The sequence below is a fragment of the Trachurus japonicus genome, chromosome 1, assembly GCF_045865225.1.
Source record: "Trachurus japonicus isolate A0001 chromosome 1, Traja_1.0".
Lineage (NCBI taxonomy): Eukaryota > Metazoa > Chordata > Actinopteri > Carangiformes > Carangidae > Trachurus > Trachurus japonicus.
Window position 1 is genome coordinate 18,529,673 of NC_140907.1, and position 71,179 is coordinate 18,600,851.

The 71,179-nt window shown below is 40.5% G+C and overlaps 4 protein-coding genes and 1 long non-coding RNA gene across 7 annotated transcripts in view; 2 read left to right on the forward strand and 3 right to left on the reverse strand.

The window, feature by feature from the left end:
- The first annotated feature begins 6,091 nt into the window (after positions 1–6,091).
- On the forward strand, positions 6,092–28,102 carry cabp4 (calcium binding protein 4). Its single transcript, XM_085778380.1, has 9 exons — positions 6,092–6,170; positions 10,186–10,242; positions 10,716–10,820; positions 11,200–11,332; positions 17,997–18,027; positions 18,403–18,546; positions 24,209–24,318; positions 25,535–25,682; positions 27,929–28,102. The coding sequence occupies exons 2-9, from the start codon at positions 10,187–10,189 to the stop codon at positions 27,955–27,957; spliced, it is 756 nt and encodes a 251-aa protein (XP_085634506.1). The 5' UTR covers positions 6,092–6,170; position 10,186; the 3' UTR covers positions 27,958–28,102.
- A 1,179-nt stretch (positions 28,103–29,281) lies between these two features.
- Positions 29,282–41,961, reverse strand: lonrf1 (LON peptidase N-terminal domain and ring finger 1). 3 transcript variants are annotated; one of them, XR_015035969.1, is made up of 13 exons: positions 41,211–41,961; positions 38,276–38,394; positions 37,244–37,366; positions 35,013–35,204; positions 34,691–34,904; positions 34,314–34,419; positions 34,085–34,199; positions 33,848–33,969; positions 33,563–33,721; positions 33,191–33,353; positions 32,850–33,002; positions 30,146–31,123; positions 29,282–30,107 (listed from the first exon to the last, which is right to left on the reverse strand). XR_015035969.1 is itself a non-coding variant. In XM_085778391.1 (12 exons), exons 1-12 carry the CDS (start codon positions 41,806–41,808, stop codon positions 30,965–30,967), a joined length of 2,223 nt encoding a protein of 740 aa, XP_085634517.1. In that variant the 5' UTR covers positions 41,809–41,961; the 3' UTR covers positions 29,282–30,964. The 3 variants fall into 3 exon arrangements, 2 of the variants coding, with proteins under 2 accessions (XP_085634517.1, XP_085634533.1); XM_085778391.1 differs by having other exon boundaries at positions 29,282–31,123; XM_085778407.1 differs by lacking the exons at positions 29,282–30,107; positions 30,146–31,123 and adding an exon at positions 32,689–32,755 and having other exon boundaries at positions 32,818–33,002.
- A 7,466-nt stretch (positions 41,962–49,427) lies between these two features.
- On the reverse strand, positions 49,428–50,003 carry LOC146991757 (uncharacterized). The gene is made up of 3 exons (XR_015037122.1): positions 49,947–50,003; positions 49,726–49,853; positions 49,428–49,626 (listed from the first exon to the last, which is right to left on the reverse strand). It is a non-coding gene; the product is annotated as an uncharacterized LOC146991757 (long non-coding RNA).
- Positions 50,004–63,516: 13,513 nt separating this feature from the next.
- scpp1 (secretory calcium-binding phosphoprotein 1) lies at positions 63,517–65,824 on the reverse strand. The gene is made up of 8 exons (XM_085791895.1): positions 65,764–65,824; positions 65,381–65,428; positions 65,047–65,100; positions 64,887–64,913; positions 64,734–64,779; positions 64,451–64,485; positions 64,286–64,345; positions 63,517–64,198 (listed from the first exon to the last, which is right to left on the reverse strand). The coding sequence occupies exons 1-8, from the start codon at positions 65,815–65,817 to the stop codon at positions 63,731–63,733; spliced, it is 792 nt and encodes a 263-aa protein (XP_085648021.1). The 5' UTR covers positions 65,818–65,824; the 3' UTR covers positions 63,517–63,730.
- Positions 65,825–68,837: 3,013 nt separating this feature from the next.
- The window catches only part of LOC146991759 (uncharacterized), a 5,820-nt gene continuing 3,478 nt past the window's right edge, over positions 68,838–71,179 (forward strand). The window contains exons 1-4 of the mRNA XM_085778422.1: positions 68,838–69,003; positions 69,952–70,007; positions 70,103–70,168; positions 70,258–71,179. The exon at positions 70,258–71,179 is cut by the window's right edge and continues 161 nt beyond it. Of these exons, the coding sequence (XP_085634548.1) occupies positions 69,954–70,007; positions 70,103–70,168; positions 70,258–71,179 (1,042 nt within the window). The 5' untranslated portion in view covers positions 68,838–69,003; positions 69,952–69,953. The remainder of the gene's footprint in view (positions 69,004–69,951; positions 70,008–70,102; positions 70,169–70,257) is intronic.

Sequence of the window (71,179 nt, forward strand, 5' to 3'; positions counted from 1 at the left end):
GAAAGGGGAAAGACGAGCCAACTGCTCCAGATCATGAATGTGAAGGTGACTGCGGTGAATCGGAAAGAGAGACGGAGATGAGAATGGTAAAGAGTTAAAAAAACAACAACAGTCAAATGAAGAGATAGAGAAAATATATAATAAAATAAAAAATATATAAATAAAAGCAGCGCAAAGCTGAGATGGAAATTGACTGGACCGTTGAATAAAAGGTGGACCGCAGGAGGATGTCTGACCGATTTCCACACCGAGAAATGAAATCCGTGAACAAACCTCAGATCTCCATGTCTTTTTAAAACTGAAAGAAAAAGGGCTCTCCTATATCGAACAATGAAAACGCAGCATAAATGCTTTATCATGGCAGAAGAATGAACGGAAAAGCAGGAGAAGGAGGAAAATGGGGTCGCACTGAGATAGCAGTGATCGTAGCGAGGTGTGCAGCCAATGCCCCGTGGCAGGATGTCATGCTGTGCTAAATGAAGCAACAGTAGAGGCAATTAGTTCCTCATGTGACATTATCAGCCACCGATAACTGAACACATCATTAACCAAAGACCCCAATAACCTCTCTCTTTACCTCTCTTGGTGACATAACCTGCAGGTTATGCATGTGTTTCAACATGGAGTGCAATTTTATTATCAATCAAATTAACTTTATATAATGCTTTATTTGTTAGGTTTTCAGCTGTTGTGATTATGTTCACAGAAAACACTTTTTTCAGTCAGTAAAGCGCAACATGCACTGGAATTACAATTAAGTGGTTGAGATTTGGTTTGTTACAAAGAGTCACTTGTGAATTCTTTGTTGGAAACTGTTTGGGACAGTGCTGGTACTCTCAGATAACCGTTGTAAGGCCATTGGATGAACCATCTGTTTGTCATAGAGCATAGTAGAAGAAACTCAACAGTTATCCATAGCGTCTTTGCGGGCAATTGGTGTTTTAGGAAAATTAATCTCTTCAAATATCAAAACAGCTGCTTTGCCTTAGCTCCCAGTAGACTACTTTCTTCTCTCAAGGAAACACTGATGTCAGAACCACTGTGGTTCAGCCACAAGCATATAGCTTGGGTCCTCGCAAGATGGAACCAGCTGCTTTCTGGTGAATTGAGAAGGTGGGCTTACAAGGTGTCAGACCTCGACATACAGCAGGGTTCACATTTTGACATCTAAGAGAACAGTGAGTAAACAAAATTTGACCCTTAAATGTGTTAATTTCCTCATCATGTTATGACCTGCAGTAGAAACCATATGGCTGCATTCATAACAATTACAGTATTACTCTTGTGTCCATTCACACACACTGATACTGTTTGCTCAGTATGTATTGTGCCAATTTCTGTAATATTGAAAATGTCAGACGTTACTTGATGCTGAAGCACGTTACATTTTATCAATGTGTAATTAACACCATAGTGCTTTGTCTGACCTTTGCCTAAAGGTAGGTCTTCTGCCCTCGGCTAAACTGAGTGCTTTAGCTTATGCAGCGAGCTAAACATAAATGGCTTCAGTAACCACTCGTGAGTCACTTGTAGCATTCTTCTGAGCTTTACTGGTGTACCATTTCTCACTTGTAAAACTGTGACAAGAGAAACAGAATAAAGAGCATTCAGTTCCAGTGTAAAAATATACATTTCACTTTCAAAACTATTGCTATGTGCAAAATAACCAATTCACATACTTAACATTAGCAACAGATCCTGTATCGAATAGCAACCAAAAGGCTAACTCATAACACGTAGCTTTTACTGATTAGAATAGCGTATCGGCTGTAATAACACGAAATGAAAGCACGAATACACGTCCATAATCATAACTTACAGATTATGACCTTCTCAAGCGCAACAGGTGAGGAAAACAGCAGACTTCACACAGGAACGACATGTTAGGAGGACTCGGCTATACTCTGCGGATACAAACTCACTTTGCACTCCCGCTTTACGCCCCTGATGGCAGTATGTGTCAACAAACTCAAAATCCACTTCTCTTAAAGGGACAGTTACCAGATCAAAACAAGAGCAAAATAGCTGGAATGTGTCACAAAATAAACCTCAAGTGCAGAATAACTAACAAAACAAGACTGAGAGACAGAATAGTAGGATGTGAGTGTCTTCAGTATTTAACTCGTTGTATGGTCACATTTACCAAAAGATGCTACTGGTAAAACTAATGAGAAAAATATGAATGTAATTTCAGGATTGACACATGTTGAAAATGTCCTTATACCACTGCACCTTATCAATGACAAAATAAGCAGGATTTCCCAGATCTGGCATCTTTCTGGTCAAAACTGCACCACTGCCTCCAGCCAATCCAGGCTGACTGCAAAAGTTTATTTCTACTGAAGTAAACAATTCAAAGGTCCACACTCCATTGGGAGCTGACTGGTGCATGAAATGCACAACATTATTGCTCTCCCTTGTCTTTTTCTGAGAAGGTAGGGGGTGAAATAAGTTCCCACTTCAAAAAAAGAAGAAGAAATAAGCAAAGTGCTAAATAAGGGCTTTGGTTGGACTCACTAAGCATATTTGAGCATGGCGAGAGTCTGATCACACGGGGGAATAGGTTCCTCAACAGGCACCCAGCGCAGCGCTGCCTCACTGGGCAGAGGGAGGGAAACAGGGAGACAAAGCATAAAACAATAGATTATGCCTCACCTGCAGTTTTTGTTTTCTCATGAGCACAACAAAGTTGTTTGCTCTACTTAGTGGACTATCATCTACCTGATTAAAATATAGTACACTGCTTAAGTAGATCTGCTGGGTCAGACATCTGCAAAATAACAGCATATTTTCACTGATATGACGAGGCAGAAAACATTTAACAACTTTAACGTGAGGTGTGACATTACTGTGAGTTATGGGTCATCCATTGAATCGAGACAAAGATAAACTATTGACCAGAGAAAAGAAAATGTCAAGGAGAGGAACAAAAGAGAGTTTGTATGGACAGTTAGACATCTCTTTGCTGAAGTTTTATCAATTATATTGCATTAATGCAAGGTCATTGATATCCACTCCGAGACTTTATGTACCGTTTTATCATAGACTGCAACAAAGGAGAGGACCGTCCTGACTTTGTTCACAGGTTAAATTTGCAGTGTCCTTTCAGCAAGAATAGTAAGCAGTCAATCAACAGTGTAACGTTCAATAGGAAATGGTCCAAGGGACCTGAAAACCCTCTACTCAACCAACAAACAGCAGTCAATCAGTGAACTCTGAGGAAAGGTTGGACAGTACAAACAGGAAAAGACGATCACTCAAAACATGTGTAGCCGCACGCGCACACACACACACACACACACACACACACGCACGCACGCACGCACACACACACACACACACACACACACCTGACTGTGGAGACAACTTTACAAAGCACCATTAACTTAAACCTCAAGAGCAAGTCCACTGTCATTATACTGCCAGCATTTAACACCCCACTATGGGGACTTGTCACAAGATTAAAAGGACATCGACATTGTTTGAGCTGTGAGTTAATTAACCTTTTGAATCTCTTGAATTGTCTGTGTGTATGCCCTCTTCATCGACTTATATAACACTTATTCATACTTACTGCCATTATACAGTATATTCCTTATCTTCCTCTAATAGCCAGTGAACATCTAGAGATGGCTGCAACATGACACCAGACTTTCTCTGAAGTCAAATGTCAAATGACTCAACATGACATCTTTGGGGTCTTGGTGTGAAGACTTTCAGAGCTGTGCTTCTCTGATATTTAATACACATTATTATTAAATCAGTGCACACACTAATTGTATTATGTACTTCCTGCTCCTGGTATTAAATGCCAACAACCAGATCATAAACAATACGAAATGTCTGCCAAAGCAAGGCGGGTTCATTAATTGCAGTTAGTTTGCAACGGTTTTTATTGAAGCTTTGCTGGTTTATTGTTGTTTACTTAGTGGCTTGTTTGTCTGGTATTTATTTTTATTTATTGGTTATTTGCACATTTTGTCCTTATTCTGTGTAACTTATTTGGATATATATATGCCAGTGTCGTATTTTGAAATGTCAGCTCTGTATGCTATAGTTTTTTTTCTTTGTTTTTTTGGTTAGTGTTCACTTCTGCCCTTTTCCCTCTCATTCTACGAGTGAATAAACATGCACCCTCTTAAATAATATTAAACCTGCTCCTGTCTCTCTGCCTACAACACACAATGGATGTCATGTAAAAATCGGCCATACATTAGGATATTAGAGAATTTGTACGACTCATCAGAGAGGCCTTTTGGAGGTGCACTTTAGGAAGCATATGGCCTTTCCAGTTATTTTAGACCACAAAGGCCAAAATGAAATGAGATGGTCTGACCAACAGAGGATTTTCGCTTCACGTAACCATCTGTGCCATTCTGTACAAATGCACCACTCCTGTCACCTAGCAACATGGCCAACACCTAAGTTTGTTGTACAAAAATTCAAGATTTTAAGGCTAGTCCTTGAAGTCTGAACTGTTCTCTGCTTTCTGTATTATTTTTTATTACCAGCACACAGTTAATCTTGGGATAAGTTGGGCCACTAAGAAGCAGGAAAAAAGGCCATGTTTTCAACTGCATTTGAAGGAGCCTTCGAAATGAGGCAGCCTTGTCACACTGCTGGTATTCAAATGCAGCTTCAATGGATGCAGACATTGATTTAGGACACAGTCATATAGCCTTTCTTCACAAAGGGGAAATACACTTATTTGATTTAATAAGTTGAATCATGGCTTCATATGAATGACTTTGGAATGTGAATATGATACCAAATTCAATTAAATAATATCTACAACAAACTTAATGCAAAACCAATATTCTGTTCACCATATCTTAATTGGTTTGTGTCTTATAATATGTACTCTGCTACTTGTGAGACTTTTGCTTGTTATTTCAGCAGACTTGAAAGTCTGCAGTGTGAAACTCTTTTACTCTTTGTTTGTGAATGAAACTCTGACACAGACGAAGCAGAACAGGCAGCCTTAAGTGGCAGCTCTACGTTGGTTATGCTAATGATCAAATATCTCACGAGTGAGCACCTCCTCATTTACAGGTGGTATCCATCTGTTGAAAAACAACAGCACATTTACAACAAATTTGTGCAGCTGAGAAAGAGGCATTGCAACAGTAGGAACACTTACCTGCATGAGACCCATTGTTTTAAGTGGTGATGTTCCAGCTGCTTTAGTTTCTCTCCCACTTGTGTAAAGAGCATAGACACTTTCTTAACTCTGAATTGGTAACTTAGCTTTCAAGTTCAAAGTTTTTCTCTGGATACTGACATTTGGATGTTTGACACCGTCGTAACTGTCGTGTGACTGTTATTTGCTGCCTTATGAGAATGAGTTTCCCTATACCTGTGTTTTGATTTTGTCTTTGTGTCTCTCTGCTTGTCCCCCCTTCCTCCCCCATTCGCTGTCACTTGCCCATCATTGGGAATCAACACATCAGCCCGCCATCAAGCCACTTTAAGTACCCTGCACCGACAGGCAGTCCCCATTATGTGCTATCTGGTTTGTTGATGTGCCATGCTTCTAGCTCTTACTAGAGAGTATCTACCTGCCTGGCATGTTTGTTAGTTTGTTTGCCTGCCTGCCAGCTTTATCTTGCACCTGGCCTCCCTGTCTTCAGGCCAGTTCCCCTCTGCTAAGCCCCCTCTCCCCTTCGGCCTCAACTTCATCATCACCGTCTGTCTGTGGTAGAATAAAAGACAACATTGGTGTTTGGATTCTTTTAAAAATCTGTAGCAGAAACTTTGAATCATTGACTAGAATTGTAAATGAACATATAAAGGTTTTGACAGTGCTTAATGGATCCATGAGTCATTCAATAATAATATTGTGTCTTGAGGCTGAAGACATTCAAACCAAAATAAAACGAACAGAATGAAATATATTAATCCAGCTGCCTTCCCATCATATCTGCAGTAAGACAATACTATTGCCCTTTTTGTTCTTGAGGACGGGGGCAGCCAGTTACATCTCTAATCCAGACATGTTTAGCTGGATAATCACCTTTCGTTGTATAATCCTCAGGTTAGGTTAGGCTCCATACAGGTACACCTCATTCGCATCTGTCATTTGAAACAAACAACCATAGCAATCTGATTAACCAGAATAAACACAGAGTAAAACCATCTTTTTCTTCCCTTTCTTTTGGTGGCAGAAGAAGGTAAGCTTGTGTTTAGGTGTTACTCGTGATTTATAGTCGAGCGTCAACTTGTTTTCTCTGAAATGTTAAATAATTCAAAACAACTGGAGTTGCTATGGTTCATTTGTGATATGTCTGGCGCTGAGCATTTTGAGGCAGCCCACTTAATGAGATCGACAGGCGTCTCTTCTCTGCTTTATAATTTTTGATATATCTGGATCTTGAGTGTATTTTTCTGTACAAACCAACAGATGGCCAACCCACTGTTTGTATTTGTTTTGGTGCAATATTAGCGTCCCTGTTGCTTGCTACAATGCAATTACATCAACAGGCTTACTCAAATGAACTCCACTGTGTCATTATGGGGCAGCCTTCTAGAAATAAAAAGCAGGAAGGGGTTGTAATTAGACAATAATTAGACAAATGCAATATACAGATTTTCCCAAATGAAGAGACAAGATGTCAGTGAATGAGAAAATATATCTCATTGTTGCCCTATGTTCCTCTATATCTGTACCAATAGTAAAGGCGACAGTCTAATTTCAGAGCTGTGACATGAAATCAGTGCTGGGTGGGGGTTGAGGTGGAGGAAGTGGTGGAGAGGTGTTAAAATAGGTGACGATAAGATGGAGTGCCAGACCAGATTGCATTACCATCGGTTGTTTATGGATCAGACACAGGCTTGTCGGGCCCTCTGGGATTGATTGTCTTCTGACTGGACAGCAGGCGAATAGAAAGATAATACGAAGACAAAGAGAAAATAGAGGGAGAAGAGAAAGAGGGGTGCAGCCTCACCTGACCCCGTGGCCAATCTGAGCAGAGAATTGCAAAATGCGTTTTTCTTCATGTAATTCTGTGTTCGTTTTTTGTTTTGTTTTGTACACTAACTGAGAAGGTGATTTTGTTGTTGTAATTACATTGGCATCTCCCAAACATCTCAGTGACATTTTTTGTAATAGGCGTTTATCAGATTTTTTACAATTATGAAAAATGCAATGCTTAAAGAGACCCAGAGGAGTTTGTTTTTGATTATAAAATGGATGGATGTGTGTTACCCACACTTGTTAATGGGTCCATTTTTGATATATCATTTTGTCTTTATCGTTATTTTGATATTATTATGTAGCGATCGACCCACCCAGCATTTTTTCGGTTTCCCGGACGCTGCCGCGGGTCATGGGAATAACGCCGCCAGATCGCTAGTTGGCATCGTTTATGGTCGGAACTACGACGGTATCTGATCGTCTTCGAACCTCCAATTTTCATTCTTGATTAATGAAAACATTCATGGCAAATGTTTTCGTTTTCGAAAACACTTCGCTTTCCTAAACTCTTTGTAGTCTCTTTAAAGGGAAACACCAATGAATTTGTACATTAAGGTTGTTCCCAGGTGCTCGTGTGAGCTCTGTGAAGCTGTATAAAGCCTCAAATGATGTCATGAGGCAAAAAAAAGAAAAAGTGTGTGCAGTCGGCGCTTGAAATGAGAAATTTGAGGATGTGAGTTCTTGTATTGCATTGTGGGTAATGTAGACAGGACGTTCTGAAATATGAATGTACTGTATGGGCTAGAGAAGATCTGTGGCTCTCCTACATAATAGTTCTGTTTTTCTTTTTAACTGTCTGATGTAAATCCAACAATTTTATAGCAGTGCAATAACTCACTAGAATATTAATTTAATTAACAGATTAATTGATTGATTCATTAGCAAATTCTCTGGCCATTTCTAACAACTATTTACTTTTTTGTGACCTAAAATATAGTCAGAATATAGTCAGATTTCTTATGTGGTGCTACAGCAACATCACAAATTTAAACTATCCTTCCACCCTCATTCAAAGCCTTCATATTCCCCACTGGGACTGAGGTATGCTCCGGAAATCTGGATCACTATCATCCAATCAGAATGATGCCTGTCACTGCATATATTTAGATGCAGATTTCACATTGAGATGCAACCCCCCCCCCCACAAAAAAAAAAAAAAAAAACTGTTTCTGTCGCTTTTCATTCCATCTGAAAAACCTTAAAATAACAGATCAAAAGAATGGTGCAGTGCCTTGGTGAAGTAATCACCTCTCTGAGTGCTTTCTATTTTCTGCCTGTTGTGTGTGTGTGTGTGTGTGTGTGTGTGTGCGTGTGTGTGTGTGTACACACTGTATGTGGGTCTTGTTTGTTTGACATACAATAAATCTCGGCACCCTTCACTCCAGTGGCTCTTGTGAAATATATTTAGAATTCCTTTTTGGTGTTTAACCCCTAATGCTCCAACCTGCTCTCCATCATCAGCTGTGTTTGTTTTGGCCCGGTCCACCTGGCCCTCCATTTCATTACTTCAATTAGCGTGATTAGGATCTAAAATTGCTCGTGTTGGCTTGATGATTGACAGCAATTGGCCACTTAGGGAGGAGACACACAAAGTGCTGCTCAGCGGCTCGTGTGGTGTGCAGCATGCATGTGTACATTCTGTGCGTGTGAGCGTGCGTGTGTTTGTTTACCCTGATGGGAGTTGTGTGCTCACTGAAGACGAGAGCAATTCTTGAGGCAAACAATGTGAAACCACCACTACAAAGTCCAGATATCTCGCCTAAACCACATGTGCAACGTGAATGCATTTTGGGGAAGTGAAAGACACGTGTGTGTGTCTATGTGAGAAACAGTGTCTGCTTGTGTGTGCATACTTGTAAATCCAAGACTTTGTAAACATTTGAAGTATCAGAGCCTGGGTGTATATGGATAAACTATTCCTGTACCATGGACATAACAGTGTAGCAGCGAGGGATTATATAAATACCGTCCAATTTGAAATGAATGCCACGAGTGTAATCATACGTGGACATGAAAATGTCTTCCTTCTCCACCCTTATGGCTTAACATGCTCGAAGCGTGTTGCAATCAGCATGCATCACATGCTCGCTGATTGCGTGAAAGTGTGACAGACAGGCAATCACTACTCAGTCATGGCACGTTTCGTTCGGCCCAGTGGGAGTTAGGGAATGCGGTTCGTTTGGCGGAGGCACATTAAACGGTCAGGCGTAATTTAGAGGACTGGCTGGTCTTCATGTCTCTTCTCATTATGGCCCTCGTGGTCTGCCCTGACTAGCGGCCGCAGGAGAAGCTCTTCAGTATCCGTCTTCGCACCATTTTTGTGGCATGTGAGACAGTGGAGTGAGGCATTATGTTTATAGCACATCAGTGCCAAGTATGGCCGTTCATCATAAGGCGCTGATAGCCAGAACAGCAGAGGTCCATGACAGAAGATTAATCTGCCTCCGAAACAGACAGCCATAAATCTCTCCTTCTCCTCCCCCTGCTCCTCCTCTGCAAGTCCAACACATGTGATTGTCTTTCACTCCCTTTTTCTTAATCTTTCTCTTCTCCATCTTCTTCCATCTCACAGTCCTGTGTTTCTATTTTTTGGACTCACTGTGCCCAGCTCATGTTCCATTCATCTTGGCTGAATTGAGCTTTCCTCCCACTCGTTTGCTTTGTGTATCATTTAGATTTTATTGTTTGGGTGTGTGTCCTCTTACAAATTAATCTGTCTCTCATCTGGGAAGTGATTTCTCCTCCCCCAAGATGTACCAGTCATGCTTTATCAAAGTCAAAGTCCATATTTGTTTTTTGTTTTTTTGTTCTTTAGCACATTGTGAGAACTGTGAACATAATTTTGGATTATGTAAAGGATGTCAGTCATTTTTTGGTTTGGCTAAAATCCCACACTACCCAGCACAAAATGACAGAGGTAAAGTTAGAAACTAAAGCCAGATACAGTTAGTATGACTGAACTCAAAAATGAAAGTTATTCCTGCTGCGTGTCTGCTGGGTCATTCATAGGCAATTGTTTTGTCTGCCATAACAAATTTACAAGGTGATAATACATAAGTGTTGTATGTATAGCGTTTTCCAAATGGCCAACAATGTTGAACATTATGGTTCTTTCTGCCCATAATCCATATGTGGCTTTTTGGAAGGACACTCTCTCTTTGCTTTTCATCTCTTTTTATGTGCTCACATTCCTCTCCATCTCTTCCAAACAGGATGTCATTGAAAAGTTCAAAGAGTGGCTCAGACAGTAGACCATCATCTGCTGCCAGGTCAGTGACAGCATGCAGCAACCATGGTGAAGAAAAATGTGTAGTACATTGATGAATAAATTCATACATTGTAACAAAAAGCTTGGTCAGGGGTTGGTGAAGTTGTGTAAACGGCAGTCTAACTCACAATGTCGGACTGCTACATAATCAGTAGATCCATCTCTACATTTTTCTTGTACAATAGCAAGAGATGAGAAAGACAAACTTCCTAGATATTGTCTACCATCTTTGGGAGGTTGTTTTTGTAGTAGTCTCTGAGAAATATAACCTTTAGATAACAAACAATCTTAATCCTATTGTTATCAGCTGTCTATCAATGCAAATCTCCTCCACAGGATGCTCTATCTAAATGGCAATCCACAGAGTTCAGTGTTGATTTAGGCTATATTATTGGTTATAACAAAAAAGAAGTATTCATTTCACTTGCATGACATTTAATGCACTAAACTGAATACTTTGTCTTTCTCTCCTAGCATGTCTCCACGAGGAGGGAGGGGTCCGTCAGCTGGAAGATCATCGCCTGCTGCTGGGAGATTCAAAAACAAGGCACTTCAGCTGAGCCTCTCCAAGAAATTCTGGTTATTATCATTCTCTGTTTCTAATCAACATTGACTAGAATAAGGGGAGTGGGTTGTACTATAGCGCTGTGTATCCAATTACTGTCATCGATTAGTAGACCTTAGTAGCCTTTAGAATTTCAAAATTGTCCTTAAAATAAAAAAAAGGCTGACTGATGTAACCTCTGATGTCAGCTAATTGGTCTGTTGACGTTTTCTTTTTAATCATTTCACTCAGGCTAAGCAATTACTTTAGGGAAAGCTTGACAGAGTACCTTTCTAAGAATATCACCCAAAAGGCACTTAAGTGTGTTTGTTAAAGTAAATTAGGAGGGGAAATTATAGACCTTGCGTTGATGATGACTGTTCTCAACACTTCACGCAAATGCACACTTCACAGCTCAAAGTCACAGTCCCCCAAAGGGAAGGGCCCTGAAGAAGACGAGGCTCGTCGGCGCAGTAGAAGGAGCCTCAGCAACAGTTCAGCAGTGGCAGCTGCCTACATCTCTTTCCTCAATAAACTCTTTGGACAGGTCAGTTCATATACTCTGTTTGCACCAAAAGAGGACAGAGTTGCAGTTTCAAACTTTTGGTTTCATAAAAATCTAGTTGGAGTAATGGTTTCACTGCATCCACTATCATCTTGCAATGAGAGAAAATCTCTCTGGCTTGTTTGCATTTCTTTAAACCAATCATCACCATCTCAAAGCAGCAGTGAACCCAGTATGCAGCTACTGTACGGTCCCACTGCAAAACGTCGTTTGGTGGAACACTTGCCCAAGCTTTTTGTAGTTGGTTGACTGCATTCATTGTATCTGGGATAAACAAGTCCATGTAAATCTTTTCTTTGCCACGTGTATCCTATAGCATTGCCCTGAGAGCAACTCAAACATGGAGCCGGTGTGTTTTATCATTGAAGATTGTTAGAACCTCCTGTGTGCACAGCTGTGCTGTAGAGGCACGGCTGTCGTTGGCCGCATACCACAGTTTCCTGCATGTCTTAATCATGGTCAGCATGTTTTTATGTCCTACAGTCAATGCCCAGACAAGACAGAATCAAAAACAAGGATACTCTCAGTCAGGCTGGCACTACTTTTTTCCAAAACATCACATGAAATTACATATAAAGTCAACTTTGTGTCTGTGGCATGTCTCTGTATTCCCTGATTTCGCAAAATTAAAATGGTTGACAGCTTCCACTGTTCGGTCATATACTGTAGTATCAGTTGTGAGTATGGATCTGCTTGGTTTGCTTTATTTTTCCAACATTAATCAACAATGAACTGGGTCTACATAATAGTTTTGTCTTGGAAACCTGAGTAAAATAATCAAAGATCATGATCTTTATAAAGAGCAATGACATCAACACATGCAACACAAGCTTAAAATTGCAGTTGTGCAGCAATATTGGAGATTAAACAGCCCATTAAACAGCCCTATGTGACCCCCTGTGTTAAAAAACAAACACATCAGCGCTGTTGGTGGGCAGTCAGCTCAAAAATCCTTGACCCGGTGCAAGACCTGCCCTACATCCAGAGGCTGTTGCAGGAGTCGCTTACATGAATTTGCTATGTAAACTGGGTTAAATCAACAATAAAATCTGTCTATTATTTTTTTAAATTCTTAATTTCACATTTAATCAGGTCTTTGTCAATCAAAAAATAAAGGCAAGAGCGAGTTATGTGATTAGCTGTCAGATCCTCAAGACCAAAGCAACAGCTTGATAGAAACTGATAAAACACAGCTAAATGGTTGCTATTGTGATTGTGAAAAGAAAGATACTGAAATGATGTTTCATAATGAATGAGTTTTTTTTTTTAATTATCTAATTCCACAATTTCATGGTCAATTAATACATTTGCTCAGGTTAGAGATGTGCAAACACACAGGTTGGTAAAATAGAGGTTTGTAGACTTAAGGTAAACAGAATTGAGTTGGAAAATAGATCCGTTTGTTCAACAGATTTTAAGTGGTAACTATTGATTGGAAATATAAACAATGATTGTAGCTGTGGCGCCTGGATAAGCAGTGAACCATGAGAATCTAAAAATGAATGCACTGTCTGTAAACCAGTAATTGCTGATGTCAAAGGCAGCAGGAAGTCAATAACATCATCCACCTCTTTCCATTCAAGATGAAGCCCTGTGATCAGGACTGCAGGCTGTTACCTCATCCTCTAAATCTGAAAAGACATCCTTTTAAGGAAGTCACTCCCATAATTCCACTTGACAAACGATTTACTGCCCGGACACTGCATGGGCTGCCGTCCACTGATGCACTGTGTGGCTGAAGTTAAAGCAGAAGTAAGCGATCCGGTCGTTTTGGGTAATGCTGCATTCCAGGCAGGCTTTTGAAACCGTAAAGTACAGCTTCAAGTCACAACTTACGACTTTGTAGCGTTCCAGGCAACCCACTCGTGTTTTCCCGACCTGTTTTACCTGTGAAAGTCACTATAACGGCCACTCGTAACTTCCGACCTGTGAACTCGTACCAGATCGAACTGGTACAACTTCACAGGTCGGAAAAACACGAGTTACGAGTTTCCTTGAACGCACCATAACAGTCCTCGTCCCTACGTCACCACATTCACGGCGTTCCTTGGCTGCACACACAGCCCTGCATGCCGTTCTCTCTCCTCATTGGATAAAAACTGTAGGATACGATAAATGTTTTCTCTTCGGCTCAGAGCAGAGCAGAGTGACTGACAGACCCGTGTTTCGGTCCAAACACTCTATGTAAGTGATTGCTGTCGGAAGATACAACTATTTAAGACTTATATTAACACAAATATATCACTTACTTCTGCTTTAAGTATAGGCTCTGTTCATGCCTGATACCATGATCCCAGATTCCTGTAGGACCTCAGAGTATTTGGGAACATGACAACTGGACATTAGCCAATAAATGATCCATCTCCGTGTCACCTTCCGTGTCCCTGTTAAAACCATTAGCTGATTTATGTATCACATACCACAACAGTATAGGTTTAATATACTATAAAATAAGGTTATTTTTGGACATACTCATATGTTAAGTATCTTAACGAGCCTGACCTGGAGAGTATGTACTTTCTAGGACAGAAATCTAAATGACAACTCAACTACGTAATTTCAAGGGCTTCTTCTATTTTCTGAAATTAAAACTTCCCATGTGGATGATCACATTCTTATTTGCATAATTAATTATACATTTCAATCAATAATACCTCAAATCTAAGAAGAACAATATTAAACATTTCCAGTCAGCTGAAAAACATACAGCTGATGAATGGGCCAGTGTTGCATGAGTGAATTAGTTTGATGTGCTCCATTATGGCACACCAAAGCCCCGGAAAACATGCTCTATTACTACAGGAAAAGTATCTTTTACCTTGGCTACAAAGTAAATTCATAATCTAGTTTCTAGATTTTACAGAGTTGGCTCCTGGAATATCTATTGTATCTATAGTATATTGCTCATATGCATAGGATATTATTACTAATACTAATTTAATCTGCGATCTCATTGGTTAAATCAGATGCCATTTGTTTTAGTGTTAATTGTGTAAGTTACGTTTAGAGTGGTCCTTGTATCATATTATTGCTAATGTCATTACTATTGTTATTCACTATTACTATTATCACTATTGTGCTGAGACCCTGGTACAAAGCAGAGCCAAAGGGTTTTCCATAAATGCCTTCATCAGAGGGATTTACTGTAAAAGATAACAAAAAGAAATCTGTGCCAAAGGCTGTTGTGCGTCCATGAACCTTTTAATGATGTTTCATAACTAGATTTCTTAATACCTAGTGGGACCGTTTCATTGTTTTAAAGCAATTTATGGAAAATGAAAACCATTTCGCAATGACCTTGGGCTACTGTGGACTGCTTCTCTGTATCCCTCCGTGAGTTACTACCTCACCTGCCATGACTGATCTGCCTTGTTTTACTGTGACAGTCCTTGGTTTGAATTTAGTAACCAGGGAGAGAGCTCTGCATTGTTTTCACAGGAAAGGGGACACACCGTTTTGGTTTCTTCCCCAACACTTAGGCAGGGAGACCATCCACCCTGCAGCATTCCTAATCCCTGCCTTAACACACAAGTATTAATAACCCCCTCAGCAAGGTTCACTGTCAGCACTCATTATATCCAACAGGAACTGAGAGAGACAAATAGCTAAAGAAGGACAACTGATGCATTTACATGTCAGACAGAGCCACAGAGGATGCTTGGCAAAATAAACTGCCCCTATCAGTGATTACTTTCTATGTGTGACATGAAGTGCCCTTACAGTCTAAGGACCATATGCGTTAATGTGAAGTAACCACATGCTTGTGTTCATGCGTCATGCTTACAAAGCTGTAGACTGCTCAATGGGCCATGTGAAGGCAGGCAGAATGAAATTAACTGTTAATGGGCTCGTTCTGACAAATGAATTGAGAGCATGCATGGCATGCCGTCTAATCCTTTTTGGATGAAAAAAAAAATCCAATTAATGTGTTGACCTTGCTATCTAAATATGCCCTTGTAGGATGACGGATCCTGTGCAGGGTAAACAGTGGTGCTGCACTCTGGGCAACAGTCTTGCTCTTCATGCAGAGGCATAAAAAAACACATCACATGATTTGAAGGGCTTATATAAATCATGACTTGAGTGTTTAATAACAGTAAGAAAACTTTTGATGCAATTTCTTCTTCATTGCATTTGTGTATAGACTGTGCTGGCAATATTGTACTGTATTGTAATAATGATTTGAACGCCTGCCATGCGACGCAGCTTCCAAATAAACCACGGTGCCTCTTCTTTCCTGCAGCTATACTGCACTTGAACAGGATGACCTTGCATGATTTATGTATTAGCCACCCTGAGTGCCAACATGTATTAGGATGTATTAGGAGGAAAATATTGCACTTCTCTTTGCATTTCAGTTTCACTGCTGCTCTGATTTCCCTTTTTATCTCTCATTTTTTCAGCAGTAAAAAGAACTGAAGGTTGGAAATTCATTGTGTTTAATAAAAGTAACAATTAAGTAATGGAAATGGACACTTGATTAAAAGTGCAGTCCTACATAAAAATGTAAAAGCGCAAAAGTAAGCCAGGCATTAAATAGACTTTAAGATCAAAGGAAAAACACAATTCTTTCAGAATCTGAAGTGGATGCAGTCAAACTATCTGAACAGCAAAGGCTGTCCATCTCCTCTACTTGCTTGTGTTCCGCGCTTGGGTGCTCTGTTGTAAGTTTTTCTGTTTCATATTTGTATTGATGTGTATACAAGAATAACAAAGGCACTTACATATATCAGGGCGCATTGGTGTCAGCTTTAACAAGTTTGTATACACCCTTAAATTTAGATTTGCACATTTTGCAACGATTACAAAAAATAAAAACAAATAGACAATAGGTCTACAATGAAAAAAATATTTAGACATATAAAATGATAGATAAATAATAGTAAAAGAAAGAGAAACAAAGGTGTGTGTGTGTGTGTGTGTGTGTGTGTGCGGAGGGGGGGGGGGGTACATTGTTGCATAAACGGTTGCAAGAATTTGTTCAAGTTCACTTGAGCTACTGAAAGCTATTACTTCCAATTCTTTAACAGAATATTGGGTATACTCTACTGGAAAACCAAAAATGCCAATGTGTGGTGAAGCGTGAATAATCTTTGAGAAAACCTTAGACATGGTGTTGAAGTAAATTTGCCAAAAGTTCGTCAGAGCTGGACAAGAGAAAAACATATCTCTGTTGTAAGTTTTTAATAAAAAGCCACAAAGCCGTAATTCCACTGAAATACAGCGGAAGAAAGGAAACGTCTAACATATCAGAAATATGCCAATATGAAATAGATGCAATTTGTTTCTTTCAGCTAAGCAGATCTTCTACTCAGTTTCAATACTTTCCTTACTGGATGACAGTGAGGAAAAATAAGCCCATAGCAAAGTTGTCCACATTTGTGCGAGCAATAGTCAGAGCTTTCAAATGCTTGTATGTCATTCTTGTTTCTTTGAACTTATAGATATCCTCAGGCTTATGCCATCTTTATGATGAGTGATATTTCCATATGCAAGGCTCAGTTGCTCTACGCCAAGACAACAGAGTTTCCATGTCTCTTGTTTTCCCTGTGGATGTGATAATGTTTCTGTGCAGAACGGCACATCGTTACTAAGCCTTGGAGTTGGGATGCTGCAGGCACAACCACAATTTAAATGAATCAAACAGCAGGCAGCTTGCTAAAGATACATTGTCATATTGCTTTTAAAGGACAATTCATTTCAGGATTGTATTTCAATATTGAATGCTCTACATATGCAAATTTAAGTCAGTACAAGTTTACAGATATGCTAATTAGAATATAGTTTCAAGGCAGACAAACCACATGATGGATTAATGTGAATCTCTCAGACCTCTAATCTGGTCCTTTTAATAGGCTACTGAGTGCTTTTCTTGCCCGAGGATGCACTTACAGTTCAGAGCAACAGATGGCCAAATTACAGTGTATTTTTATCAAAATTGTCAGTTGCAACCAATGGAATACATTATCGTATAACTTCTTTGAGCCCTCAGCACACCTAAGTCTGACTGCCATCCATTATGCTAAGCAGCAATGTGGAGACTTTGTTCCTAGCTTCTAGCGCTGCCTCAACTTCCCTGAAAATGCATGAAAAGATGAGGGAAAGAGAGAGACAGAGAGCAACAGAGATCACCCTGAGCAAATGTCAAAATAAGGCAGAGAATTCTGAATGTTCCACACACAAGGCTATATATGCAAATTACATGTCTTGTGTCTGTGCAGGCAAGCGTATATGTGCATGTATCTGTGTGTTAGTTTTTGCAACACTGCAAGGTTTGTGAAACTCACCATCACATGGCCGTGCATGGGTATGTGTGTGCATGCACATACGGAATGAGCTTATGCAGCATCTCCCTTGGGATGCTGCAGATGTAGTGTGTGTGTGTGTGTGTGGTATTGTGTCATTTTGCAAATTAGAAAAGACATGTCGCTGGGTGAAATCCCATTAGAATTTACTGTCAGCATGTACCAGTGTTGACATGATATGCATGTTATTCTAATTTGCTAGTCAAAACCAGATTATCACTGGGGTATTTCTCAAGAGAATTTGCTGTTTAAAAACCTACCCTGATTTTACATCCCATCCTCCAATGATGTCTTGTGTTTACTCCCAATGTCTTTCTTTTCTTTTCTTCTGTGCACTGCAGGAGAGGGAGCTGATGCCTGAGGAGTTAGATGGTAAGATGTTGCATGTGTAATTACGATGCAAACATGATAAACGACTAGTAAATTCCAGAGCTTCGTCAATGGCATCGATATTTCCTCTTGTTACGTAAACTGGCACCTAGATTGAATGTCTCTCTCTTTTCGCTGTGAAACGCTCTTTGCCAATTACTCAGAGCTACAAAAATCAATTAAAAACAACATAACTCACTGTTCTTAAGAGCTGGCTGTACTTCTGTCTGCTGAAGTTAGCAACTTACTGATAAGTTTACTTTGCTGAGAGCGCAACTATTCATTGTCTACGTGCAAATGTGTTTCACTCTTGGGAAAAATTTTTTTTTACCCTATTTAATGGTTTGTTGCAACTGCTGTGATTTGTGTGTTTGTCAGAGCTGCAGGTGGCCTTTAAGGAATTTGACTATGATGCGGATGGCTTCATCCATTACAAAGACATCGCAGACTGCATGAGGACTATGGGCTACATGCCTACAGAGATGGAGCTCATCGAGATCATCCAGCAAATCAAAATGAAATGTGTGTATTTATCTGTCTGGTGGCATGTGTGTGCATGGTTTTCATTTCTACTTCAGTGGTTAAAGCATGAGAGCATGACTGATGAGTCTTTCTGAAGAGAGCAGGAGTGAATTTGTGAGTAATGTGTCTGTCTGTGTTGCACAAACACCTGTGCTGGTATTTGTGCATGTTCCTTCCTAAGAGTCAGCGAGGAACTGATGTTTGTCTTTGAAGTTGGGGACATTAGAGACGATTTAGCAGACTGATTAATGGGCCTCACACTGCAGGTGCAGGGGTCTATGAGTGTGAGTCTGCATGTAGAGGTGTGAATTTGGTGAGACCTAACTTTCCTCTCCTCTTAATGAGTTTGTTTATTTTTGCCTTCTTTTTGAACGATCAAGTATAGATCTACTGTTTAGTGTTTTTCTGGATTTCTGCCACGAGGCTGTGTCTGCAACTCCTACATGGTGTCAGTGCAAAGGTCTGCAAATCTAAACAAACAGAAGTTTCTGCCAAACTTTACATAAATCTCATGGGGCAAAGACACGTGGAGCACGCTCAGAGTGTGATGTTTTGTAATATATCCTGATTCATGATATTTATTGACGATGGCTATGACTCAGTAGGTACAGTATATTGGTTCATTCAGTAATCACTAGGTTGGATAGCTCCTAGCGACAGGTTGACGTGTCCTTGGGCAAGACACTGAACCCCAAATCGCTTGCGATGGTCTGGACGGTACTTCACATGCCTCACTGTCACTGGTCTGCGTGAGTGGGTCAATCATAGTTAAATTGTAAAGCACTAATGTTATCTAATGTCAGTAAAATTTACACAAATATAGTGTAGAGCTAACCGGGGGTCTCCTAACTTACACACAAGTCTTCCTGCACCTTAGCTCATTAAACAGGCAACCAAACAAACATTTAAACTGCATAAATATGTGCAAACATCACTTTGGTCCGTTTCAGTCAGTATATATATATATATATATATATATATATATATATATATATATATATATATATATATTTATATATATATATATATATATATATATATATATATATATATATATATATTTATTTACCCCAAACATTTCTATGAAGGGGCAAATCAGCCATTAAGACTGAAACCATTGTCTGTGCACAGTACATCTTTGCTGTACTGTTCAACATTTTTTACATGGCAGTCTACTGTATGGGGATTGACTCAGCCAGCCTCATTTCTCAAACCTGGTGCCTCTTAGTTTAGATGTTACTCTACATCGACACAATTTATCAGACAGTCTCATGTTTGTTAACTACCGGCTCTGTAAAAAAATACTGAACTAAATCAGTATACAGTACAAGCGCATGCTAGCATTGAGCCCCTAGGATAGTAACACTGATAATGAGAAAAATATTGGACTCTGGGTCCACAGTGCAATTGTTTGGCCCAAAACAGTTACATCACACTAGGTACAGTAAGTCAGTGTTTATCGGCTGTGATCCACAAGGTCAGGGTGCAGCTGGTTTCTCTCTTAGCAGCTTGTTAATTAGATTCACTTGGTGTCCCATGTGTAAATAATCTCCTGATTAGATGGTTCGAATGACAACAGCAACAAATGTTGAAAACCAGGCCCACACATCAAAATCTGACACAATGTTTCACAGAGATTTATGAAGCACACGTGAGCGTTAAAGCCTACAGAGGTGTATTTTAAACTCTTTTCAAGATGCTAAGAATCCCAAAAGTAACAACTGCGTCATCCTGAATCTCACTGTACAAAAGGTAACTCATACCATTCTGACTTTACCAGAAATTATACGTTTCATACACTATAACTTAGTTGAACAGCTGAAACAAACAGACACTCAGTATGTGATGCTTCAAACAGGCTTTGGTGACTGCGACAATTCATAGTTGATGCTAGTTTCATATACTGTATATAGGAATTATCCATCTGTTCATTGATGGTTTAATTTGAGGTATCAAGTATTCCAAGTTTATTATGAAATTCCATCTTCCTTCTATTGCACTTTCAATTAAAAAAATAATAATAATCTCCTAGGACCTCAGGGAGAATTTCTCTACACTGTGATTATACACTGACCCACTTAAGGCACAGAAAGTCTTAAAGGCGGTGGCAGGAACCCTCCAGACTGTTGTTCCACAAGGGTAAAGCCAGTTAGCCAAAAAATATACCTTACCTTGAGGCAAGTATGGAAATCCTTAGAATGAATTTGCCGGGAGTGGTCCTTTATTGCAGAGTCCTTGCCCTGACGTAGACTGGTAGATGACAGTCTGAGACATTAGCTTAACGATTCAGCGCCATTAAAAGTGTTTTCCGTACAGACCCACTTCTGATTCTTATTCTCGACAGTGCTGAGACTGAGAGCACTGATTAAATTTTTGAACCACAAAATGACCACATGGCTTTATTGAGTCGTGTTTCACATCCACCAAGGCCCAGATAATGAAAACAGACCCAGCCTACTGGTCTACACTATCAAATAAGCCTGTCTTTTGTCAGACAAATAACATAAGCCTTCCCAATTGTATCAGTCTGTTTTGATAATTACCATAGCGATCAAACAAAACAAAAGTTGTTCAAACTGGGTTGAAGGTAGCGTAATGAGCACAGCTCCACTCACTGAGCACATCACAAACTTTTCACAGACAAGCATGACGTCAGCAAGGCTGGCACTGCTACCAACCTTACCTACTTCTCCTGGTTTTGACAAAATATTTTAGGGAGGGACATATTGTATGTTATTATATATATATATTTATTTATTTATTTATTACTATGTATTATTTATTTGACACCTACAGTATGGTTCAGTACAGTGCAGTATCAAAGACAGATGGTGTACATAAATTGCTTACACTTTGAGCTGTGCTACAGGTGTTCTAAGGACAGAGAGATTTGTTTTATTGGCCAAAAAGAGAGCTATTGCTCCAAACCCCTTATGACAGGGTGAGTTGGCAGCCAGATTTCTGTGTAGTGTAGTAGTTGGAGGAAAGACATGATGTGGAAAGAGGCCGATGGAGCTGCCTGGCCCTGAATAGTGTGTAAATGTGGGAGATAAAACTAGCTCCAAAAGGAAAAGCATGGAACAAACTATCCGCCTATGATAGTCTGTCTGGTGACCAATTGAGCTCCATAGGGTCTCCTCAGCTAAATCACTGTGGAAAACCATGATGTACTTGCACACTCTGGATCGATGAAACATCATTTCTTCTGCAAAGAGGCCAGGTATAAGGAAAATGTAGAAGAGTGTCTTGCTGACCTATTCCAGTACATGCTTTTAGGTGACCCTCAGTATGTTAGATTTGTTGAAGGGAGACAAAGCGTGCACTGCTTCCCATTTTCTGTGGGATCTTTATGAAATGAGAATAACCCTCAACAATGGTTTGTTCAACTAAGCAGTCTCTCCCTGTGATGACATTACTGTCTCCATATTCCTACAACTGCTCATGGAAAACAAACCTTGCCACTTTGAGTAACACTCAAGAGAGAAGAGCCTTTTGCTCAACATTGCCCATGGGAAAGCAGAGCCAAAGGGGCCAAGGCAGAGTATGTCAGTAAGAACATGAAGCTCTTAACCTAAACCATATCATGAGGAGAGACTGCCACAGACAGACACTGAAGGTTCGGTGGTGTGGGGGACCGCCACTGTTATCCTTCTCTTAGACAAGAGGCCATGTTTGGTTGTGACTGTGAGACAGAGGACAGTGGCTCTCCAGCTGACAAAAAATGCACACAAAAGGAAGGGAGGATGGATGTTAATGGCTGCAAAACGCTCAGAAAAGAAAACCAAACTGGGTGTTATGAAGCTGCTTGTTCATTCCACTTCCTCCAGACAGACATATGTTCCCTGTGTCCCATCATTTCTGGCTCAGGAGGAGGGTCAGACCATGTGTAGGCTGGACACTAGCTCTAGGCATCAGTGTGGTGAGAAACAAGCTGCGTGGTTTCTGCAGGAGGTGGTGGACACCAGGCAGGATGTTAAAGCAATAGAGTGGGGCTTCATGATTCGTGACCCTGATGCTGGACTGTGTCACCATGTGGCCATCAAGAAAGCCAAAATCATCATTGCTGTGGCCCTTTCCAGTCTCCTCAGCACATAGAGGAAAGCCCTTGACTGAGATGTGAAGGAGAGAGACAAGGAGGACAATACAATGTTGATTGCCATCCATCATTATCATCATCTTCTTCCTCCCGAAGTGCCACAAAGTCATCTACTCCGATGTTTCTCTGCTACTGGCAAGTGTGCACAATGCTGTGCACGTGGCCTTGAGAGTTAGGGCTTGTAGCCGAGGGTTTGATGCAGTGGTCGAAGTCCATGATGTCACCAGAATGGCAGCAGGGGCAAAGACAGGCGCCACTGGTCAAAAATTGGGTTGACGTAACTCACACACTGAATAAATAGGGGAGCAAGGGTCAGGTCATACAGGTGTTACACACTACTCACAAAAAGTTAGGGATATCTGGCTTTCAGGTGAAATTTACAGTATGGAAAATGTGAAAAGTTCACACTACAGTGATATTATATCATGAACGTAGAGCATTTCAGTAGAAGCATGCACTGGTTATTTCCTCATCTCAAACAATTTATTGAAACAAAAGCAGCAACAGTGGTGGGTACACCACAACAAAAAAACTCTCAATAACTTGTCATGTGCCCTTGAGCTTCAATTACAGCTTGACAACGACGTCTCATGCTGTTCACAGGTGGACTTCTTGTCTGCTGAGACATCCCACTCTTCTTGAAGCGCAACCAAAGGTCATTCAGGTTCTGGGCTACAGAGTTACCAGCCTCTACATGGCTGATTGATTGAACAATTGATCAATTGTTAGGTGTCGTCTTGGTCTCATGATGTCAAAATGTGAACAGCATGATGAGGACGACTATTTAAACCAGTTCTAATTGAACCAGGACATTTATTGGTTGATTCATGGATCAAAAACCTGTGAATTTTGCCGTTAAGCTCCTTGTCAGAGAACAGCAACTTGTGCAAAAATTACTGAAACATTGAACAGTTGGACATGTGCATTCAAAAGTTTAGAGAAGGTCACATTAAGTTCACCTGTAAAGATTAGAATGCATTTTAGCTTCACCCTGAAATTTCACCTGAAAGCCGAATATCCCTAACTTTTTGTGAGTAGTGTATATGTGGAAGGAAGACTGCCTGTAGAGAAACAAACCCTACAGCAACAGCTCTCAAAAGGGAGAAGCCTATAAACAGTAACATTAGAATTTATTTGGCTTCACATTTGTCTACCTAATAATAATATAGCTTTTTACAGCTTCCTGTTGTTGTCGAAAACAGCACAATGACAATGATGACAATGAATCAAAACGGCCAGCCAAACAATGAGGTGGAAATTGCCCAAAGCTGTGCAAGACAAGGGGGGCCCCGGATCCTCTGTAGGTTCATCACTTCGAATGACAATTGTCACACAGTCAGCCAGGTTATGAATAGGATTTAAATACTTCTGCCACCACTGTCACTTAGTGGGTAATTATGCATGCTATATTTGCCAGTATCCTCTGACACCTTAATGCTTAATGCATGAATCCATATGTGTAGCACAGCAACACAACACTCCAGGAGGCAGAGAAGTTATTGTTTTGTAGTCAACTTGTGCATCTGCATATACATATGAGCTGCATCCATTTGTGTCTTTTTGCAGGGGGTGGTCACGTAGACTTTGATGATTTCTGCGAGCTTATGGGGCCGAGGATGCTGGCGGAGACGGCTCATATGGTTGGGCTGAAGGAACTCCGCTGTGCCTTCAAACAGGTAAGAGGATGCCAGTTAGAAACTCCACAGAGGTCTGACTTCAAGCAACTGTACTTTGCACAACGGGACATGTCTTTAGAGAATGCCAAGTACTTTAAATAAATGTGAAGAAAGAGTGCTGACTGAATATGAATGTGCAAAGGGGTTTAAGGGGAAAAGAAAATATTCATATTAGGTTTTTATATAGACCATCCAAAGATCCAACATTTACACTGCACTCTATTCCTCATATGTGCTCATTTGCCATACCCACTTTTCATGGTGCCTCACTGGTCTGGAGGAAATGTTTGAGTTGCTCACTTGTGACGTCATTACAGAGGCAGGTACACAAGCAGTGATTTGATTGTTCCCGTGAGCCAAGCCCCAGTGTGCTGTAGTCTCTAACCAGGCAAAACAAATGTGGTGATGATGTTATTTATAAACTCAGCTTCACACACACCTGGGTTCAGCCATTTAACACAGCGTAGCATGATAGGTTTTCAATGGTTGCTGCAAAACAACTGACAACACAGATCAAGTGGTTTTATTTATTACAAAGAACATATCGGAGTGCACAGCAATTTAATGCAGTTTGTTTAACTATTTTTTTTTTTTTTTTACATAACAGTCTTTAGATTAAGCTTTCATGAAAACCTGTAGGCAAGATATCAAAAGAACCATTCACCTGCGTTTAATGGTTTTAAAAGTGGACGCTTTCTCCTTCACACATGAGTCATCATCAGGTTGTGCGTGATGTTGTCAGAGGCCACAAATTTACATATTCTGATGTTTGAATCTTTGTGGAGAGTAATAAATTGCCTCTCCATTCTACCAAATCTGAATAGAAACCTCTGGAAGCCTCATAGTCTATGTCCTGAATGAATGAAAATACAGGTTTAACTCATCCCCATTCAGCCTTATAGTCACTTCAAATTTAAATTTTCATGTGAGCATTAACACCTCCTGATTCACCATCTATCTAAAGACTAAACTTGTTTTCACACTTCCAGGGAAGTTTTCCCCCCCTCTGATTAAAATAATTATCTTGATAGCTTTCTCTCTCTCCCTCCCTCTCTTTTCCCACCATCATCATGTACTCAATGTGTCAACTCCATATTATTAGCCCAAAAACATGTATTGTCCTCATGTCACCTTGTCTTCCCCTCTGAACTATTTATTACTCACTACATCTCCATGTCCACAACTTGTTGTTCTCCACTAACCCTGCATGCTTTAGTTTGACTGTGATGGCGATGGGAAGATCACATCTGATGAGCTGAAAGAGGGCATGAAGACCCTCCTGGGGGAGAAGCTGAAGAAAGGCGAGCTGGAGGAGATCCTCGGTGACATTGACCTCAACAAAGATGGCAACATTGACTTTGATGGTGAGCCTTTATGGACTTACAAAAGTGAAGAAATGTACATGTATAGGAGGAAATGGATGGACATCATTTCTAGAGAAAGAGATAGAGAAGGCTATAAATTCCTGACTAAATTCAACTAAGAATATAAATGCATATTGAGTACATTAGCTCAAAAATAGGAAGGAATTGTACTATCTGTGATAAATCATTAAATTTGGTACACACCAATTGTTTTGGTTATCTGCCACACTAAATAGATCAACACCAAAACCAATCTGCATTACCTTGGCTTGTCATGCCATTGCATTTCCAGCTCTTGCTGTGTGCAGAACTCCTCGGTTCAGAGAATTCACTCGATCAACATTTCTCATTTAATGTTGATAAAAAAAACACCTACCACGCCCTCAAAGCAGAGCCTATCCTTGCAATATGAATTTTGATATCTTACAATCCCTTGTAAAGTAAGAGGCCTGATGAAGCTCAGTGTGCAGACGTTCATTCATCAAACATTTGAATCATGACCCTAACCCTAAAATGTGCAAGTTTGTGTTATATCATTGATATCTGATACTTTTAACAAAGAATGGCAAAAGATAAAGCTGATTGGCAATACTTATTGGAAATTTAAATCTATTCACAAGCCACCAGTCTATGGTCATTAATCATAGGCTAGTTGGCTACATTAGATGTTGCTAACAATAATACAAATAAAAAAAGGAAAATTTGAAAATGGCTAAATTCTGATATTGAATTTAATTACGAAAAATGGGTACTATGTCATTAAATAAATTAATATTGTAAAAATAACAAACGTAGTTATTACAAATATCGTCCGTTTGCATATTTGGACGTCTGATTCTGATAGAACTGTGACTAAAAATGTTGGGAGGAACCAGTGCACATGAGGGAAGAGAGACCAAGAGGAAGGACAAAGCAGAGGGGTCAGTAAATGGCTTTAAAATGAAGGGGACAGAAGGGGATAATTAGTAAAAAAAAAAAAAAAAATGAGGCAAGGAACAGGTTAGATGGGAAAGGAGAGATGGTTAAGTCAAGGTGGGTTGGTTGGAAGGGCCAATCCAATCTAATCAGTAGTGCATTAAGCCAATCAATACACAAGCCTGGACACCTGTCACGTTACACACAAAGAACACACGGTCGTTGGACAGCTCAAGGACTTTGCAGAAATTACATTACCATCTTAACTCACAAGCAAATAAACAATACAATGGAACACAACCACACACACACACACACTCACACACACAGGCGTTGATGTGCACATGTGAAAGCTCCGTCTGCACCGCATGGATGTTAGAGATATGGGCTGCAACACACAAAGGGCTTAGAGGTGTGATCCTGTTTGTCTTGTTTCAGCAGTCCAATCAATTACAATTATTGGGAACATATGAATAGGTGTTTCAGTCTTAGAGAGGATCAATGAGCAGGTGCTTCTCATTTTCATCAATTAGCCCCTAGGGCAGCATTTGGGCATAGCTGTGCAGAATAGCCCAGAATGCACCTGGCCAACAGGCATCCACAGAAACTGCTGTGAAAACACTGGCAGGTCAGACGATTGGGACAGGATTGCTGCTCCACTTAGTTTACTTCTTCTTTTTTATATATAGTGGTTAGAGGAGAAGCACAAGGGGATAATGTTAATGGGTTAATCTGGAATTAAGCTTTAGTACTCAGTAAATCAATAAAATCACACGTACAGTTAGAAGTCTTTCAGAGCAAAGTGCTTCAGGAAGACAATAGGAAATGGAAGACATGATGATTGACTGGATGGATTCAGAGAAACCTGCCTCAAGCTGTCAGCCACCACGTTTCATTGACACACACGCACATCAATAGTTGTCTTGATTGACAAGTGAATCCATGATAATGGATACAGCGAACTGGAACAAGTGGTAATCAAAGTGATTACTAGTTTCGGGAAGAGATAAACACAGCCTGGGAACAGGCAGTTATCACATTGGAGTTGTTAACCTTTTAAATCCACCTTTTTAATTCCAGCCCGGAAAACCAGACAAAATAAAACTGACATTAAATGCTTTTCCCCTTGATTTTTTATATTTTATTTACTCATCAACCTATTACCCCACCAGATTTTCATTAACGTAGTTATAATGGAAACATTTTGCCATTACATCACACTGAGCTTCTACCACAACAATGAGGATGTGGCTCTATCACATGCTGTCCTTTATGATATCAGTGTCATTAGCCCTTATCAGTGGATCTGCTGTCCCTGTCTCCCTCCACAGAGTTTGTTATGATGCTTTCTGCACGATGACCTCTGATGGAAGAAGATGGAGCAAACAACACTGGATTCATGAGCTGTGTACCAACTCGTGACGGCTGTCTCCTTCCTGCTATTCTAATGCTTTCCCTGTATATTTGAAATGTCTGACTGTAAAAAAAAACAAAACAAAAAAAAAACACATACATATAATGGAGTTAAATAAGATATCTGTTTATATTTTCATAATAAAAGTTGAGGTTGAATAAGTGCTTGGGGTAAGGAGTGAGTTATGAAACACTTAACTGGGTGTAACAAGAATGCTGCACTGTTGCCTCCTTGTGGCCCAGACGTGTACAGACTTTTAAAGCCTACTAAATGAAGCTATTTTTGTTTTTAGACTCAGACTGACTTTGGACTCAACATGGAAAAACAGGTTAAAGGTCATGAGAGCACCTTCTAAAAATGTATCTTGAGTGATAGCGTTCTTCATGAACATGTTATTTTCTACCTAAATCATACCGGTTCTTTTGAGTTACAATCTATATTTCTTTATTTCTTTATTGGATCAGACTCTGGTATTGGTATTTGGAGGAGTGAACTTCAAGCCAAGAGTAGAAGCTCTGTACTAATACTGAATAAGGCCTTTGTCTGCTCTCTAAACAACCTCAATTTCTTGTGGTCTGGATTCCTCAAAATGTTGAAAACATTCCTTTGAGATTCTGCTCCATGTTGGCATGATATCATCACACTTTTTTTTTTTGCATATTTCAATCACCCGTTCTGTCACATCCTGGAGGTGTCCTACTGGATTTGGCCCTGGTGACTGTGGAGCCCTATACTCTGAACATATTGTGGGAATGAAATCAGTTTGAGACGAGCTCTGCTTCAATGGTACATTGTCATGCTGGAAGTAGCTGTTATGAGATAAATGTAAATTATGGCTGTCAAAAGATGCACATGGTTGGCAATAAAACTCCAGGTGACTCGTGTGCCAGGAAAACATTCCCCATGCATAATTGCATGAATGGGTAGATTAACAGATGTACATTACAGTGCATACAGCTACAGGGCTTCAGACTAACTTTTATAGGAGCACAGTGGCCCCTAACTTAAAATTTTAGGAGCGCACGCAGCAAATTTAGGCATGCAGTTAATATTCACATTTCCTTTTCCTCACACACATTGCCCTGCCATCTCTTGCACCTGTCACCCGTGTAAAAAAAAAAAAAAAACAATAAAAAAGGAAAATTTGCTGGCAAGTAGATGGACATCTACTTGCACTGTCTCAAATTTTGAGGGCAAAATGCCCCCATTTAGGGGCAGTCTGGAGCCCTGAGCTCCTTATACTGTGAAACAATGAACACAGACACAAAAGTTGAAAAAAGAGGTGCATTTTCTTTTATTGAAAATTGATAACTTAAAACATCTGCGCAAAAAGCAAAATCTGTTCAAAAAGCCTTTTTACAAATGATTTACATATAACAGGTTTGACTTGAATTTTGTTTTCATATTGTTTTGTTCGGTTTTTTTTACACACATTGTGAACACAAGGTGTCAAACAGAGAGGAGAAAAACACAATGAAAACATACTTCATACAATGGCAAAAAGGAATGGTAACCAAGCCAGTGCATTGTGTTACTCAAAACACAATGCAAAATGGTATAAGGCAAACGCAGTCCTCTGACTGAAGCACTGCAGGTTATCTCTCTTCTCCAAGCAGACAGAGCAGCTTTGGATGAATAATAATGCAAACCCATTGGTGTTATACATGCTGTTTTTTTGTTTGTTTGTTTGTAATCTTGCACTGATTTGTCATAATATTGCCAAGACCCCCTCAGAATATCTCTTACAAACACATGGTCAGAATGTACAAATATATTCTATCTTATAAATTAATTCAGTTTAAATTAATTAACCGGAAATCTGAATCATAAGGTTTTGAGGAGAGACAGACAATATAATAACAGAACCACTGGAGTCTTAACACCCTCATTTCAAAACCTCACACTCCAGCAGGTTCTCAAAAGGTCCATGACAAACAAAACTTTTGGAAGATAGGGCTGACTAACTGTGAGAGCAAGAAAAGAGTTTACAAATCACAGACCCAAGATGAGACTTCAAAGCCATGACTGTTCCTTCAATCTCATGTTAGGAGAGAAGGCACACAACAGCCCATCTCTGCATAACAATGTGGAAGAAACTCAATGGTGAAAAATGGAAGAAACACTTTCTTTGGACAGAGAATGTCCTCCGGCAGTGTAGGAAGCTGTGCATGGTTGTCATGTAAGGGAGGCGATTAAGAAGGAAAACTGATGCTCGGAAGAGATGGATTAACACTTTCATCATGTGTTGGGACACATACACAAACCTTTAGTCATGTGTGGTTGTTCAAGTTTAAAGTTAACAGCTTGCTTTCACTTTTTGGACTTCAGCATTTAGGATTTTGCCGCCTAATCTCTTCTCCATATGAACAGAAATCTTACAGCCAAGAGACAAACTTAAGAAAAACCTCCTTTTCACAACACAAACCATAATAGATACTCTCTTCACCTCAGCTCCATAAGTGCTATCTATAAAAGAGGCACGCTCAAAGGTGGTCCGTCAGTGTACTACTGTTTTCCTCAACAGTACCAAAAAATATTAACCAAGAGGAATAATAACTGCTCTGCTCATTTTGACAAGATGCTTTACGAAGTTCTTTAATTGAAATAGATCTACATGACAAAAAAGAGCAGATGAGAATATTAGATGTCATTCATTTCTGAAAATCACACACAAATAGTGCATGTGCGCGTGCCATGGAAGTCTCCCTGAGGTGGTTTGGCCATATCTCTGGTTTCAGAGATCCACAGTTCAAGGACGTTTCAGCTTTGTGCTGCTCTTGTGTAAGCATAATATGAACGGAGAGAGTAATGAGAGTGCTTTATAGCTGTAGAAATGAAGGTTTCAAGGATCACATGGTTGTGGAGACTAAAGGTGGTGAGATATTGGTACAAGGTTGCTTCAATGTTGTTGAATAGTCCAAAAGGAAGTTTCTTGTGGTGAGTAGAGGAAGCTCTAGTTGTTGGGGATGCTTTGCAGATATGTGAGGATCTGCTGGATCTTAACCAGGCGTTCTTTGAGGCTGGTCATGGAGAGGACAGAGAGCTGGTACCGAGGGTCGATAGGCAGGACCGCCAGCAGCCACCAGCAGCAGGCTGGACCGTCAGGAGTCGCCTAGAAGAGAGAAGGAAAACAAAATTATAAGGCTGTTGCTTTCACTACTGCTTGTTTTTCAAGATCACATAAATCTTTCTGTGATCATCACTGAGGCAAATGAAGCTTCATGTTACCGCTGTGAAGGTTTCTGGAAACGACGAGGTGATAAAATTATTTTCAATTTCTGTCAAAATGTATTTCTAAATATTTGAAATAGTTTGGTTGAAGAGACAGAGTTTTGTTTCCCTATTAAACCAGCCAAGAAATAAACGACTGAGCCTGTGTTAGAACCTAAATCTGTACAGTATATTGTGTTTCATGTATAATGAGTATCCCACAGCAGAAGAGTCTGGATCTTAAACATATTAAATGAATCAACAATCAATACTTTTGTATAGCCTGAACAGCTGCCAATACGAGTTTTGTGTAACGATTCTTGGTCATGCAAATCATCTAACAGACAGAAGATAAAAGGAAATCCATTCATTCCAGACACTGTTTGAAACTAATCTGCTGATATTTTTTTTACTGCACTTTGAACACACATAAGGTAACCGGTAGCTGAATGAAGGACCCACTTTGTGTTGATGGCATTTCAAATGTGATGTATATACTCAGCCCTGAGACCATGTAATGAGTGTTAAACCATAAATGACCCTTAACAGTAATCTGCCAGAAGAATGCATGTCTGGGAGTTACTGTATATAGCTGAAAAAGGTCCCTGTTTCTTGGAGATAGAGAGTCTGAGCCAGTTACAAAATGTGCTTAACACTTACGAGGATTTTAGGTGACTGGTGTTTACTACATGTGTGCTACATTTTAATTCAAGATAAACACACAACCAATTAACTAAAGTAACGCTGTGTTTCTCCCTGGAACAAAAATGGTATAAATTACATAACTGCACTGAACCTGTGGTTTGGATGCTTTACTTTCTCTGAGCATGTGCACGTGGTTGAATTGGGGATTCTCCTCATGACACTCCTCTGACGCAACACGGCCAGTGGGATTAAGTATGAAGCACCCATAAAGCTCTTTAGCCTATATTGTCAATAGACTCCACCCCGTGGTTGTCCTAAGAGCAGAGCTGTAATCCCTCTCAGCGCTGCAGAGTGCAGGCTGCAGCCAGGGCTCAGCTCAGATAACAATTGTGTTCCGGTATTAAAACCTCCGTGGCAGGTGAATCCATGGTAATGTGGGTTTCCCCAAAGACAAGCATGTCATGAGATGATCCAGTTTCAGGTTAGGAATTTACAGTGTCTAGCCAAGTCAAAGAAAGTAATAAACGTTTTGCTTAGCTGCCAACTCACTGCTGCAGAGAATCTTTCGAATGGATCACAAACATCATAAATACTGTTTTGCATTAGTTGAAATTCTGGGGACTCAACACAAACTCTGCATAATATTCTTGTATATTAGTCATACAGCTTGGTACCTGACAGGTACGGAGCTGTATTGCTCTGTATCTGTCAGTGTGTTGGTGTACTGACAGAAGCACACTAAATGCATTTCATTTGCTTAACTATCTCAGATATCAGTGCAAATATTTGCTCTTATTAACTGGTTCTGACTCAAACATCTACAGAGCTGCTTTGAGACTAATGCAGCGATTTTACTTCAGCACCATGTGACACTGTGAAGTGAAGACTCCTACGGTGTTTTAGATATAGTCCTCAACAAGGCTAAAGTGGGAAGGGATTGGTCTATTCTACAAGATGGCAGCAGGGGGACACTGGATGTTTACCTGGATATCGGCTTCTGGTTCTGGCATGGGTCCAAAGTGCTGCAGGATCTGGTTGTGGAAGCGGATCTTGAGGTTCTGGAACCAGACGCGGGCCTGCTCGTACACTGCATCATGCAGCTCTTGTAGTCTCTGTAGCTCATCGCTGTCCTCCACCTACGAGGCACGAGTCAGTTAATTAACACACCAGTCACTCTAACATGATCTGAAATTAAAAATTAAAGCAATTTGCTGTGACACCCAAGCAAAACCAGAGTGGTTCCAGTTTCTAATTATGAATGGAGAATGTTTGTGAAAGCAAAACATATTATTGATGATCAAATAATAGCCACGGTGGTTCTTACCCTAGTATCTTCCAAATGTTCGATGTCAGCAGTGCTATAACCATCCTTCATTCCCCGGGACAGGACACGGAAGCGTTTTCCTCCAATGGTGTCCACTACTGATCTTCCATCAGGGAGGAAATGGACACTCCTGATGATCAGCATGCAGCCATAATCTACAAACCTGCATTGAAAGACATTAGGGTTCATTTTTGGTTACAAAATTTTCAAGACCCATCGATTAAGATGTACAGTGGAATTTTACTCTAATTAAGAAGCAATTGATTGCCTCGTTGATTTTATTACTGATGTTGTATAAGGAAACTCTAATCTAGATAAGTACATATGTCCAGTTCAATCAAATATAAACCATGTTTGTGCTTGCAAGCTTACCCGGTCTGAGGATCATTGATGCACATCCCGAACTGCCGCGTGCCTGTGTCCATGCAGCGGCGAATCATGAGGCGGTATCGTGGCTCAAAGACATGCAGGGGGCAAGGCACGGTGGGGTAAGCCATGGTGCACACAAAGATAGGCACATTCTTTGTCAGACTGCACAGAGGAAGGAAAAGAGGATAATTAGTTCAGACCTTTTGACCCTGGTTGATGATGAACACTGAAAAGAACCCCCAAAAAAGAAAGTAGAAGAAAATGTTGATGAATGGAAAGGTTGCTTACTCAGAAAGTTCTCTGGTCTCTTCTAGATGAGTTTTCGTCCTCTCTGCGTACTCCTGACTCAAATACTGTTTGATCAGCGTGTCCAGGATAGTTGTCACCATGTACTTCCTACATGCTAGATACTGGAGGGGGCAGGATGCAAGTTAATAATTAATATAGAAAGCAGGGAATACACATTTCTACTTGTAAAGCTGCAAAAGAAGGTTAAAATCCACATGCAACAGACTGGTCTCTTACCTCTTTCAAACTCTCTTTACAGAGGGGACACTGGGATGTGTGGTCTAAGCAGCGTTCCAGGCAGTTTTTACAGAAGGTATGGCCACAGGGTGTAGTCACAGGCTCATAAAACAGCCTGTATTGATCACAGAGATGCAACTTTTAACTTATTGTTTAAAAAGTGCACTCATTTACAAGGGTAAATTGAGAGCTGTTATGTTATATCACACAGCATTATATGTTTTCTTACCTCATGCAGAGAGAGCACTCTAAGTCATTGGGGTCCAGCAGACCTTCAGGAACACTTCTGCAGGTTTTAGCTTTGGTAGCCAGCTGTTTGGAGCCTTTCACATTACCTTAAGTAAAAAAAGAAAAAGAAAGATACTTTAAAATGTACAGATATGGTGCATCAAGTGAAACTGAGTGTAAATGTATTAGAGTGACAGAGTAGGATAGAGAAGAACATGGGTGTTAAGCTTTTTATTATGCCCCATCACTACAATTATATGATCTGAGCTCTTATATAAGACATTATCATGACAGAACAGACAGAATTTTATTTGGAAATTATAATATAATACACTGGGTAGACTGGAGAACAATACAACAAAGAGCTTAACAACTGACCTTGCTTTTTATGTTTGCTACTTCCACTGTCCACGACACAGGGCTCTGTGTCTGACACTGACAACTTCCTCTTCAGCAGGCTCCCTTTCTCCTGGTCCCCCAGCTGAGGAGCAGAGCAAACTCTCTTCAGACCCTCCTCACCACAACTGGAGCCATGTGTCCGAAGCGAATGAGCTCGGCTCAGGCCAGGCCGCTCCAGACTTTCCCATCGTCTCTGGGGGATGACAAAAGTTCAAGGGTAAGAAGATGATCATGTGTAATCAACTGCACACAAATCCATTAATTACTAATCAATATCAGCATCGTTATTCAGTGGTAGTACCTCCTGGCTGTCCGTGCGGGGGTGTGCAGAGGCAGCTCGGACCGGGTGTTGTCTTTGGATTGGGCTCTGTGGTTGAGCTTGGGAATCGTCCACGAGGGTTTTGCTGCGCAAATGTGGCGAAGTATTGTGTGTTGTTTCCCTCAGGCCGACCTTGACATTCTCATCAGCTGGTGAGAGCAGGTCACACAGGATCTGTAAAAAGCACCCCAGTTTGTCAGCAAAACAGAGCTACTGAACAGGCAAATATTTTAAGTTTCCACTAAAGTCAGAGTCGATGCAATTAATGCAATTCTGACCACCAAAAATGAGTCTACACAGAAAAGTGAATACATGGGCCGTCAGTTAGCATCACTGTTTCTGGTGAAATGCTATCACACTGAAACAGAGTGTAATGAACAAGGAACTTTCTGTAACACAGAGGTTATTGACAATTTAACTGAACAATACTGTAAATATTTACTGTTGGTCTATAACCATGGTCAAAAGCCAGTTTTGTTAAAATACACATGGAGATGTGAGATGAAAAGAGAAGGCTAACTCTGCACAGCTGAGTTCTGTGTTCACAACAGATATCAGGATGACCTCAGTTTAACCTCAATACACGAAGCAGCACCAGAGAACATCAACCTTACTTTCCAGTTCGCCCTCAACTTTGACCTCTCAGCTACGGATCATTCTTAACACGTGGTATGTATAACTTGTGCTGTACTGAAACATCAAAAAGACTCATTCATTAATCCTCACACAACTCTTTCCTCCCTGTACTTGCATAATTTTCCAAGAATTTCATTTTAAAACCACTGAGTTTTCTATCTCTGAAATTTGTTCATAATTCAATTAAAATGTTTTGTAATAGTTTGCAAAGCGTTTCATTTTGCTTTTAAGATTCTAGTATGTTTATCCTCACTAACTCAGTGAAAGCAAAAAGAGCGGGGGCTGTCATTTTCATTAATTAGCTGTTTTCATTACCGTTTCATTTTCATTACATGGGTACTGGGAAGTCCTTTGAGGCTGTAAGCGTGATTACAGGCTGCACAAACATGATCTGACATTCTACTGATGCACACTGTCTGGCTCCCACACTATTTTTTTAGACTAAGGTCTCGTCTGAGTAGTGTCTCCCTCAGGATCTGAAGAATGAAGACTCCAGTCAAGATGCCCACGCAAGCCAACAACATTAAATAACAGGCGCAATCAATTTCACACACTTTTTTTACAGAAAGAAAACTGAACTGAACTGAACTAAAACCTAGAGCTGACTAATGTGATTATGCATGCTTCTTATACAATAATGATTCACAGATGATGATTACACAAAACTTGACCAGCATTAGCGACTGTTTTCTAGCTAGAGTTTTACCCTGAGATGGCAACAAATTGTCATGTTATTCTGAGAGTGTATGTCGTTCTGTTCTGATCAAAATAACAACTTTGTGGTCCTTATGTAACTTGTGATGCCGTAGTCGGCCTATCCAGCGGTACTAATGTCATTACAGACAGTCACAGGACCAGATTCTCAAACAACTTATGCAATTTCATGAGAGATGATCATGATAGAGGGAATGGACAATGTTCATGGCTGAGAATGTAGATGTACACATTATATTTGTCTTAACACACATTTATTCGTTTACTTGGCAAGTCTCATACGTAATTGCGATGTAAGGGTGTGGCATAGTAAGCAACAAGTAGAAGTAAGTCATAGTCTTCAGCTCTGGAAAGCCACGTTTGAGTCATGGCCATCGATCATTATATCTTTCGGAGCATTTCAGAAACAAACTGAACTGAATGTAAAGCCTATTAATGAACGAGATGCTTTCATCTGGATGAGTATAAAACACAACATCTCCACCTTACTGTCAGTTATACTGTTCGTCCAGTCGTTAAGATTAAGTGGGATTTTAAGATCCATGCCATGAACCGAGGCGTCTAAGAGTAGGATAACAGCAAAGGCCAGGTGTTAAAACAGAACAAAGACCTTAAGCAACAAACATCACTTTACACTCAAGGCTATCCAATCAAAGAGCTGAAGTAATGATGCATCGAATTCCCTGACGTCAGGCTGAAGCAGTGAAAGTTCCACTTAAATCTGTGGCTCACATAATATTGAGTCTAACTCCACAGGCCTGCGTGCATAACCGCCGTGTGACCTCAGCTCAACTGACAACAATTTTGTCTCTTTCTTATCTCACACTGCCAGCAGATTAACCCCAGCCCTTTGGTTTTCTCACCTTTTCCACTTGTCTTTTAGCACAGGGGAAGTCCTCATCCACAGCCAGGCAGTGGAGAAAGACTTGGAGCGACTCATCCACCTCGCCCATCTGATGTAGCACCATGGCTTTCCCAAACAAAGTCTGAAAATGAAGAGAAGAGCCACAGAAAAAGGATCAATTATACTTCTGTGCCAGCATTTAGGGTGTCCATTTAACTTCTGTGCACATACATACAATCCATTTTAAACAGCCAGCAGATCACATACATGCTGTATTTCTATGCTTGTCAATAAATCAATATGAACGAACCAATTATGCAAGTGTTTTACATGATCTACTGACATACACCATTGAATAGCTGAGCTGCAACCCAGACATTCGGTCTCTTGTAACTGATGTATTAGTCGCTAATGGCTTTGACCTTAATCGCTGCATACTCTGTTGTGGTCAAGAAAACCCTCTGATTCTCTGCATGATACTCTTTTGCAGGCTGTCTATTTTAAGAGTAAAGGCTTTTATTCAGTAGTAAAACAGCAGTTAAAAAAAAAAAAAAGTCTTACAAACAAACAAACAACAAAAATCACATTTGTGCGACCAGAGATTAGTTGTAAACCAGTGTTATGTTCGTATAAGACAAATTAATGAATAAATATGATGATGATGTGAACTGGTCCACAACTATTTTTACAGGTCATTCACTTGTAACTATAATCCAATGAGACGACCAATGAGGTGCACCGTGACCATGGCTTCGAGGGCAGCAGTCTTAAAATACTCCTTTTCTTAGTAGTGGCCTGTTGACCAATATATCAGCACTGAGTGACCGACAGATTAAACAAATGCCAGACTCTGATGAGCAAAGGCAGGTGTGTGAGTGTATGTAAACAACCCTTCAATGCCACTATCCTCCTGGAGGCAAATGTTGTTTGTTTGACCAATAACAACCAAATGCCTGCGTAATAGGAATTTACCGTACAACCTTGATTTTTACATAATATATTTCCTGTTTTAATAGTGATCTAATAAATGACTGCAGTATCGTTGACCTACTTCAGCAGAGCTGTTGGACCCTTGACAAAACTCTGTGTCCTCCAAAGCAAGATGGTACTGTTTCAGAGCCATGTACGCCTCTGCCCGAGACAGTCGCGCCACCACTGTCGGCTCTGGCTCTAAAAACAAACAAACAAAGGAGATAGAGAAACAAAGCAGGGCGTGTAAGGTTAAAATCGTTGTGGTATACTTTCAAGCCAAACAAATATCATACTGTTAATAACACTTTACTAGGCAATTGTACGGCCTTCATTATGTGCATGGGTATGTAGTATTAACCTCACCACATGTGTCATTTCCTGCACAGCGTACACTGCATAATCACATGATAAATAAATGATATATTAACTAAATTCCGTCCAAACAGAGAGATCAGTGCATTTCCTATGTTTGCTCCCCACTGCCCCCTGAGGGGCAGCAGACAACATTTGGAAACCAAATGAAGTCTGAAGTCTGCACTTTCAGTAATATTCAATTATAGCTGTATTAAAAACAGTAAAGTGAGGATGGCGATATACTTAGATATGCAGCATTCCCCCTGCGACCCAACAATATCAATCTTCTGTGAACAGGTCTCAGCCTTTTGATACAGCATCCTGCCAGCAGATACCACTGAATAATGAATTTTGTTTACCTGCATTTCATCAAAACGTTCAATCAGTTTTACTTTCCTCATGGACTGAGATGTGTTTTTTCTGCACATGGCATGTCATCAATCCCAGTGATGTGTTACCTTTCAGTGAGACACATGGGATTTAGCTCATTTTTCTGATGCATGGCAGATGCTAATGTGAACAGGGCCACAGGTAGTTTGTCTAGTCATCTGTCCCTAATTATCTGGACGTGTCTGCCCTGCGTCATCAGTTGTCTGCAGCGCTGCTGAGGGACATTGCTGTCAAAAGCAGGTGGTATGACGGTATCAGTCCCACTCCTCACAGTGGGAACAATCTGCACCCACAGCCCAATGTCAAATGACAGTTGTCCTTTAAGAAAGTGATATGAAGCTCATACGTCCTTGCTTTCCTTCATCTGAGATCCACAACACAGAAACAGAGCGATCCGTTTTGTTTTTGTCAGCAACTGATGTCCTAAAGCAAGACAAGTTATTCTACTTTAATGCCTCCTTTGGCTAGAGGGTATGTTAGTGCTGCAACTAACCTTCATTATCATAACAAATTAACCTAATGATTATTTCTTTTCATATATTATTTTGTTTATTTGAAAGTCAGAGAAAAGTTTAAAATATTCACTATAGTTTCCCAGAGTCCAAGTACTGGATTGCTTGTTTTGTTCATTCAGCAGTCCAAAACACAGGGACATTAACTTTACTGTCATTAAATGATATGATGATAGGACAACTAGTAAGTATTAACATTTGTATATTCAAAAAAATGTAAGGTAGTAATTTAGGTCATGTCTTTCACAATGCTGTTTAGATGGAGGAGATGCATAACAGAGGTCAGCAGGGATACACCAAGGTTACATATATTATTACATCACTTGACCCAAATACCATGGATGTCTCCCTCCATAAGCTGAACTCTCATAACCCAAGAGAAGCCAAGGAACAATTATCGAGCCATATTCCAAGCAAAGTACATTATGACTTTATCAATGTTATTCTAAACCGCTGCACACTGAGATATTTGAGGTATTTTTTCTCTTAAGGGACAGTGTCTTATCCACAATGTATCATTCTTTTATTGTTTATATAGTTGTCATTGGGGTGGGCATTACAGTACTTTATACCCCCTTACTAACCAACACCTGCACAGTGGACTGACTGAGGCAGGTGGGCGCTGAATGATTTGCTCAAGGGCATAATAAACCATAGATGTTATAAATGCTGCAACTAAGAAGTATTTAATTATCTTCACATTTAGGTAATAAGCTTATTATTAATTTATTTAAGGTGACAGGGCTGCACTTTTAAGCGTCACCTTGATATATTTTGTTTTGCTCAATCAAAAGTAACTGCCAGATCCACAGCCCTCCAGAATAAAACAAATATTAAGAGTTAACAAAAACTTTATAATTCTACAAGATATAGTATATTAGCCTATAAATAAATCAGCTGATTGCTTCAGGTTTAGTACTGGTTTTTCTACATAAGAAGCTGAAACTATCTAATATTTTGACTTTTTTTCTTCTTTACAGAGATAAAAGATTTACCCAAAAATCAAACTCACATTGTTTTTTTGTTTGAGTTATCAGAATAACTGAAGCTTCAGGTCTACCTATTGTATTCACTTTATCAATACAAACTTGTACAGTAAATGCAGTTATTTGAACCAGCAGCCTTTCCTGCCTCAAACCTCTTTTATCACAAGTTTGCTATCGAAAATATCATCCGCCACTTAACTACCATATCTTTTCTTCTCCATTGCATAATGTCTGTTGCCTGTTACAGAAGCAGAGGCCATGGCCCTTACGCCCTTACGTAGTGTCTGTATGTGGACCACCAGTCTGTGCCCCTGACTCTTAACTTACACTGACCCACAAACGGTGCATTCAACCCTCTTTTGAAACATTAATGAAACGCCGGGTCGTAGCAGCCATAACAATTACAAAATACAAATGCCCTCCCTCCCCCCAGTTACAAAACTACCCCGATGTGTGTCACGACCTGCCTTATGCAACTTGCACCAGACGCGCATGCGCACTTTGTGAGAAACTTTCGTAAGCAGGACCTGCCGTCAGTGGGAGGAGACACCGGGGACAACACATGTGCTACTGAGGACACAGTTATCCAAGAAAATGTTGGTCAGTGGAACTCAGGACACACTGCCAACAAACAATAATGGTGCTATAACGTAAGAAGCATCTTGTATCACGTCCACACGACGTCTCGGTTGCACGTTGACGCAGCAGGAAACACATCTGTGGTGTTGTCAACATGGTTGTGTGTTGTTCAGAGTAAGATGCTAACACTCACCATTGTCGATGATATCGGTTGCTAGCGACACAGCCTCTTGGTATCTCTTCCCCCGACACAGCTCGTCCACTTCACATAGTGTTTTCGACCTTTTCAGCTCCTCCGGGAACCATTTGTCTAAAAGTCCGCACAGGGTGACATTAACTTTCTCCCCTTCGCCCCTCACGGCTTCACTGCACAGTTTGCACTTGGAGAGCAGCCGCCGTTGTAAACACCTCTTACAGTACGAGTGTCCGCAGGCGATGGTCACAGGCTCACCCAGGAAGCCCTGACAGCTGGGGCAGGCAAACGCATCGTCCCCAAGGCTGTGCCGACCCCGGCCCGGGGGTGAGTCTGGCCCAGCGGCCGCCGCTTTCCTCTTGAAGTTTCGGAGGATACAATCCACGAAAGTGCTCAGTTGCTCAGGTCGCACCGGGCCGTACCGCATGGCCACTGAAAACCAGCCTATGGCTTCTTTGAGGCAGTTTTCCGAGGCCAGCGCGTTGGCTTTCTGTAGTATTATTTGATGGTGGTCCTCCTCTGCCGAGACGTGGTCCGGGTCTTCAGCAGTGCCAATGAAGAAGGAGCTCCTCTCCTCCGCGGCGGCCTCCAGCGACATTATAGCGTCTATTTAAAAAAAAAAAAACAATAAGAAATAAGTGTTATGATTTATGAATATCTAGTTTTTCTTCTGTTAACCTGTCTATGCATTTCTGTAGCTGCCGCGGTCCATCACAGTGCAGCGACCGGACTTTCCCATAGACACCCATTTGTTACATAAAAAAGCACAGTCACGTGATGGGTGAACTCGGGCTCTGATTGGTCAGAACGTTTCTGTTACAAAACCTGCGTCGGGAAGTTTCATAACTACGGAAAGGACGTAAGACGGTGGAGCTGAGTTCAGCCGCTGTCTCAACTCAGCTCCCGTGTTTCTCCCTCAGACTACTGTAACATAAAACAACAAGATAATACACTTAAAAAAAAAAAAGTAGAACATAATTTCTTTTTCATGTATCTAGCAGTAAACAGTCTGAAAACTTGAGCTCAGAAACCCCTTTTTATAACTGGTTGTGTAATAACATTTTATAGCACCTCCCGAGTTTCTTTTTTATGTAATTTGTTTTATCTTACAGTAGTACCTGGCGCCCATCCACTGAGATATTACATTACCACTTTATTTTGTAACCCCCTTTTGTAAATCACTTCTTCACTGTTTTGTGTGTTTTTTTAATCTCACTTCTCACTTTCAATTTATTATATAGGTATTCATGTTTAAACAATTGTATTTTCTTATTACATCATTACATCTACATTACTATGGTTCCTCCTGGTCTCAGTTGATGTTGTGAGTTTCTCACCTATTGCATAGGACTCTTATGGATTTTATGTCACTGTTGGGTTCTTCTCCCATTGATCATGTGTGTTTCTACCGTTTTGTCAAAGCACTTTGTACTATATATAATATATTGACTGTTCTCTTGTGTATGTGAATGTGTGGCTGCAAGCTCAGACAAGACTGTTCAGACCTGTTATGTCATTTTTTACTTGCACTTCCACAGTCTCAGCAGGGATTTGGTCCAACCCACCCACCTTTTCAAACCCAGTGTTGCTTAACAGAGAAAGCTGCGTGCTGCAGATCTGTGATGTCATGTCAGCCTGTCTGTCACCTCCTGTTATCACCTGTCATCCCCTGAAGCCATGGGCCACTGCTCCAACCACAGTGCTTCTTTTTACACAGAGGCTTATAAGTAGCCTAACATGTAAAATAAAAAGTGGAAAATCCTTATGCAGCTTCTCAATAAACAAATAGCCCCACACAAAATGGATTTTCCCCCCTTTATTAACAGTGCTCACTTGAATAGCACCATGACCTAAAATAGGCAGTAGGACACAGGCATTTTATCACAGACTTGATGGCATTAAAACAACCCTTTCTATGGAAACACATAATTTTTTAAGAATTTTGGGCTAATCAACTGGAAAAGAAAGTATGAAATGAAGTGCCACAATACATCACATCAGTTAGAAGAAAAAAACAAAAATAATCTTGTGCAGCATTAGAATCTTTGCCATAAACACGATGTTCATCTGACAATGTTAAATTATTAGAAGAGAGTGTAGTTGGTTAATTTATGAATCAAAGCACTTGTTCCTATTAGCTATACATTAAATAATGTATGAAAAGCAATAGGTTTTGAGACATTTTAGAAACACATTTGCGTAATGTTTTTGGGGTTATGTGAAGCCAAACGGGGTGTGAACGTGAGAGAATTTTGATTATTGTGGAGTGACACTTCCCTCCAGTGGTCGAAGTGAACAATTACATACAGTCACACAGACACCTGCACCTATGGCAAGAAAGGCAGAACTACTACTACTAGTAGTACTATTTTGCCCCCTCACATTCTTCCAACTCTTTTTTAGATCAAAAACATAAATAGTAGCCTAACTAATCTAACATATTCTGCAAATACAATTACAGTGAAAACTAGAAAATTTCCTCTCGGGAAATTTTGAATGGGCCACGGGAGCTACTGCCGGTTGTGCCATCTCTGTCAACATGGGAATCAAACCCACGATCTTAAGGTCAAGACAGAGCTGATCAGACAGACACATGATCATCTTTCTATAAGCACTGATATGGAGGAGCTGTAATCACATTAGGTTAACTGTGTGTGTGTGTGTGTGTGTGTGTGTGTGTGTGTGTGTGTGTGTGTGTTTATCTTGTGTAATAGGGCCAGGACTCAATTAAAACAATTAATCTAATTAATTAGAGGCTTTGTAATTAATGAATCGCAATTAATTGCATTTTAATCGCATATAAATATTTGACCTGAGAACAGTAGAAGCATTTTTTTCACATGGATTTTAGTATACCATTGAATGACTGAATAGCTTAAGCAACAAAACATTGTTTTTTTTTTCAAGTTGGTACTTAACCAAGACCAACATGCAAATTATCGATTAATTCATTAATCGATATTTGATACAGATTTAAATGGTCTTTCCTGCCAATCAGTGTTGGTAATAACGGCGTTAGAGTATAACGGCGTTACTAACGGCGTTATATTTTTCAGTAACGAGTAATCTAATTGATTACTTTTCCCATCGTTACAACGCCGTTGCCGTTACTGAGAATGTGAAGTGGCGCGTTACTACAGTTTGGTTGAATGAAACGCAAGGTGGTTTCGACCACACATCAGCTGCCTCAGGACAGGGCATGACGGCGAGCTAAGGTAACGCAGCTAACGCAGCATCCGAGACCCATCAGCTGTGCGCCAGTGCAGCCTGCAGCCCCTGGGACACAGCTCGAGAGTCACAGCGAGACACAAGCACCCACTCCACCCGAGCAGCAGCAGCGGTATGAATCCGACAGACAGACGGACTCCAATTGACGCCTGAAACGCTAAACACAGAGCAATCGCTCTGGGTAAACACAGCTGATAGATCGAAGAAAAAAAAAAAAAAAGACCGCTGGAGTGAATTTACCTACTTTCCGTCAGGTTCTTGAATGTAACTCGGTCAAGATGCAGCATGATGATGATGGTAAAATTTACAGATAAAAATACGCGTTTTTTCATCAGCATCAGTCTACAGAAATGACGGATAGAGGGGAAAAGGCTTTATGCACAGCTCCACAGCTCCACTGCTCCTGATTCCCAGGTGTCTGACCATTGTTGTGACTACTGAGGTCAGAGTCACAGACACACCTGGATTAATCAGTTTGTCCAATAATGCAAGACAGGAAATAAAGGAGCTGGTTTAAGTTCAGGAAGTAAGTGGAGCTGTGCATAAAGCCCATTCCATCAACCTTTATTTAGTGGGAGCATTGAAAAAAAAACACCAAAAAAAACGTTTTAAAGTAACGAAAAAGTTACTTTCTCAGTAACGCATTACTTTTTGGTTTAAAAAAGTTTTTAAATGAAGTAACTAGTAACTGTAACTAGTTACTATTTTTCATTAACTTGCACAACACTGCTGCCAATACACTATGATGATTACTGTAGTATTTAACTAGGCTACATAAATCACAGTAGCATAAACTGATTTGTTGAACGGACCAGGTGATGGGCTGACTGGTCCTGTCTAACTTCTGTGTACTGGGTGCCGCAGGGTGTTAAGGCAGCCTTCCTCCACTGCAGTCCCTATGGTCCTGGACCCTCTGGCTGGTGGGGTGGGCTGCTTTCAGCTGGGGGGGACTCTATCAGCTGCTCCCACGAGAGGCATTTGACGCATTTGACACCAACAAGGTTTAACTTTAAAACCAGATTAAATCATGGTTTAAGGCTAGGTTTACACGAAGACGGTGTGAACAGAAGACGCAAAAGTGGCGTCGCGTCTTCACTTTTTATTTTGCGTCTACACGAGCGTTCTCGGGAGGAAATCTGTGTGCATACGGAGACGCAAAAGTGTGTACAAATCCATTGCTAATGCACGCCAGACCACTAGGTGGTGCTGTCACAAACGCCGCGATGCGTACGCGCATGCGTAGAACCTTCCTTCTTTTCGTCACTGTGCCCGGAAATCAGAAAAGGAAAACATGGCTACAGCTACAACAGCACGACCTCGAGTGTGATATTGCTTTTATACAACAGTGCTACGAGCGCATTTTAGAACAGTAATAAACTACAAGAGATTATGATTTGTTTGTTTATTTAATCATTTATTTGGCTCCGCCAACAGAAATAGTTCTGCAACTGGAAGGGAGACGAGGCTGTTGCCAGGCAACACATAAACATTTCATACTAGCTTGCTACTAGCTACAAGCTTTTCCACCGAGCTGCTTCCAGTGCTGGTTCTGGTTCTGAGCCCGTGTCTGATCAGCACCGCAGCAACAGGACCAGCGTGAAGACACAGAGACGTTATCGATACCGTATTACATTTGTTTACCCGCTGTGTAATCATTATAAACACAGTTGAAGCTAAGTAGCTGAGCTACGTGGCTAACAACAGCTAAAGCTAATATCAAAACACATCGCCGTCAAAATGTAGTTGCCCCCGCGGCGATTTTTTTCCAGCCGGGTTTAGTAGAGATTTATCTCCAATTAGACGGACCAGGTCAGGTCCAGGTTTTAATGTTCAGGTCCGTTCCTAACTGTAGTAGCAGCAGAGAGATGGGGCAGCTCCTGTATGGGGAGCCTGGCTCTGACTTAGCTCCATTATAGCTTAGCTCCTGTCCACTGCTGAACAGCGGAGTGATAACGTCCGTAAAAAGTCCCAGTGCTGTTATACTGTATTCACCTTATGTAGCCCCGCCCACTTTGCCACTTCCGGTTTGGCCGCGATTGTGTTACGACTTCCGGTCAAATGCGGAAGTAAAAACTGATGTAAACAATCGACTGAATTTGCAGTATATTGCGGGACAATTACAATACAGACAATCAAATCAACATGGACAACACTTGAGGGGTGTACTTCGAAGCGAATTTAGTGGGTTATATTTTATAATTATATATTTTTTATTGAGTCTAACCCAGATAGCAAAAACCTTTTGGCATCCTTTTGGCCCAAATCTGGCTGGTCATTTTGGCAAGATTACCCTAATAGCAAAGTTCCTTTGGCTTGGATGTGGCCCAAATAAACAGCAAAGATCTGGCCCACTTACGGAAGTGAATGACGGCCCATATCTGGCCCAAGTATATGAAAGCTATGCTTAACCATAACATAACCAGACCTCTACCAGAACTGTACCAACTACATATGGCTTATAGCTGGGCTTCATAGGGCCTGCCTGTATGGCTGTGTTCAGGTAAAGCCTACTGGCTCTTATGTGGCCCCCATGTGGCTGACAGACCAAAATCCAGATTTTACCCAGAACCTAAACTAATATACACCAAACCTTTCATCTGGCCCACTTTTGGAAGTGAATGATGGGCCACATCTGGCCCTAAGGTATATAAGCCCAAACTGAACCATAACAAAACCAGACTTCTACCAGGAGTAAACTAAATTTAAATAATTATATGGCTCATGGGTCACATACAGAATACGTGTGGCTCAGTTCTGTTGAATCATTGTGGCCCACATGTGGTTGACAGAATAAAACTGGTACTTTTTTTTCCATCAGATCTATAACACACCTTCCATCTGCCCCACATTATGAAGAGAATGACAGGTCAATTCTGGCACCAAAATTAAAAAATGATAATTTTAGTGCAATAGCAGTACTGATTAAGTTGTTCGATACCTATATAGATCACTTAAATCACACAAAATCAATATAAGAAATTAAGAAACACACAAGTTTCCCTTTAAAATTGTATTTTTTCATACTTCAAAATTGCCTTCAATGAACTGTACAGAACATGTAGAAATTACATCCATATAAAAACAGAATCAGAAAAAAACTGATCAAATAGGTTACAGTAATACTGTACAAAAATACAAGAACAGTGTAGAAATATTAGAAATGAAGAAAGTTTAATTTGTGCATCAAAACTGTCTGTCTTAACTGTCAGTTTCAGCTTGTATTTTTTGTCTCTCTTCATACCAAGGCCCAGTTTCCCATCACCTCCACCTCCTTGTCTGAAACAGCTGCAGTCAGGGTTTCATCTACGGCACCTTGAGAACACAGGACATTTTGAAAGAGTAGTGTTAAGGCTGTCAAACAATTAAAATTTTAAATTGCGATTAATCTCAAAATTTCCTAAGTTAATCGTGATTAATCGCATCGTTTTCTTTTTTGCTTGAAATCACAGCAATATGAATGGATAAGAAACATAAGAAACATCTGGATGTTTCTTATGCTTTCCATTCATGGTATTTAAAAATCAGCTGTCAGAGAGAGAGAGCAGCCTTGTTTGGTGATAAGAAGAACAAGTTCTCTAGTGTAGTCAACATGCAGCTTTTCTGTAACATTACAAGACGGCAACGGCTGAGGTTCCAATGTCACAGCGTTAACTTAATCGTGCGTTTTCTTTTTTCGTGTTATTTAAAAAAAAAAAAAAAAAATTAAAATTTTAAATTAAAAAAAAAATAGTGCCGTTAAAATCATTTTTGCGTTAACGCGTTTATAAAAAACATTGTGTGAAGTTCCGGTGAATCAAAATAACATAAATCAGACATTGGAGTAACTTAAATCAAGCTTTTTCATCCCAGGAGCAGTAGGGTTAGCAAAGCTGCTAAAGCTGCTAACACAGTCATAGCCTGTCTCTTTCCACCATGGGCTTCAAACACACGCTTTATTAAATTAAAACCGAGTTCTGTTCGGCTAACTTGTAGCTTTCTCCTCTAAAGATGTAGGTCTAGGGTGTGCCATTAATTATCAGTAGTTCAACAAAAATGTAAAAGGTTTAAAATTCACTTACCCAAAGCAGCAGCCAGTCCAGAAGCTGAGTGAGAGAAAATGAAAATGTCCGGAGGGTGTCGCAGAATAAACTCCACCCATGGCCACTTGTGCCAGTTGCATGCCAACTGTAGCCCAAAAGCTAACATCTATCATCTGGGAGAGTGCCTTATTTCAGAACTGTGCCAGAAGAAAAATTCCCTCCAATTTTGAAGGTATGGCAAAACCAACGTGGTTATGATGTGGACCTCATGTGTTTTGCCATTTTGTCAGTTACATAGGGCCAGGTGCTTCTATTACAGAACTGCCCCAGAAGAGACATTCCCTCCAATTTTACCAGTCACATACCACATGCGGCCCAAAAGAATATTCTATTATCTGGGCCAAGTGCCTCAGTTAAATAAGTGTACCAGAAGAATAATTCCCTCCAAATTTGAATATATGGCAATCCGTATGTGGTTATGATTTGGTCCTCATACATTTTGCCATACCACATTTCAACCAGAGGTGCCAGCTAAATGCCACATGTGGCCCAAAAGTCAATGCTATTGGGGTATGGCCAGGCTTTCGGGCCCTAAATGGCCCAAAATAGGCAAGCCAAAAACAAACCAAAAGGAGGCCAAAACTCACCCAAAACTAATTGTGGCCTTCCAAAATACAGCCATAACTGCCCCAAAAGAGCCCCAAATCCCCAAAATCCAGCCAAAAAGTAGCCAAAACCGACCCAAAGAAAGCCCAAAAAGTAGCCAAAAGTGACCCAGAGAGAGGCCAAAACTCACCCAAAACTAATTGTGGCCCTCCAAAATACAGCCATAACTGCCCCAAAAGAGCCCCAAATCCCCAAAATCCAACCAAAAAGCAGCCAAAACTGACCCAAAGGGAGGCCAAAACTCACCCAAAACTAATTGTGGCCTTCCAAAATATAGCCATAACTGTCCCAAAAGCCCAAATTTACCTTGCTGTGTGTCTATGTGTATTGAAAAAAAACAATAGGAAGATTAATATTATTTCATCATCTTTTTATTTTTGAATTTACTGTTGACTGACTCCAGGCTGGCAGGTTGCAGGTCCCCAGCCCAGTAAAACCATCACTGGTCTGTGCTATGCTTGCATCTGTGGTGGTAGAGCAGATGGGGTTTCTTCGTGTGGCATCTAAAGTGTTACAGACAAAGAGAAAACAAACTTAACTTATTACTTGTACTGTAGCCTAAGAATGCTTTATTAAAGGCTTTATACAGTTATAAAACTCACCCACTTTAAGTTGTAACTTTTCCATTCATCCCTCGTCAGGTGTCCTTTTCTGTCTGGTCCTTTGGCTTTAAAATGCCCCATACCGTAACCTTCAAAGTGGCAGGCCCAGAAGGTCCAAGAGAGATGACCTGAAAATATTGAGAGAATTACCTACATTGATTTTCAAATCAACTAGCCCACCATTACATTGCCCTACTCTAATAAAATCAAAGGCAGCTCACCAAATCCTTTTAAATTTCAGGAAGAGGCTGGGTTTCCTTCCAGGGCCATCATTTGCTGTTCTGCAGAGGAAAATAGGATGTAAAAAAGTATGCATATTATGCTTATAACTGAAAAGCAACGAAGCAATTAAATCACAGATAATTAGATTTCTCCCCACATATGGCAGAGAATAAAGTGGGTTTAATATAACAAAACGTTTCACAGCAGTAGGCCTTTTCAGTCCAAATTGGTGGCAGCACTATCACAACACCACCTAGTGGCAGTTAGAGCTTCTTGCTATACTCTTTGGCTTAAGTTTGGAGTTTTCTTTGTGTTTTCCTGCCTGGCAGCTCACTAGATTATTGCTAAAAAGCACAGCAACATGAGCAATGCTTTTTTGGTGGATACTTTCAACGCTAAATGGTAGGCTAGGCTATGACCTGCAACCTGCTAAATGGTAGGCTATGCTGCTTTCAGCAGATATTCACTGTAGGCTAAAGGAATGACTGATTGTTGCTAGCTAAGTTAGCTACTATCTGTGCAAAGTGTAGTCACCAATTACATTAATTACATTAAACTATCTCATATACTCACTGCCAGTGTACTGTATCTATTAAGTTCTCTGTGCATGTCATTGATGTAGTTAAATTGAATGCGCTGGCTGTGCCTGTTTGCTACGAGTTAGCTCATAGCTCACAGCAGTTTTGCCATCGAAATAGGAAAAATTAACATAACTGTGCAGAAAACGTAAACCTTATCGGGTATTTAAACAAGGCAATGATAGAAAATCAGATTTTACTAAATTTAAATGTCTATAATATCATGTACATACCTCCGTGTTGATCAGCTTGAGAAAATGAAGTAGGAGGGCTGTCGTCAGTTGAAACTGTGTACAAATTCCCGCCGTTTGCTTGGTCTTTTGGCTATCCTTTGGCTTTACAAACACATGCCAAAACAAACCATCGGACGTTGCCGCCCTTTGCCCAATCTTCTGGCTTGCCATAAACATGCCATACCACCCCCTCTACTTGATCCCGCCTTTTGCCTCATCTTCTGGCTTGCCATAAACATGCCATACCAACCCCTCTACTTGATCCCGCCTTTTGCTTCATCTTTTGGCTTGCCATAAACGTGCCATACCACCCTTCTATATTATCCCGCCCTTTGCCCAATGTCTTGGTTAACCAGATATATGCCATAACTCAGCCATATATTGCTGGCACCAATTTTGTCTATTAAGGCTAACCAAAACGATACCACATTTGAGCCAAAGGGCTTTCACAAAGCCAAAAGAAAGCCAAAAATGCCAAAAGGATGCCAGAATACAGCCAAAACATTTGCTATCTGGGAAAGCCAGGCTTTCCTGTACTCTCTCTTTCAACCCAGCTAGATCGCCATGGAAACTTATGGTAACAGATGTTTAGCTCATATATTCAGAGTTTAATCCTAAAATCGGCTATAAAAGCGCCGCTGTTTCACAATTTAACTCATTTACAGCGTGACTTTTACTTTGAAATCCAAGTGGAGCTGGCAGAACCAGTATGGAGGGAGAGATCGCGCTGATCCGCTGCTATTTACCAACTGTTGAGCTGAGCGTCAGGAGCTCATTTATATATAGGCTATTATATTACTTGGATATAAGCTGCAGCATGGACGTCGGAACTATTTACTGAGAGAGGGAGGGGGGGGTTTGTTGTGAGGGTCGACTGTCACCTGGAGCAAACTGACAACTATATGATCAGAAACTCGTTCAACTCTGGACTGTCTGTGAAGACTGACGGGAAGCTGGCCTCATCCTCTGCTTCAGAGAGAGCCTTGCACTATCGGACCTGGGTCTCTGCTCCGTGTCCAGAGCCTGGTCAGGTCGGGACACGCTGTTCACGCTGTGAACCTGCTCGCTAATGTGTAAAAGAAATAAACGGAGGGGTTTAGAAATAAAACCCTCCCTCAACTACTGTAACTTAAATGTGGCCATGAATAAACTTGTTTCGCCTACAGCAGTATTGCCCAAATGCAAATATTGAATACATCTCTATTTTCACAGTTAAAAATGTCTTTGTCACCTAAACTACCCCCCGCCCCCTCCAAAAAAGAGAAAAGAAAAGAGAAACACTGTAGCATATTTTCATACGCACACCCAGCCTGAATTGCGATCAGTAAAATATATAAAAGTAGGCTATAAAACACAATTTAAACATGAAAGTTGTTCCTCTAGTTTATTTTGTTTAAATGGATAAAGCTTCATAATTAAAAGTAGCGCAATGTCCAGCTGTCAGAAATTAAAAGCAGCCTCTTATGTGCATTAACAGTGTTGCTTCGGGCTGTGATAGCGTTTTTTTTTTTTTTTTTTTTAATTCGCTCCTATCTCCAAACAAGCTGCTCACCTTGGCTGAAATCAGCGGGGACACGGGGATTTATTTAATTATTTTTAACCAGACTCTAGAGTAGATGGAGGTGGGTGCAGGTCGTACAGAGCTCCACACACACTGGGACAGAAGATGAGGTCGATGCTCAACTGCTATAAAAACTCACACGTTTTCTTCCAGTGATTGTAGCTTCCTCTTTATAATGCTCGTCATTTTTTGCAATCGACAACGGGAAAAAAAACCCGGATTTGCCAACAAGAAACATCTGAGAACGGACTCAAATAATCAAGCTACCGCTAATGTACTATACGACTTCCGGTCGTCGCCGAAAGTTCCAACACAATCTCACAGCGTTCCATTGACTCCATGGTTGCCCCGGAGAATAAGGTGAATATCAGCACTCATGGAACGTCTCTTGTCCAATCAAATTGCTCGGTTGGGACCGGTCGGAACTAACTGTTGTATAATTGTAGTTATTGCGGCCAAAGTAGCCTGCAGGTCTGAAGGGTGGATGTAATCCGACATGTTTGTTTGTATCGTGACGTCAACACGCCGACTTGACGTGAGCAGAACAGCAGATCTGAGCCAGTTTTGCGTCTTGGCCTGTTTAGGCGGAGACGCTGCGCTGGAGCGTATTCAACTTTTCCACTTTCAGGGGTGGTTTGAGATTTTTGCGTCTTCAAGCCCCAAAAACGCCGTCACCATATAAACGAAAGGCACTTCCGATAAAATATTTTATCGTCTTTACTCGCAAGCGTCTTCGTGTAAACGGCCCCTTAGTTTAAATTCTGTTGCACGTTAACTGTGTTTTAATCACATGAAGGTGTGTGTGTGTTTGTGTGTGTGTGTGTGTGTGTGTGTGTGTGTGACTGTAATCACATGAAGCTGGCTCTAGAGTCTGTGTGTGTGTGTGTGACTGACTTGACACATAGTTAGTTAGTAGCTGCATCCTGTGTCAGTCTGATTTAGCTGTGTCTCTGTTTATAAACATTTAAACGAGCGCCAGGTGGATTGTTTATGAAGTTAACAAGCTCTGGCCTGAGGATCAAAGAGGTTACCACGGCGATAGGGGCCCCTGCAGGCTGAGACAGACAGAAACGTGGAGAAAAAGAGCCATTTTCTGCCTCTGCACCGGTCTCACATTTAGGCCTAGCATGACAAAACGGTAACTCCTATCAGAACAAAACACAGATCAACGTTGCTCTAAGGACTTACTGAAAATTTTGGTATGATTTGGTGTTTCTACAGTAAATATTTTGGCGACGCTGGCAGTTTTAAAACATCAGGCCGTTCTGCTTCTCTCAGAAAATATTTGTATTGGACTCAATGAGGAGCAGAGACAGACGTGGCCGCACTTAGAGGCTCAGAGTTTAAATTCTGTAAGTCACTCTGATATTTTGAGCAGATTAAGAGATCGAGGATGAGCTCGTCTACAACCGTGGCCGAAATTATGTGTGTAGAGTGTAAATTGTGGCCGTTTGGAGTTTGGAAAGAGAAAAAATCTGGAGTTTTTCTGGCATCTCTCCCACTCTAACCGATGATGTCACCCACTCTGACACGAACATTCCGTGCAATACACACCCATTATAATCTCATAATTTCTCCAAAAATGATCATGGTCATTGATCAGGGATTGATCAAAAACTATATGACCTATCAAAACGTGGAGTGATACGACAATACACAAGACTTGTGTCTACTGTTTAAAGTTTAAATGGAGTCTCTAGGTGAAAGTATGCCTGAGCAGTAGACGTTTGTTAAACTCCAATGATTGGTCTTTTTCGCTCTTTTTTTCCCGTCCGTCCCATAGACTTCAATGCAAAATTTTGCGCAGTTTTTCGCGACTTATGTCGCGAAAAATTCGTAAACTGTTGAGAAAAGTAATAGCACACCGATCCCGATCAAGACGCACGTTTTGATATATAATATGTCCTACTAGCGGACCGAAAAAGCGTCCGGAAGATGAAAAATAACTAGAAAAAACATTTCCAAGAATGGAAATGGTGTGAATGCTGAAAGCAATGCTGAATGAGCTGAAGAAATTGTTGAAACAATGCTGAATGAGCTGAAGAAAGAAAGAAAGAAAGAAGAAAAGGACAGAAGGAAAGAAAGAAAATGGGAAGGGTAGATGGAGAAAGAAAGAAAGAACAAAAGGACAGAAAGAAAGAAGACACAGAGAGAAGGGTAGATAGAGAAAGAAAAGGGTAAGAAAAACAGAATAATAGAACATAAAGAGAATAGAGAATGAATTAAAGAGACAGAGGAGTAGTAAGAAAGAAGGAAAGATATTGGGGTGGATAAATGAAAGAGAGAGATATACAGAGAGCAGTAGAAAGAAAGAAAGAAATGGGGTAGAAACATAGAAAGAGAAAAGGAGTAGAAAGAAAAACAGAAAGAAACAAAGAAGTAAAAAGAAATGGGGTGAAAGAAAGAAAGAAAGAAAGAGGAAAAAGAGAGAGGGGATGATAGAAAGAGGTAGATGGATGGATGGATAGGGAGGGAAAGATAGAAAGAAGTTATGTAAAATACAAATGAAGGAGTAAAAGAAAGAAAGAAAAAGAGAGAGAAAAAGAGACAAAGGGTTTATAGATAGATAGATAGATAGATAGATAGATAGATAGATAGATAGATAGATAGATAGATAGATAGATAGATAGATAGATAGATAGATAGATGTTAAAAGCTGCGTCCTATGTCCCAGGCTCCACCTGTAATTGTACTACTATTAATAGAGTTGGAAAGACTAAACGTCTGAACTTAAATTCATGAGAAAAATATAAATTGTTGGAGATGTTTACATCAAAAGTATAAAATAATTGAGAGGTTGATGAATGTGAGCTGAAAACCTGTGTGTGTGTGTGTGTGTGTCTGACGGTCTCTCTGTCTGCGTGTACATGTGCAGAAAGCCACAGAACTCCTCTCTCCCTAATGATCTGATTGATTGGCAGCCTGCCCTCAGAAGTTACCATGGCGACTCAACTAACTGCTTACATTTTACTGTGTGGAACAGTGTTGTGTTTGTGTGTTTGTTTGTTTGTGTATGTGTGCATGTGTGACTGTGTGTGAGTGTCTGTGTGTGTCTGTCTGTGTGAGTGTGATGCCTGTGTTTGTGCGTGGACATCCTCTGTCAGTCTGGTTTATCGTGTGTGTGTGTGGGGCTGTGTTTAAAAACATCTTAAAAAGAGGACAGGCGCGCGGCTTACGTTTTTTTTTTTTTTGACCAAAAATTTAAATTTATTCAAATTTCTCCAAACTCGGATATGTCATCTGGGGGTCCGAGGGGAGTCCAACGCAGAAGGTTTGGTTGAAATCGGGCTCAGTGGTTTTGGAGAAAATGACCAAAAACCAAACAGGCGATTTTAAAAAGACGACAGGCGCGCGGCTTACGTTTTTTTTTTTTTTGACCAAAAATTAAAATTTCTCCAAACTCAGATATATCATCTGGGGGTCCGAGGGGAGTCCAACGCAGAAGGTTTGGTTGAAATCGGGCCGGTGGTTTTGGAGAAAATGACCAAAAACCAAACAGGCGATTTTAAAAAGACGACAGGCGCGCGGCTTCCGTTTTTTTTTTTTGACCAAAAATTAAAATTTCTTCAAATTTCTCCAAACTCGAATATATCATCTGGGGGTCCGAGGGGAGTCCAACGCAGAAGGTTTGGTTGAAATCGGGCCGGTGGTTTTGGAGAAAATGACCAAAAACCAAACAGGCGATTTTAAAAAGACGACATGCGCGCGGCTTACGTTTTTTTTTTTTGACCAAAAATTAAAATTTCTTCAAATTTCTCCAAACTCGGATATATCATCTGGTGGTCCGTGGGGAGTCCAACGCAGAAGGTTTGGTTGAAATCGGGCCGGTGGTTTTGGAGAAAATGACCAAAAACCAAACAGGCGATTTTAAAAAGACAACAGGCGCGCGGCTTACGTTTTTTTTTTTTTGACCAAAAATTAAAATTTCTCCAAACTCGGATATATCATCTGGGGGTCCGAGGGGAGTCCAACGCAGAAGGTTTGGTTGAAATCGGGCCGGTGGTTTTGGAGAAAATGACCAAAAACCAAACAGGCGATTTTAAAAAGACGACAGGCGCGCGGCTTACGTTTTTTTTTTTTTGACCAAAAATAAAAATTTCTTCAAATTTCTCCAAACTCGGATATATCATCTGGGGGTCCGAGGGGAGTCCAACGCAGAAGGTTTGGTTGAAATCGGGCCGGTGGTTTTGGAGAAAATGACCAAAAACCAAACAGGCGATTTTAAAAAGACGACAGGCGCACGGCTTACTTTTTTTTTTTTTGACCAAAAATTAAAATTTCTCCAAACTCGGATATATCATCTGGGGGTCCGAGGGGAGTCCAACGCAGAAGGTTTGGTTGAAATCGGGCCGGTGGTTTTGGAGAAAATGACCAAAAACCAAACAGGCGATTTTAAAAAGACGACAGGCGCGCGGCTTACGTTTTTTTTTTTTTGACCAAAAATTAAAATTTCTCCAAACTCGGATATATCATCTGGGGGTCCGAGGGGAGTCCAACGCAGAAGGTTTGGTTGAAATCGGGCCGGTGGTTTTGGAGAAAATGACCAAAAACCAAACAGGCGATTTTAAAAAGACGACAGGCGCGCGGCTTACGTTTTTTTTTTTTTTACCAAAAATTAAAATTTCTCCAAACTCGGATATATCATCTGGGGGTCCGAGGGGAGTCCAACGCAGAAGGTTTGGTTGAAATCGGGCCGGTGGTTTTGGAGAAAATGACCAAAAACCAAACAGGCGATTTTAAAAAGACGACAGGCGCGCGGCTTACGTTTCTTTTTTTTTGACCAAAAATTAAAATTTCTCCAAACTCGGATATATCATCTGGGGGTCCGAGGGGAGTCCAACGCAGAAGGTTTGGTTGAAATCGGGCCGGTGGTTTTGGAGAAAATGACCAAAAACCAAACAGGCGATTTTAAAAAGACGACAGGCGCGCGGCTTACGTTTTTTTTTTTTTGACCAAAAATTAAAATTTCTTCAAATTTCTCCAAACTCGGATATATCATCTGGGGGTCCGAGGGGAGTCCAACGCAGAAGGTTTGGTTGATATCGGGCCGGTGGTTTTGGAGAAAATGACCAAAAACCAAACAGGCGATTTTAAAAAGACGACAGGCGCGCGGCTTACTTTTTTTTTTTTTGACCAAAAATTAAAATTTCTCCAAACTCGGATATATCATCTGGGGGTCCGAGGGGAGTCCAACGCAGAAGGTTTGGTTGAAATCGGGCCGGTGGTTTTGGAGAAAATGACCAAAAACCAAACAGGCGATTTTAAAAAGACAACAGGCGCGCGCGGCTTACGTTTTTTTTTTTTTGACCAAAAATTAAAATTTCTTCAAATTTCTCCAAACTCGGATATATCATCTGGGGGTCCGAGGGGAGTCCAACGCAGAAGGTTTGGTTGATATCGGGCCGGTGGTTTTGGAGAAAATGACCAAAAACCAAACAGGCGATTTTAAAAAGACGACAGGCGCGCGGCTTACGTTTTTTTTTTTTTTGACCAAAAATTAAAATTTCTTCAAATTTCTCCAAACTCGGATATATCATCTGGGGGTCCGAGGGGAGTCCAACGCAGAAGGTTTGGTTGAAATCGGGCCGGTGGTTTTGGAGAAAATGACCAAATACCAAACAGGCGATTTTAAAAAGACGACAGGCGCGCGGCTTACGTTTTTTTTTTTTTGACCAAAAATTAAAATTTCTCCAAACTCGGATATATCATCTGGGGGTCCGAGGGGAGTCCAACGCAGAAGGTTTGGTTGAAATCGGGCTGGTGGTTTTGGAGAAAATGACCAAAAACCAAACAGGCGATTTTAAAAAGACGACAGGCGCGCGGCTTACGTTTTTTTGTTTTTTACCAAAAATTAAAATTTCTCCAAACTCGGATATATCATCTGGGGGTCCGAGGGGAGTCCAACGCAGAAGGTTTGGTTGAAATCGGGCCGGTGGTTTTGGAGAAAATGACCAAAAACCAAACAGGCGATTTTAAAAAGACGACAGGCGCGCGGCTTACGTTTTTTTTTTTTGACCAAAAATTAAAATTTCTCCAAACTCGGATATATCATCTGGGGGTCCGAGGGGAGTCCAACGCAGAAGGTTTGGTTGATATCGGGCCGGTGGTTTTGGAGAAAATGACCAAAAACCAAACAGGCGATTTTAAAAAGACGACAGGCGCGCGGCTTACGTTTTTTTTTTTTTGACCAAAAATTAAAATTTCTCCAAACTCGGATATATCATCTGGGGGTCCGAGGGGAGTCCAACGCAGAAGGTTTGGTTGATATCGGGCCGGTGGTTTTGGAGAAAATGACCAAAAACCAAACAGGCGATTTTAAAAAGACGACAGGCGCGCGGCTTACGTTTTTTTTTTTTTTGACCAAAAATTAAAATTTCTTCAAATTTCTCCAAACTCGGATATATCATCTGGGGGTCCGAGGGGAGTCCAACGCAGAAGGTTTGGTTGAAATCGGGCCGGTGGTTTTGGAGAAAATGACCAAATACCAAACAGGCGATTTTAAAAAGACGACAGGCGCGCGGCTTACGTTTTTTTTTTTTTGACCAAAAATTAAAATTTCTCCAAACTCGGATATATCATCTGGGGGTCCGAGGGGAGTCCAACGCAGAAGGTTTGGTTGAAATCGGGCCGGTGGTTTTGGAGAAAATGACCAAAAACCAAACAGGCGATTTTAAAAAGACGACAGGCGCGCGGCTTACGTTTTTTTTGTTTTTGACCAAAAATTAAAATTTCTCCAAACTCGGATATATCATCTGGGGGTCCGAGGGGAGTCCAACGCAGAAGGTTTGGTTGAAATCGGGCCGGTGGTTTTGGAGAAAATGACCAAAAACCAAACAGGCGATTTTAAAAAGACGACAGGCGCGCGGCTTACGTTTTTTTTTTTTTTACCAAAAATTAAAATTGCTCCAAACTCGGATATATCATCTGGGGGTCCGAGGGGAGTCCAACGCAGAAGGTTTGGTTGATATCGGGCCGGTGGTTTTGGAGAAAATGACCAAAAACCAAACAGGCGATTTTAAAAAGACGACAGGCGCGCGGCTTACGTTTTTTTTTTTTTTGACCAAAAATTAAAATTTCTTCAAATTTTTCCAAACTCGGATATATCATCTGGGGGTCCGAGGGGAGTCCAACGCAGAAGGTTTGGTTGAAATCGGGCCGGTGGTTTTGGAGAAAATGACCAAAAACCAAACAGGCGATTTTAAAAAGACGACAGGCGCGCGGCTTACGTTTTTTTTTTTTTGACCAAAAATAAAAATTTCTTCAAATTTCTCCAAACTCGGATATATCATCTGGGGGTCCGAGGGGAGTCCAACGCAGAAGGTTTGGTTGAAATCGGGCCGGTGGTTTTGGAGAAAATGACCAAAAACCAAACAGGCGATTTTAAAAAGACGACAGGCGCGCGGCTTACGTTTTTTTTTTTTTTGACCAAAAATTAAAATTTCTTCAAATTTCTCCAAACTCGGATATATCATCTGGGGGTCCGAGGGGAGTCCAACGCAGAAGGTTTGGTTGAAACCGGTCCGGTGGTTTTGGAGAAAATGACCAAAAACCAAACAGGCGATTTTAAAAAGACGACATGCGCGCGGCTTACGTTTTTTTTTTTTTGACCAAAAATTAAAATTTCTCCAAACTCGGATATATCATCTGGGGTCCGAGGGGAGTCCAACGCAGAAGGTTTGGTTGAAATCGGGCCGGTGGTTTTGGAGAAAATGACCAAAAACCAAACAGGCGATTTTAAAAAGACGACAGGCGCGCGGCTTACGTTTTTTTTTTTTTTTACCAAAAATTAAAATTTCTCCAAACTCGGATATATCATCTGGGGGTCCGAGGGGAGTCCAACGCAGAAGGTTTGGTTGAAATCGGGCCGGTGGTTTTGGAGAAAATGACCAAAAACCAAACAGGCGATTTTAAAAAGACGACAGGCGCGCGGCTTACGTTTTTTTTTTTTTGACCAAAAATTAAAATTTCTCCAAACTCGGATATATCATCTGGGGGTCCGAGGGGAGTCCAACACAGAAGGTTTGGTTGAAATCGGGCCGGTGGTTTTGGAGAAAATGACCAAAAACCAAACAGGCGATTTTAAAAAGACGACAGGCGCGCGGCTTACGTTTTTTTTTTTTGACCAAAAATTTAAATTTCTCCAAACTCGGATATATCATCTGGGGGTCCGAGGGGAGTCCAACGCAGAAGGTTTGGTTGAAATCGGGCCGGTGGTTTTGGAGAAAATGACCAAAAACCAAACAGGCGATTTTAAAAAGACGACAGGCGCGCGGCTTACGTTTTTTTTTTTTTTGACCAAAAATTAAAATTTCCTCAAATTTCTCCAAACTCGGATATATCATCTGGGGGTCCGAGGGGAGTCCAACGCAGAAGGTTTGGTTGAAATCGGGCCGGTGGTTTTGGAGAAAATGACCAAAAACCAAACAGGCGATTTTAAAAAGACGACAGGCGCGCGGCTTACGTTTTTTTTTTTTTTGACCAAAAATTAAAATTTCTTCAAATTTCTCCAAACTCGGATATATCATCTGGGGGTCCGAGGGGAGTCCAACGCAGAAGGTTTGGTTGAAATCGGGCCGGTGGTTTTGGAGAAAATGACCAAAAACCAAACAGGCGATTTTAAAAAGACAACAGGTCCCTGCAGCTATTTCATAGCTGTTGGGACCAGTGCCCGGTGCGATTGCCCGTGGCCCTAATAAATTAATTTCATTTGCATCAAAATACTCGTATTGGAATCATTCTGTACTTTCAATCCAAGTGGCGTATAGGTTATTACTGACGTATAGTGCACCATGGTTGCCATTGTTTGTCTTTCTGTAAATTTGCTTACAAATATTGGTAGTTGGCTTGTCTGTTTTAGTTGTGTGTTGTTGCCATTGTAGTTTGAGACATTAAAGGGGACATATTATGGAAATGTCACTTTCTGAAGGCTCTTTATATATTTGGGTGTTTGTCTTGCCTTACAGCCCCCAAAATGTGAGAATTGACCAACAAATCTGTAATTTGCAGACTCTCTAGGTTGAAATCCATGTTTTTTTTTTGAATGTGCATAATACCACCCCTACCTGGTACCAGTAGAAGGGGTGGAGCAGTAGTTCAGTAGTTGCATTTAAAGGGACAGGCACTGAAACCAGCCGTTCTGAACAGGGCTGTTTTGAGAGGATGAAAAGAGCTGTGATGTTTGATCCTTGGGGGATTTTGACCGAAGCATGTCACAGACATGTCTTTAAGACACCTGGGGACTATTTTAATTTGTGGAAAAGGGGCATGATATGTCTCCTTTAATAAAAAAAAAAAGGAAAACAGATACATACAGACAAAACTGAATACAATTTACAAAGAGGAAAACAAAGTCAACTAAATATGTTCAGTTCTTTACAGATGTCCATTGTTTTGTTTTGCTTGGCTTTACGATCTTTTGCACCATCTAGTGTCTTAAAATAGTGTTGCAATTGTATTTAAAATTGTTGGATTCTGGGTTTCATATGTGTCAAACAGTATATGAATGTAATGTTTACCTTATGAAATGAGGAGATTTAAGATGTCTTATTTGAATTTATTTCACTTCAATTTGAGATGAGAGGACAGTCCAACGGTTTAGACATTTTTCTCCGTTCACATTGGCCTCACGCACTTCTTAGGGGTGAACAGAAAATTGACAGTAAAGATTTTAAAGTGGCTCTCAGCGTATTGTGTCATTAAAACTGATTACTGCACAAGAAAACAAAAAAGGTTTCCGCACAAGTGTGTGTGCAGGTTTTAGGGCATCAGAAGCATTTGACCCAGTGAATAAAACACCACATCACTTGGACAAACTGTCGTATAGGAACAGTGTTTTCCACTAAACCGTAGAGTTTTCACTGAGGTCTCACTGTGAGTTAATCTGCCAGAACTAATTATTTACATTAGCCTATGGTAAGATCATTTAAAGACTGATTTCAAAATAAAAGGGAACTTCTAAACAAGTAAATGTTCTAATTTTTAGTATAATTGAAATTGCACAATTTGCAAGTTGATCTAGAATTTCAAAGTAAAAGCCGACTGTGTTCCATGTAAATTCAGATAGATATTAAAAACAAAATTCCACTTCTGACTGATACTCCACCTCAGGGTGTCACGCAGAAAATCAGGTCAATCAGATGTAGAATTTCAAATCATATTAAAAATATATTTCATATATTCATATATTCATATTTAACTGTGCCTCGTCTAAATTCATATTGATATTGAATGGAAACATTATATGTGTTTATTACCAACAAAAAACCAACAAAAACCAACAAAAAAACAATTTCACTTCAGACTGATCAAGTCAATCAGAGGTAGCATTTAAGCCCTCCAAATATTCACATTTCCCTGGGCTTCATGTAAATTCTGATTAATATTAAAAGCAAACTACCTCTTATTACTAAACAGTTCCACTTCAGACTGACAGTAGCTCCACTTCCACTCAGCCACTTCATGGTCATTTTCTGGCTTGCCACCGGAGGCAGTGAGGAAGTTCTCCACCACATTTGTGTATAATAAGGATGTCACAGTCCTTGTGCTGAAATGAAATTATGGTGAAAAGAAGCAATTTAATACAATTCCACCACGGGGCGGCGTTTAGCTCACTTGGTGGAGCTGCTGCCCCATGTGGAGGCTATAGTCCTCGCTGCAGGCGGCCCTGGTTCGAATCTCGCATCGGACAGCCCTTTCCTGCATGTCATCCCCCCCTCTCTGCCTCCTATTTCCTGTCTCTCTCTCAACTGTGCTATCAATTAAAGGCATTAAAAGCCCATAAAAATATACTTTAAAAAAAAAATACAATTCCACCAGTTCCACTACCTTCACAGCTGGCAAAGGAAATGATCAGTGTGTTATTGTGTGTAGGAAATTGGATTGAATCTGTTTCACTAGGATTGATAACCTGAGGAGACAAACCACAGGTCAGACACCAGATCATCAGACATTGAAGGAGCTTTGTTGTACGTGCATGTTATTGAGTCTGTTGTGTTAAATTTGATACATTCTTGTTATTTGAGTTGGAGGGGTCTTGCAAGGACAGTTTTGCTATTGGTTATATGATATCCACTATCAGTGGCATCCACTAGTTCCCAGTACTCCTAATTATCACAGCTAACTTCAGTAAGCATATTAAAGTTGCTCTCTGCTTCCTAATTATAAAAAAAAAACACAGATGCTCCCAGTACCATGGATATATAATTTGTTTATTATTATCAAAACAAATAAATGATGCTATCATCTTCACAATAATAATTACATACATGAATCACTCTGTTGCAGATAACATAAAGCCATGATCAACATTCAGAAGCGATGGGTAGGAGCACATTTCTGATCCTGAGGCCCTCAGGCAGCTCATTAAATGGTGTTTTAGTTCATAGAGGAGAAACACAGAGCTGTGCATGTCATCATCTCCTTAGACTGAACTCCCTCTCATCCTCATCTGGCATCATCAGGTTGTCCACAGGGTGATGGGCGTCGTCTCCCACAGCCTGGAAGAAATACTCTTCACTCTCACAACTCTGAGTGCCGTTCACACAGTCTGTGGTTTTTATTTGCTGCAGCTCCGTGCTGTCACTGGCATTACTGTCCTCGCTGCTCTCGCTGCTCTCGCTGCTCTCGCTGCTCTCACTGGTTTCACTGGTCTCGTTGCTTTCGCTGCTGGTGCTGTCACTGGTGTCTGCGCTGTCGCTGGTGGTGTCACCGCTGTCGGCCTTGTTCTCCACCACCAGCAGGTCCGGTTGGCTTTGAGTGGTGTTGGTCTTCTGTTTGAGGGTCGTGCTGGTGGTCAGGTGGTCTGTTTGACCTTCGACCTCTGTGCTGTTGTCCTCCACGCTCAGGGCTTTGCTGACACTTGCAAACACTTGAACCCAACTCTGAGCAGACAAGCAAATGGGATGTGAGTGTTTCTCATTTTTAATCTCATGTTTGAAACCAAGTGAGTGTTTAAAATGTTTTCTCACCTTACGGACATTCTCCTCGCTGCCCATGCTGTTATCACTGGTCTCAGCCATAGAGTCAGCCTGTAGAAATACGGTGAACAAGATGAGCAAAGTGCAGAAATATGCAGTATTATATGGTAATATTTGGATAATGAAATTGTTTTTGGTAACAGCATTTCATCTTACCCCGTCATCCTCATCTGACTGGCTGTCGCTCTCCTCTGAAGTCTGTTTTTTTTTTTTTTGGAAAAAGAAACATAGAAAAATGTAAACTTTCTGTTAGAGACAAACAAACAGGGCACAATAGTAGGCTGCTTGTTTGGTTTCATTAATGTATTTAATACTGGGCTAATCTATTCAAAGGGCTTGTGTTTTCTTTCTTTCCTTTCTTTTATATTTCACAGTTCTACTTTATCAGGATTATCGTCATTTACACGCACTGTTTACAAAAAAAGGACTCTGATTCAACTTACCGTCTCTTCTGATGAGGATTCTGATGACTGAGACTCTGAACTCTGGAAACAAAGAAAAACATACAAATTAACACCATTAGATCAATAAATCAGAATTATCATTTTTTCTTCTGGAGTTCTGCTGCTGACAGACAAACAAAATGACTCACTTGATCGGAGGCATTTTCTTCAGAACTCTGCAAAAAAAAAGAAGAAAGAAAGACAAAGACACATCCATTTAGATGAAGCTCAGCACTTGAGATCAGAGTCTTCCACATCAGAAAATAATAATTTACTCATTACAGGAGTAGATGTATGTATATACAATACCTGAAGCTCTGAGGTGTTATTTTCAGATGATTGTGAAAGAGACAAACTTTCAGTCTGGGAAAGAAAAACAAAGTGAACACACAGTACATTTAATTACACCCTTTCAGTGCTATGATCACATTCATTTAAAATCCATTCACACATGCATGGCTGCAGAACTACAGTGCAGTAAACAATACTCTCTGAAATGAGAATTGTCTGAAGAACCTTTGAGTAACCACACATATTGTTAGATTTTCTGCTGACGTGTATGTGTAAACTTTGTGGAAGGTTAAAGAATGGCAGTGTCACCAAAAATCAAATTAGAGTTAAAGAGAGTTAAATTCTCACTCACCGTGTTTGCTTCAAGCTCACTTGAGTCCAAAACAACATTGTATGAAATCTGGCAGAAAGGAAAGATAAGGTTTTAGGAAAATATGATTAATCTGATGGTAGAACAGATGGGTGCACCACCTCTATGTGGACTTGTAGGAATTTAATGGGAGGCAAACTGAAACACTGGAGGACAAAGGCAATATTTTGCACTCATTTGCTCTAACTACTATTGTAGTAATGACTGTATGCATCCCATGACATCCTATTTGACCATATACAGTAACCATCCTATTTGACCAATAAGTCTGCACATATTTTATATGAATGTTTTCAAATTATGGCAAATGTGCATCAAATTACAAAAATGTTTAAAGAGTTTTATTTACAGAGCTTTGTACTTACTGGGTTGGCAAAAACTGCTCCCAGCAGGCAAAACATTATGATGGTGAAGTTCATTCTGCAACAAACACATACATTGTTTATTCTATTTGATCTGACGCAAACTGGTTTGAAAACATAAAAAACATCTGAAATATGCATTAATTGTCCAAAATGAATAAACCAAAATAGAAACATAGAGCAACTATTGTGTTGTAATAGCAAAGGTACATTACACTTTAGCTGCTAAATAAATAAATAAAAAACTAGACAAATTAATTGATCATTAAAATAAGTTTTTTTTTTAAAGAACAAAGCATTAGAAACATGTACTGAAACTACACAGAAATTGTTATAATGAGTAAATAGATGATCATTTACTGTACCTGTCTTTTGTCTTAGATTCAGAGCTGTGAGAGATGTTGTCAACAAACAGGAGTCTCTATTCTGAGCCACGTATGGAAGCTGGCAGTTGAGGCAGTTGAGGCAGTAGAAGCACGATGTGTGGAAATGCTGGAGGAAACTCCAACAACCTCTTTATATAGGCTAAGTCACTTCCATTAAGGTGGTTGCATCACTTCCTTCCGGACGTCTGCTCTCCTGTCGGCATGCGAAGGTGTGTTCGTTTCCGGAGAGAAAAGTCAAAACAAGTATACGTTGGCATGATGATGACTGCAAACACACACACACACACACACACACACACACACACACACACATAGTCACACACACAGTTATTTCATTCAGTCACTAAATTTTCTCCACCCCCTCTCTAGTCCTTAGTGAAATATAGCTGAGCAGACCAAACCATAGGGTTTGTGGGCTGCTGAAAAAACAAACTCACCCACTCACAGTAGAAAGGATGGCCAGACAGGGTCGTGCTTGTTTCCGGTGAAGTGGATGTTTTTTATTTACTATCTACTGTAGTCACTCATTTGATTGATAAGTTTTATTGTTGCTTCATAAAAGAGTATATAGATCAGGTGAGAAGTAGTGCCTTGCTCAAGGGTAGATTAAAAAAGCACGCTTGGACAAAGAAAAAGTAATGATTTTGACATCTTTGAAATAAGAGGGTTAAATGTGTGACAGCCTCACATACCTGGAGTTACATCACACCTGCACATACAGGCTTAATTCACTCGTGATATTCTTAACTGAAAAACAAAAGCATGTTTTATAACCATGGTGTCCTCACTATTACATGATGTTGGAGCCAGACCTCGTTCGTGGAAATAGGGCACGTACAGTAGAAAGCCTAAATAAAGATTTCTATATTTCCTTCCTGAGGCTCATAATTGTTTCCTGGATATCCTTATATGGCCAGGCCCAAAATAAGATTAGAGAATTCCTTGTTTAACCTCACTCTGGATTCAGACCATGCAAAAGAAACGTGTAATTAGACTGGATGTTCAGCAGTCTGGAGCTGTTTGCCAAAACCACAGCTACCAGTTGTTGTACGGCCCAGCTTTGGTGAGGGGAGGAGGAGGAGACATGATTGATGCTTGCTGGCACAGATACCGTCAGTTAGCGCTGTCCGCACATTCACCCTGAGGTTACTTAAGTTTTTATGATGCGTTAACCCTTTCAGCCAGGCATCTCATGCATCTGTGGCCTTGATTCTCCTGAACGCCAATAGATTTACAGCAGCTCAACTGATAAGGCAGAACTGGTTCTCAGATTAGTCCTCAGTGTGTGCTTCTCTCTGTGCTCTAAGTATTTTTGCTTGTATATAAACTGTGTCAGTAAAGCCCAAAGTTTCTGCACTAATAATAATGCAGACCTTCTGATGTTACTAAAAGCAACATCACTGACCAATGACCTTGAGTTCTGGCATCACAGGCATCTATTGAAACCTGATGAGCAGAACAATGCTGAGTTCTCAATATGTCTTGATATGTGCTTATAATCCCAGGTATCAGTTGGTTGCTATAAAACACCTTACTTCATTAGGTGACATTTTATCCTGAACAACAATGGGTGAGATGCCGTATGTCACTAAACTCTGTGCACTTGTTCCCACCTTCTAGATGTCACATGTTTCCTGTTCTTTTCTCCACTTAGCTCGTCCTTGAAAACAACTCATAGTTTGTGCTTCCCTACTACTTCCTTATCTACAAGGCCTTGGTAACTGGTTACAGAAATGAATGGTTTTAATAGAATAAAATACCATTTTGAAGCTGAAATTGTCGATTTGTCAAATATGAATCAAGTTTTTCTCAAATATTACTTTGAAAGGGGATATAAATGGTGAGAAATACACACAATGCATTTGCTTCTCATCCCTTTTTTTCCCCAAGTTTATTTCCCACTTGTCCGCACCATTGCATCATTATAATGTATATATGAGAAATATAACTAAATATATAATGCTAAATAAATGTCCAAATATGTATACCTGTTGATGATGGATTATGAGTTAAGTTGAACTCTGAGGTGTAATTCTGAGTCCTGATGGTGATCAGCTTAGCTTTGGTTAAGACTGGGTCGACTGTCTCCAGCTGCTGTTGATAATCATTTTATTCAACTGAAAGCTCCTGAACTCATGGACTTTGAATGGCCCCTAGGGTGTAACGTTTTCATCAAATGAGCAATTTAAAAATACAAACACATTAAACTAAGTGGCCAATGGATAAAAATATGTTAAATATTTTTGTCTGATTGCAGTGGTGGACAAATATTATTTGACATGCTTCACTACACTGAGTCATTTAGCCGATGAGGGAGGGAAGTTGTGAACTTGTGAGTCTTAGTGGATTTGGAAACAAAGATCTGCAACAGAGAGACATCTAGTGGCTGAAACGCATTATTTCTGTCATGAAACCTCGTTTGATTCAGTCATACAACAACCTGCAAAAAAATGAACACATCCAAAAACAACAAAAAAGAGAGGATTTCATACACAAACATATTAAGTGTTCATGTGATATAATCACTTTATCTTTAACAATGAAACAAATGACTTACATGATTCTGTCTTTGTGAAAAACATGGACAGTTTTGAGGCAGAGCATGAAGACCCTCCCTGAGTTAGAAAAACAACTGTGTGTGTGTGTGGGGGTGTGTGTGTGTGTGTGTGTGTGTGTGTGTGTGTGTGTGTGTGTGTGTGTGTGTGTGTGTGTGTATGTGTGGTGTGTGCAGCATGCCAGTTTGTGTGGACAGTGTGAGCGCTGTCTTGAATACAAAAGGACATCTTCACAGGTTCACCACAGGCACAGACTGGTGTTTGTGCTGGATTTTTCTTTCTCTTGCAACTGCCAGCCTCAGGTAAATATCCCAATTACTGAGACTTTTGTATAGTTTGGACCTGTGGAGGTGTATGTGTGTGTTTCTGATATCTTATCCACCAATTTAAGTTGCAGTTGAAATTGTTTTATAGTCCATGCAGCATCTCCTGCTTTGGTTTTACTGTTGAGCTTCTTTAAAGATGATGATGTTTTTGCTTTAATGCTCTGAAGTAACAGTGATATGTGGGTTATTTTTAATTCAGAGATAGTGTATATCATAGTAATGTCAAGTAAAGGGAAATTTAAGTTTTTTATTTACCTTTGTCATTTTTATGGAAATATTTAATGGAATTTTAAAATAACCTCAAATAAATCTGTTTAAATTGTGTAGTTACATTGAAGACTGTCATGTAACCTGGGTAGTGCATTAACAATGAAAAGTATTTGTATGGATTTTGCAACATCGTCTCATAATTATCAGATGAAATTAAATCAAACAGTTTATTGCCCTTAGTGGGTTTTCCTGCATGCACCCCTCCTGGGGTATTTGGGCTGAACCAGGGGGCTATTGTTCCCCTGGACAGGCCCTGTAATGTCTGTTTTGTTTCCGTCCACAGAGACAAAAAGTTTGTGGACTTAGTCAACTTTTTCCAGTCTGGTAGCTTCTGATGTTTACTTTAGCTCTGAATGTGACTTTTGAGAGAGAGGCGCATCTCACAGGACTGTTGCCGTGACAACAGTGGAGACCAATTCGGCAGCTCGGCTCGTCGTGAACGTGCTGGCAGCATACAGATGCACTCATGTGTTTTAACTTTTCACATCTTTGCTGTGACCAGTTAGAAGTCGAGAGATAATGTATTGATTGTTTACTATTGTGCTTTTTCCCTTTAGATATTCAGTTCTGTAGTGCTTCACAATAACATAAACTACATTCAATCAATTTCTATTTCTGACCAGCCTACTTTAAGTATTGATTTCAATGTTTCAGGTATGAGGGCCTGCTTGGTTTTCCTTTGCTTACTGGCAGCAACACTTGCCCTGTCTGTGAGTAGCAAAGCTCCTATTATTATGTATTTTATTGCAGTTTTGGCAACTTAATTAAACAGGTGATGATTGTTAACAATTCCTGTGGTGTCCAGGTTAAAAGTAAACCTCATGGAAAACACCATGGATTGCGCAAGACTTCACACACAGCCAAAGAAAAGGTAAGACGTGACTTTATTTTTAAAATTTTTTTTAGATGTTTTATTTGTATTTGATCATTTCATGCTGTCTTTTCTCTCTGTCGGTTCAGGATGTTATCACAGAGGAGGCCAACAAGCCACAGGTTTCACCCACTTTGGTCTCGCTTGAAGCCAGCAGCCAGGAGCAGGAAGATGAAGAGCTGAGCTCTGAGGGCAATGCTAATGCTAACAAGGAGGACGGAGGGATTGCGGTGGCTGAAAGGAGAGATAAAAGCACTGCAGTCCTGCTGAGTGAGGAGGAGCTGGTCGACCTGTTGAAGAAGGAGGCAGAGGAGGAAGAAGTGGAAGAAAGAGACCTGGAAGAAGAAGAAGAAGAAGAAGTGGCGTTGGACAAAGTCAAGGTAGAGTCCAGTGAAGCTGGTGAGATCAGTGAGGGTGATGAAGCTGAGGTGGAGGAAAAGAAGTTGGAGGACAACTTGGAATTGGATGACGATTTGAAAGAAGAGGGAGAGATGCTGGAGGAGAGTGTGGAAGATAAAGTAGAGGAGGTGGTGGAGAAGATGTCCCATAAGGCCAAGAAGGAAGAATCTGCTGCCAAAATGACTGCCAAAGAAGAGCAAGTTGCACTGCTGGAGGAAACAGAAGGCAGCACAGAGTCAGAGATCCCAGTGGATCTCGACTACGCTGCTGATAGTGGCATCTTACAACCGCTTCAGATGATTTCAGCCAAGCTAAAACCCCACACCAATGACGACCAGCCTCTTTCCAAAGCAGATCTCCCCACCAAAGACGAGGACTATGACCACGACATGCAAAACACTGAGGCAGCAGACAGTCAGGAGCTGTCTGATCGTGACAGGCTGCAAGAAGATAAAAACAACAAAGATTCAGAAGCTAAATCTAAAGAGATGGATCAGGATGTGGACCCCCAAGAACCAAGGACCAGTGTGGAGCTTGAATCGGGGTCCCGACAAGGTGGGAAGGAGGAGGAGAAAAGTAAGAACAACAGTGGAAGCCACAGCAAGGGAAAGA

Excerpts from the sequence above, each read along its gene's own strand:
- cabp4 (XM_085778380.1), top strand. The coding sequence starts at position 10,187 with ATGTCATTGAAAAGTTCAAAGAGTGGCTCAGACAGTAGACCATCATCT. Across the intron at positions 18,547-24,208 it reads CCAGCAAATCAAAATGAAAT|GGGGTGGTCACGTAGACTTT; the intron begins GTGTGTATTTAT and ends GTCTTTTTGCAG. Across the intron at positions 24,319-25,534 it reads TCCGCTGTGCCTTCAAACAG|TTTGACTGTGATGGCGATGG; the intron begins GTAAGAGGATGC and ends TGCATGCTTTAG.
- lonrf1 (XM_085778391.1), bottom strand. The coding sequence starts at position 41,808 with ATGTCGCTGGAGGCCGCCGCGGAGGAGAGGAGCTCCTTCTTCATTGGC. Across the intron at positions 34,420-34,690 it reads TAGCAAACATAAAAAGCAAG|GTAATGTGAAAGGCTCCAAA; the intron begins GTCAGTTGTTAA and ends TTTTTACTTAAG. Across the intron at positions 33,722-33,847 it reads GAGACCAGAGAACTTTCTGA|TCTGACAAAGAATGTGCCTA; the intron begins GTAAGCAACCTT and ends TCCTCTGTGCAG.
- scpp1 (XM_085791895.1), bottom strand. The coding sequence starts at position 65,817 with ATGAACTTCACCATCATAATGTTTTGCCTGCTGGGAGCAGTTTTTGCC. Across the intron at positions 64,914-65,046 it reads ATAACACCTCAGAGCTTCAG|AGTTCTGAAGAAAATGCCTC; the intron begins GTATTGTATATA and ends TTTTTTTTGCAG. Across the intron at positions 64,346-64,450 it reads AGTCAGATGAGGATGACGGG|GCTGACTCTATGGCTGAGAC; the intron begins GTAAGATGAAAT and ends GTATTTCTACAG.